This window comes from Humulus lupulus, chromosome 4 (genome assembly GCF_963169125.1).
Source record: "Humulus lupulus chromosome 4, drHumLupu1.1, whole genome shotgun sequence".
Classification (NCBI taxonomy): Eukaryota; Viridiplantae; Streptophyta; class Magnoliopsida; order Rosales; family Cannabaceae; genus Humulus; species Humulus lupulus.
In genome coordinates this window covers 143,443,094-143,515,182 of record NC_084796.1, presented here as the reverse complement: position 1 = coordinate 143,515,182, position 72,089 = coordinate 143,443,094, and the positions used below count along the sequence as shown (strand labels likewise).

At 40.3% G+C, this 72,089-nt stretch overlaps 1 protein-coding gene and 1 long non-coding RNA gene across 5 annotated transcripts; both read left to right on the top strand.

Annotated features, from left to right (window-relative positions):
* The first annotated feature begins 50,536 nt into the window (after window positions 1-50,536).
* On the top strand, window positions 50,537-55,150 carry LOC133829205 (uncharacterized). Of its 3 annotated transcripts, none has more exons than XR_009891617.1 (6): window positions 50,537-51,284; window positions 52,496-52,558; window positions 52,862-52,925; window positions 53,631-53,739; window positions 54,062-54,137; window positions 54,942-55,150. It is a non-coding gene; the product is annotated as an uncharacterized LOC133829205 (long non-coding RNA). The 3 variants fall into 3 exon arrangements; XR_009891616.1 differs by having other exon boundaries at window positions 50,538-51,284; window positions 52,862-52,938; XR_009891615.1 differs by having other exon boundaries at window positions 50,539-51,284; window positions 53,635-53,739.
* A 5,687-nt stretch (window positions 55,151-60,837) lies between these two features.
* Window positions 60,838-62,945, top strand: LOC133829204 (protection of telomeres protein 1b-like). 2 transcript variants are annotated; one of them, XR_009891614.1, is made up of 3 exons: window positions 60,838-60,945; window positions 61,734-61,850; window positions 62,536-62,945. XR_009891614.1 is itself a non-coding variant. In XM_062259066.1 (2 exons), exons 1-2 carry the CDS (start codon window positions 60,911-60,913, stop codon window positions 62,795-62,797), a joined length of 297 nt encoding a protein of 98 aa, XP_062115050.1. In that variant the 5' UTR covers window positions 60,838-60,910; the 3' UTR covers window positions 62,798-62,945. The 2 variants fall into 2 exon arrangements, 1 of the variants encoding a protein (XP_062115050.1); XM_062259066.1 differs by lacking the exon at window positions 61,734-61,850.
* The last annotated feature ends 9,144 nt before the right edge of the window (window positions 62,946-72,089 follow it).

The window sequence follows — 72,089 nt, the reverse complement described above, 5'->3', positions numbered from 1 at the left end:
TCGCTACAAGGGTAGAAGAGTTCACCAGTCTGAAGCATGGCAACTTAACGGTAGCAGAGTATGCTCGACAGTTCGACCGATTAGCCAAGTTCACGACAGAGTTGGTCCCAACCGACTTTTGAGGGTCACCAATTTCGTTAGGGGACTCAGACCCAAAATTGAGCTAGGAGTCAAGCTAGCATATCATGGAACCGCTTCTTATGCCAAAGCTCTAGAAACGGCTATAGAGGTGGAAAGGCTTCAGGCGAATGTTAGTAAGGAGGAGGCCAGCAAGCCTGAACCTAAACAGTAGAATCAACCTCAGAATGGTCGGAACCACAACAAAAACCATCATCATAGCAACAATAATGGTCAGAAGAGAAGGCATCTTGACAATAAGCAATCTGACAATGACAAAAGAGCACGAACTTACAATGGAAACAATAGGTCAGGTTATGTAGAATACCCGCAGTGCTCCAAATGCCAAAAGAAGCATCTTGGTGAGTGTCATACAAACACCAAGGGATGTTATAATTGTGGCCAAGAAGGTCATTGGAAGAGGGAATGACCACAGCACAAGCAAGAAGAGAAAATGGACAACAAGATGGTTCCAGCCAGAGTCTTTGCCTTGACCCAGGGAGAAGCTGAAGCTAGTAACAAAGTGGTCACAGGTCAGATTCCTATCCTCGATAATATATGTTCAGTATTATTTGATTCAGGAGCAACACACTTGTATATCTCGTTAGGAATGATAGAGAAATTAGACAAACCTTGTGAAAGATTTATAACTAGGTTTGTGACAGAATTGCCTTAGGGCGAAGTAGTCCTATCATCACGGATAGTACGAGGCGTATCGATCCAAATTGAGGACGTGGAACTAGAAGGAGACCCGGTAGAGCTAGAGATCAAAGACTTCGACGTAATACTGGGCATAGATTGGCTAGCAAGGCATAGTGCAACCATCGATTGTAGATGGATGAAAGTGATGTTCGAAACTGCTGACGGTCAGAGACTATGCTTTATGGGAAAGGTTTCAGGACAATGAACACCTCTTATTTCACATCTCAAAGCAAGCATCACAGATGTGGTAAAGGAAACACCACTAAAGGTTGGAGGCATCCACATTATACAGGAATTCCCATAAGTATTTCTAGACGACTTACCAGGGTTGCCGCCGACTTGGGAAATTGACTTCACAATCGAACTAGTACCGGGAAACGAGCCTATCTCAAAGGAACCATACCAGATGGCACCTACCAAACTCAAGGAGTTGAAGACGTAGCTACAAGAACTCCTGGACTTGGGTTTCATTAGACCAAGCCATTTGCCATGGGGAGCCCTGGTTCTATTGGTGAAGAAGAAGGACGGAAGCATGCGAATGTGTATAGATTACCGCGAGCTGAATAAGGTGACAACTAAGATTAAGTACCCGCTACCCTGGATTGATGACTTGTTTGATCAACTCCAAGGAGCGACCATGTTTTCAAAGATTGATTTACGGTCTGGGTATCACCAGCTCAAGGTACGGGAAGAGGATATTCCTAAGACAACCTTTAGAACCCGATATGGACATTATGAGTTTCTAGTTATGTCTTTTGTTCTTACCAACGTTCCAGCTACATTTATGGATTTAATGAATTGGGTCTTCAAGGATTACTTGGACAAATTCATCGTAGTATTCATCAACGATATTTTGGTGTACTCCAAGGACGAAGTCGAGCACGAGGAACATTTAAGAATGACCATGCTGTGACTAAAGGAGCATCAAATTTATGCCAAGTTCAAGAAGTACGAATTTTGGCTTTCGCAAGCGGTGTTCCTCGACCATAAAGTATCCAGAGATAGAGTTGTTATAGACCCAACTAAGGTAGAGGCTGTGAAGGATTGGCCAAGACCTAAGAATACGTCAGAGGTTAGAAGTTTTCTCGGGCTAGTAGGCTATTATCGGAGGTTTGTAGAGGGCTTTTCTAAGATAGCCACTCTGCTTACCAACCTGACCCGAAAACAACAAAGGTTCAATGGGACAGATAGATGTGAAGAGAGCTTCCAGTTGCTCAAAGACAAGCTATGCTGACAAGTTTGTAGTATACTATGACGCGTTAAAGCAAGGTTTGGGTTATGTGTTGATGCAGAATGACAAAGTGATAGCCTACGCTTCAAGGCAGCTAAAGGAATACGAGAAACGCTATCCAACACATGATATGGAGTTGGCAGTGGTGATCTTCGCATTGAAAATCTGGCCCCGCTATCTTTATGGAGAACGGTGTGAGATTTATACGGGCCACAAGAGCTTAAAGTATTTCTTCACACAGAAGGAGCTCAACATGAGACAACGCAGGTGGTTATAACTAGTAAAGGATTATGACTGTGAAATCCTATACCACCCAGGAAAAGCAAACGTAGTTGCTGATGCGCTAAGCAGAAAGAGTTACGGGAATCTAGCAGCGTTATCCGGAATAGAAAAGCCACTATAGCAAGAACTGGTCAATGCCGGAATAGAAATAGTCATTGGTAAACTGGCTAACTTTTCCATCCACTCAAAATCTGTTATAAGATATACGGATCGGGGAAGGTCATGATGACACATTAGTATCTCACATAGCTGCAGTCAAAGAAGGCAAGGCCACATATTTCTCTATATCAGGATAGGGGTTCTTGAGATATAAGTATCGGGTATGCGTGCCGAATGACGATGGGGTTAAGATGAAGATTTTAGAAGAGGCACAGAATACTCCATACTCAGTTCACCCAGGGTCGACCAAGGTGACTCATGACCTTAAGGCATTGTGTTGACGGCGGAAACTCATCAATAATATGTGGATGGAAAACTCAAAGAATTAATCAAAACCCAATGAATGAAAAAGAACTTGTCGAAATATGATGGAGGATTGAAAGTTAACAATATAAGAAAAAACTTGTGTATTGCTCTTAGAATAGTCTGATATTACAAGAATTTTCCAACCCCTTAGATGGAGAGGAGAAGATCCATTTATAGTGGGGCTCTAATGGCCCCTAATACATTGTGGTCCCAGGGGACAAGATTGTACGCATGTACATTGTCAGGGTCGTGGCACAGGTCATTGTGGAGCAGAAGGTTGTGGTGTCACTCTGGTACATGGTCAGGGTCTATCGGAACGCCTCCTTTTTAACACCTAAACATGCCTCCACTGACCACTACTTGTCTAGCATTGACACCATATCCGTGCTTTGTCTTCTTTTGGTTGATATGCATGTTCTGTACCCTTACGTGTTCCACGTGCCCCGTAGATGTTTTAACCTTTCCAAGATGTGCCTATGCCTCAAGCCACTTTATATTTCGCTAAGAATCAGACCACTTGCAGCCTTCATGGATATACATTTGCGAAGCGCGAGGCGTGGTGGCCTCACGGAGACATGGGCGTGGTGGCCTTGCGGAGACACGGGCGTGGTGGCCTTGTAGAGACAAGGGTGCGGTGGCCTTGCAGAGACACGGGCGCGATGGCCTTGCAGAGTCACGGGCACGGTGGCCTCGCGGCGGTGTGGGGCAAGATGATCTCGCGAAGGCGCGGGGTGCGGAGGCCTCGCAGAGACATGGACACGATGGCCTTGGGAGACAGAGGCGCGGTGGCCTTGCAGAGATAGGGATGCGGTGGCCTCGTGGAGTCATGGGCGTGGTGGCCTCATGGTAGTGTGGTGTGAGACGATCTCGCAAAGGTGCGAGACGCGGGGGCCTCGCGGAGACAAGGGTGCGATGGCCTTGCGAAGGTGTGGGGCGAGATGGTCTCGCGAAGGCGTGAGGCACGGGGGCCTCGAGGAGACATGGACGCGATGGCCTCATAGAGACAGGGGCGCGATGGCCTCGCGAAGGTGTGGGGTGAGAAGGTCTCGCAAAAGCGCGAGGCATGGGGGCCTTCTGGAGACATAGATGCGATGGCCCCGCGGAGACAGGGGCGCGGGGTGACGCATCTCGGTACTCATGCACGAGACGGGGGCCTCGTGTGGCACACCCGCTGGGTGCACGAGGCGCGAGATAGAGGTCTCGTATGGTGCACTTTCTGGGCATGCGAGACGCCGGGTTGAGATGCTGCATGGTTAACGGGGCTTCGCTTGGCAAGGCTTCCCAATACGTGTCTTGGGATGTAGGCATATGTATGTACTTAGGCATTTACGGGACCTTAGCACAAGATTTTAGTCTTTAACAAGTATGGAATTTTGAGCATCCACACTTGCCCCCAGTCTATGGAGGGTCTTTAGGCTCTCCGGTAGACTTTTCGGTATGGTGTCTTCAAAGCGTAGGTGGTGTAGTGTGTTTCTTTACTTTGGTGGCATAAAAAACACATTTTGGAGGTGGAGACTATTATGAGATGTTGAGAGTGAATGTGAGCCTATCGTTGTGCTTCACGAATCCCGAGGCGAGTTCCAAGCCTCCTCTTTGACCATTGATGAGGCACTGGATTTGATGGCTATGATGAGCCTATGGTTCTTATAAATAGGCCTTCATATCTAGCCTCTTATTTGCACTTTATCTCCTTAGCTTAGTGGTTTTGGAGTCTTTACTTCTTTCAAGAGGTAAAGGGTTTGATCCCCCATAACCTCACTTTGGATGTCCTTCCATTTTATTATTTGAGTTCATTTATTTTATGCCAATATCGACACAGGTCCTTGGGGACTAAAACTCCTCTCTCCTCCATTTTTGCAGGCATGAATCTATGACCCTTCACATTTGTTCGATCATGGCGGTGCTTTGGACCCTTGTCCTCCTTTTGACCGTGCTGGTACTTTCGACCTTCGGCCTCCCTTCAACCGTGACATCACCCGATTTTCTTACATAAGGTATACTTTCCTTCTTTCTTATTTTATTGGGTCCAAATTAGCACTACTCGGGATGGGTTGCCTTGTCCGGAGCTCGTTGTGAGTTGATCCACTTACATGCCCTTGTTTGTACCCCGTAGTTGGTCATTTAGAGCGCTCGTGTCTAGAGGTTTTGAGCCCATTCCTTTGTGTTTTGTAGCAGTCCCCTCATTTACACGTGCACCCTTATTACCGACGAGACGAGATTCCATGGAATGTGAGGGATCCTCTGGTGCTCCTCTGGGGGTCAAGTTTGTAGACTTATCTTGAGACTCGGAGTCCCTCGAAAACAACCCTCACCAAGACTATGACACTTTGAGGCAGGCTTGTATATGTCACCTTGAGCATATGGCTGAACTTAGGCGTAAAATCTGGGTAGTGGAGAGTGAAATAGACTCAGTTTTGAGGGGCGATGGAGTTTCTTTCCCCTTTGACCTTAGCGACCACATTGTAAACCTTAGGGTGACCTTTTTGGATCTACAAATGGAGTTGGAGTTCATGGAGGGAAATCTCCCGCCTGAACCTCCTGCCCCGTTCTCCCCTATGGTTGCCATGGGGTCATCCCGAGTTCCCCTCAACCCTTGTTTTTGATTCACCCTTGCTTAGCTCTTCCACACTCAGTGCCTCTGTGGAAGACCCTTTCTAGGAAGAAAATATGGAGGGTAAAGTGCCTTGTTTCTACCTCACCTTTTTCCTTTGGTTTTGCAGATATGGAAAAAAGAGTGTAGCGGCAGGTGGCTTTTGAGGCGCAAGATTCTGGTCCTTTATTGGCGTCCTCTATTGTGTCTAATGTGTCAGAGAATCGACTGTTGGAGCTATTCGCTAAATATCGCATTGGCAAGGAATACAAGTTGTATTTTCCTTCCAATAACCGTCGGGCCGATAATCCCCCCAGGGGTGCGTGGCCATGAGCGAGCATATCTTCAAAGCGGGTGGGACCATTCTTTTGCACCTGTTTTTCATCACGATGCTTAATCACTTCGACCTTGCTCCGCTCCAGCTGGCGCCTAACAGCTGGCTGTCCTTAAGTTGCCTATACATGGCATTTACTAAGCTCAACCAACGCGCTCCTATAGCTCGAGAGATGCATTTTATGATAACCTCATGCCAACCCCTAAATCCAATGGCTTCTATTTCTTATAGAAGGCCAATTCCCAGGTTTCCCTTCAAGCTTATCTTCCTTTTACTTTGAATTGGTTATTTTGGAGCTTATGCTTATATTGGTAATTATGTTGATTGTGCAGAGGAGTTTAGTGACCTTGACATTCCCCGGTCGGAGGCAGCGCCAGTGGACAACTTCCTCAATGCCGACCCCGCCAAGAAAATTGTCGCTCACCTCTTTACCGTGGCAAACCTGAACCGACACAACTTATTCGCAGTTTCAGATCCTGATGCATTGTGGCACATTTTCGAGCAAAGGAAGAAGGTGCCTTTAGTTGAACATCACTCTGACGGGGGTGACGCGGAGTAGGTGCCCGAGGAGGTTTCCCCAGAACCTAGACGACCACGCCGATCATCTTCGTCTCCCACGGGGTGCCCTCCTTTGGCCCCTATGGACCGTGACATGGACTCTCACTCCCACGGTCTGCAGGCCATGCCGGGGTGCTTTGTCTGTCCCTTTTATGAGGAATACGATCCTTTTCCTCATGCTCCCCTCAATCTTGGTCCGTCGCGGGCTCATTTTCCCGGTGTTCCTGCGCCCCCTCCTCCTTTGGTGAGCAGGTCATCTGTCCCTGAGACTGAGTGGAAACGGTATGGTGACCTCTTATGGGAAACGGTATACCAGGGTTGCCGAGGGTTTTCCTGAGACTGAGTGGAGGATTTTTCCATGTCGGAGCTTGGGGAGACTCTTGTGCGCTCCACAATTTGGGTGAGTTCACATGTCTTACATTGACCTTACTCTTTTTGTTTTTGGATTCTTTATTCGCTCATCATCATTTTTTTATATACATGAGTTCTTTTTTTTTTGTGCAGGCTTCTCTGGTGGCCCAACGCTTCGCCGACTCGGCGCAGGACCTCTCCCTGTCGAATGCCAAAAGGGACCGTCTAATGGTCAAGGTTCAGGAGATTGAGAGGGAACTCACTGATACCAAGCTTAAGCTTGAGAAGGCCCTGGCGAAGGCCTCTTCATCGTCAAAAAAGAAGAAGAGGGTGAATGCCTGTAACGCCCCAACTCCAGGGACCATTACGGTGTGCCTTGTAAACAGTGCTAAACTCGCTAATCGAGTCATTTGGCCAAAATCGTATACTAAGTATGATTAGTGGTTTAGGGATTAAAAACTTTGGATAAGATGTAACATTTCATTAGAACGTTTAACATATATGTTGGGATCCCAAAATTATAATTTCAGAGTCTATTACAAGAATATATTTACAACAAGCCGTTCTAAGTAGCAAAACAGGGTTTAACCCTAGTTCCTTCTCAACCTCGGTTGTGGCAGACGAGCAGCTGCATATGTACATGTCATCACCTAAGCTCTCCAACTCAAGGATGGTCCAGCTTTCTTTTCCCTTTACCTGCACCACATAGCACCCGTGAGCCGAAGCCCAGCAAGAAAACACAATAAAGCATGATATAATATCAACAATGATCATAATAATCATCCAGGACTATCAGTCCAAAACAGATAGGTGACAGTAGCAAAAGTCACAAAAGTGGGTACAACACCCTTTAGCCATGTGACGATAGGGTCACCAGGGCTTAACTAGTAGGTTTTCCTTTCATAAGTTCAATCAGGATAGGTGCATGGTGAATGGTCACCAACATAACCTTCCTCATGACCATAGAGTCATAACCTGGGAACAACACCCTTTAGCCATGTGATGATAGGATCACAAGGCTAAGTAAATAAGTGAGCATCTCACTAGCTTTAGCAGGATAGGTGCATGGTGATTGGTCACCAACATAACCTTCCTCCCGACTCTAGAGTCGTAACTATGGATAGCGTCCCCTAGCCATGTGACAAACAGTCACCGGGGCCATATGCCCTGGCTATGAACATCTGGTCTTAGACCAGGCATGTGCTTATAAGTTCTTCGACCTTAGGGTCGGTCCAGCATTAATGCCATAGAGCCATTCAATGCTGATATCGATTAGATCTAATCTTCATTTGGCCTGACATTCATGATGCTATGCCATTTCTGACTCTTAGGTCAGAATCCCTGACTAGTCAGTGCCATACACAAGTAAGCCATGCCACCAAACATATATCACACGTTCAATATCCATAAACAAGGTATTCAGCATGCTTACTAAACAAGTACTAGTACAATTAGGATCATGCATAAACACAGAGACTCAAGATTTGAACAATATCATACTCAGTATACAAAGCATGTCCTAATCACATGGTTCTCATGCATCACATGCATCAAATCCAGCAATCCAACATGCATCAATACCAGCCATGCATGTCACATTTAATAATTAACCAACATGTACCAAGAATAGCCATGCATGTCTCATTTAATAACCAACCAACATGCATCAAGAATAGCCATGCATGTCACATATACACAGGGTGCAATTTTCTTACCTCATATTCGAGCTGGAATGATTAAAAGAACGACCCTTGAGAACGATCAACTTTTAGTCCTTTAGCGGTCACCTAGTCATAACCAAACATATAGGATTCATCAATGAAAATGCTAATAAAGGGTTCCCAAACCAAAACCTAGCCTCCGAGACATCAAACACTACTCAACCGGGTAATAGGTTCGACCCCGAGGCCTAAGGCTTGAATCCCCAAGCTAAAAACACATTTCTGGCCAAAAAACCACTAAGGGCCGCGACCCTCCCTATCTGTGCCGCAGCGCGCCCCACAAATAGAGGCGGCCTCTCCCTGTCAAACACCATGGGCCGCGGCGCACCACAGCCATGCCGCGACTCATTACCCAAATCAGCCAAAAATCCCACACGCACTAGCTCGACCTCCCCTGCGTTTTTCGTTGAAACTAGCCCTTCAAACCAATCCAAAACACCAACTTAACACCCAATTCAACCACTAAACATCATCCACAACTCACCCTCACCAAAACCCAAAGTAAACATCAATCAAAACTTCCATTAATCCAAACTTTCCATCAATAAATCACCAACTAAAACTTAACTAAAAAACAGAGTATGGCTCAAACTCAGGTTCAATTCCTTACCTTAAGCTGATTTGAATCCTTCCCAATGGCTGAACTCAATCTATAATCCCCAAGCTTTGACTCCTTAGCTTGCTTCTTCAATTTGGGACCAAAAACCTCCAAGGATAAGAAGAGGAGATGATGCACGAGTGAGAAGGAGATAAGGGCTCTATTTTTTTTACACTTCTACAGCCTTCTAAACACTCCCAAAGGCTGATATATAACTTAGGGGTGAAAAGAATATTTTGCCCCTAGGTCAATTAAAGGCTCCTAAACACTCCCAAGGGTAAAACCATCCTTTCCCGCTTATCTCGTTAATTATAATTAACGCTCTCCAATTCCCGCTATTCCCAATATTCTCAATTGCAAATAAATCATATCCCATTACCCTTTAATTCCCGGTAATGTTCTAATCATCAAAATGACCCCGAGACTCACCCTGAGCCCCGAACTTAAACCCGTTATGACTAGACCAAACACTTACATCTCATGATTGTCTCATGCCGAATAGCTCGAACCAATCCACCTTATAATATGGCTATATTATTTAATCATAACCATGCACCCAAAATACACAATTTATCCCACAGTGGCCACATTACCAAAATGCCCTTGCAATTAAAATATGAACCCATATGCATGCATTCACCATCATATAATAATATAATTCACATAGACATGCATATAATCATTAAATACCATAACAAATAAATTATGGCCCTCCCGGCCTCCTAATCAAGGTCCTAAACCTTATTAGGAAATTTGGGGCATTACAATGCCAAGGCTGTGATGCTACAGGAGAAGGTTGCTCGCCGAGAGGCCGATCTTGGGGGAGCAGAAGCTAAGGTCGCAATGTTGCAGGAGAGGGTCACTCTCCTAGAGGTGAATTTGGCTGAAATCGAGTACAAATCCTAACTTCAATTTCTCCTCCTTTGGTGAGCACACTGTCGCCAGGGTGGCTGAGTGGAATGCTCGCAGCGAGAGGCCCAGAGATTCTGCTTCTGCGATATTATCATTTAATTCGATTTGGCTGTATGCTCACTTGAGCCTATCATTCATTCTTTTAATTTTTTTGGAACTTTTATAAGTCTTGCTACATTATCACGACTCCTTTTGTCTGTATATATATATGCGATTATTTGATTTTGCTCCTCTATGTTTGAGGTCCTTTTGAGCCCGCAAAAAGGGGTTCGATAGGTCTTTTTTTATTTTATTTTATATATATACTTTTTTATTTATCATGCTTGAGGTCCTTTGGAGCCCATATGAAGGGGTTCGATAGGTCTCTCTTTGGTGCACCTTGATTGTATTTATAAGGATATGTTGACCCTTTGGGTTCTAGTCATCCTTTTATATACTTTTGCGCGCGTGGGCCCTTTTTGGCTAGGTGGCTTGGTGGCCGTTCTAGACTTATTGGTGGATGCTCTTCCTGAGGTCTTTCCTCCCATGGAGGTATCAACCTTTATTAGGAGGCTTTTCTTGTAGGACCTTTTGACCTCCTTGATGTTCATAAGGGTAGCTAATCCTTGTGAACTCAAGTGATGCCTTACAAGGTCTTCTTCTTTATTTACAAGGGGTTTTTATATATATATATAAGGGTCTCGTTTAGGACCCTTTTTTGGATGTATACTATAACGACCCAAAATCACTAATAAGGCTTAAAGGCCTTGATTAGTGTGCCAGGAGGGCACGGTTGGTTTTTGTGTGAATTAAATAGTTTAATGCATGATTCTGTGATAAGCATGCTTGTATGAATATATGAATATATATGAAATGCATGTCTACGAGTTTTAGTATGCATGTAGGCCCCATTTAGCTTAAAGTGGTATATTTGTAATTTTAGCCTGTTGAGGGTGTAAATGTGATTATATGTCATAATTGTGAGGGCCACATTATTATGTGGGTAAATCTGCAGCATGCGACTTCAGGCGATCCTAGGGAACTAGTTAGCGGGAAAGTCACAACAGGACCTAATACTTGACTTGGGGCAAGTCAAGGGGTATTTCGGGTATTAGATGGTTATTTGGGTTATCGGGTTCTGGAAATAAATAATTGGAGATATATTTGAGGTTAGAAAGCTTAGGTGGGAATACTGGGGAATTTTACCATTTTCCCCTCGGGGATGTTTTTGGTACCCCGAGCCTCGGGATTGACTTAATTGATTAAGGATAGACTAGAAAAAATCAAGGAAAAAAGTGGAAGATGTCATAACCAACCCTTTTCTCTCTTCTTTCTATAACTTAAGGGAAACCATAAGAAACTAAGAAGAGATTGGCTGGAAACTCAGAGAAATTAAGCTGGGACTTTGGAGATTACCTCAGGGTTAGCTAAAGAATTTTATCAAGAGTTAAGGTAAGTTCTGAGTTTCATCTTTGTTGGTTAAATTCTGTATAGATGGTTGGATTCTAAGGGTTCTTGGGTTTGAATTTAAGTTTGAACTGAAGCTAAAGACTTGGGAGTTAGCTCAACAAATTCTTGGAGGGTTGGTTCTTCAGTGAAGGTAAGCTTCAATTTATGATATAGTGTTTGAATTCTGGGTTTTCCTGACTGGTTTTGGTGTTCTTGAACTTGTGGGTTTCAAATATTGAAATGTTGTTTTGATGAGTTTCTAGACTAGGAAACTGCTGGGTTATGTTGCTGAATTCATGTTAGAATGTTTGTGATAATTGAATTGTGTTATTAGGATGGTTTTGGGTGGATTTGAGTGAGCTTTGAGTGTTAAAAATGGTGAATTTTTTGGGTTCGAAGGGTTGGGATGTGACCTTGTTCTTGGTGTGCTGCGACCCTATGGAGCAAAGAGGAGCCAAGTGGGCTCGGAGGCAGAGGCGGGTCGCGGCGCCTCAGGGGAGCGCCGTGGCGCATGTTTGGTTTTCTAGGGAGGCCGAGCCTCTGATTTTGAGGCGGGCCATGGCATGAGTCCATAAGGTCGCGACCCTTAAGGGTATTTTTGCCCTTTTGGAGTTTTTAAGCGTGGGAACCTAACCTAGGGTGCTCGGGATCGATCCCACTACCGTGTTTAGTGGAATTCGATGTCTTGGAGGTTAGAACCTTATCCAGAAACCTTTATACAATTATTAATGGAATCCCTTATCTTGGTTGTGACTAGGTATAAGCTAGGGCTTGGGAAACAGATCATGCTCAAGAGGCATCTCGTGTAATCAGAATACTTGGAAATTTAAAGGTAAGAGAACTGCACCCAGTTGTGAGTTTATAATGGGACTAAGAGTTCCCCTATTCTTGTATGCATTATGAAAGTTGGTATTACGCCATGAGAATATTAAAACAACAGTCTAAGAGTGCTGGAGTTTACATTAGTGCACATGGCGCAACTCAGCCACTGGTAGCTAAGGACAACTTAATATGCATTGAGCTCGGTTTAAGTGGACCAGAGTCAGTGGGGTAAACAGAGGGTGCGACCAAAGGGCGTCGACCCTGATTATTGTGTGATCTGATTATCATTGTTAACTGTTGAATATGACGTGTTGAATAGTTGAGTATTTGCTTGTGGATTCATGGTGGTGTCTTTGAGTTATGTGATTAATATGGACTGCTACGTGTATGAACATGCTTTAAGAGTTATATGGTTATTATCAATGTCTGTGCTATGATGTTATGCTTTCTTGTTGGGCCTTTGCTCACGGGTGCTACGTGGTGCAGGTAAGGGCAAGGGTAAGCTTGATCAACCCTGATTCAGAGAGCTTTGAAGGCAGAATGTACATGATTGGTTGCTTGGCCGCCACGGTTGAGGAGGAGACAGGAACAGGAGGACCGTAAATGTTTGTTTTGCCCTTAGAGTGGCTAGCGGTTGTTTATACCTTGAAATTTTGTAAACTGACTTTCAAACGTTGTTCTTTTGGGGATCCCTTGTTCAAAATGTTTGTTTATATAAAATGTATCTTTTATGACCAAAATCTTTAACCCTAGCTCATTAATGGTTTAGTGACACATTTTCAACTAAATGACTTGATTAGCAAGTCCTGCACTGTTATAAATACACAGTGTAATGGTCTTGGCTATCCAGGGCGTTATATACTCTGCCCCCAAGTGGTTGGCGAGATTTATCTCGTCGGGCACTTTGATCATTTCACTCACCCATTTTGATAATTAATGTAAATGAGACTTAGATAGTGCGATCATTTTTCTCAAACAAGAGTTCTTACTACATATTCATTTAATTCCACGATATATTCATTGGAAATGAGTGAAGTACATGGTAACCTATGGTGACTTTGTTCTTACTACTTATCAAAGAGTCCAAGTTAGCCTTCTACCTCATAGCTATTACATTAAACTTGCACATTTAGATAGAACAATAACACTCTTGCCTCAGACATGGAGGTCTTACTGATAATATTTTTTTAGATGCTCTGCGTTCCATGCTCTAGGTACCATGGTATCATCCAAACATGCCAGCTTATAGGTGTTAGGGAGCACCACCTAGGAAACTTGGTAGGGTCCTTCCCAGTTTTCCCCTAATACACCTGCGCTCGGGTCTCGAGTGTTGGGTAGGACTTTCCTTAACACGAGGTATCTGACCCTGAACGTCCTCTCTCGCACCCTTGAATTATAGTATCTTGCAGCTCGTTGATGGTACATTGCCAACTTCAGTTGTGCCCTTTCTCTCATTGCTTCCAACATGTCCAAATTTTCGGCTAATGCTGCGACGTTAGCCTGGTCATCATATGATTGTATGCGGATGGATTTAATCTTCATTTATATTGGAAGGACAGCCTTGTAGCCATAGGCTAAGGTGAAAGGCGTCTCTCTAGTGGTGGAATGAGGTGTGGTCCTATAGGCCCAAAGCACATTGGGCAGTTCTTCGACCCATGCCCCTTTCAATTTTTCCAACTTTGTTTTCAGGTTTCCTTTTTAGGATCTTGTTGATGGCCTCCACTTGTCCATTGGCTTGTGGGTGTACTACAGTAGAGAAAATCCTCTTGATTCCCTTTTCCCTGCAATATTCTTCAAATACTCCTCCTTCAAATTGCGTCCCATTGTCGAAGATTATCTTGTAGGGTACTCCAAACCTGCAGACGATAAATTTGTTAACGAAGGTGGTGATTTGCTTAGCTGTTATGTTGACTAGAGGCTCTGCTTCCACCCATTTAGTAAAGTAATAGACTATTACAACCGCATATTTTTCTCATCCTCTTCCTGCTAGCAATGCTCCAATCAAGTCAATCCCCCACACAGCGAAGGGCCACGGACTGATCATGCTCACCAGCTCATTTGGTGACTGTCTGGGGTAATTTGCATGTCTTTGGCACTTGTCACACATTTTCGCAAAATCGCTCGCATCCTTCTCCATGGTAGGCCAATAGTACCCCTGACGTATGACCTTTTTTGTCATGGATTGCCCCCAGCATGATTTCCACATTCCCTTTCGTGTATCTCTTGCAGAACTTTTAAAGCCTCCCCCTTGTTTATACACTGTAGGTATAGGGTGGAGAAGCCTCTCTTATATAAAACTCCATCTATTAGGGTGTATTGGGCAGCTTTGTAAGTCAGCTTATGGGCATCTTTTTTGTCCAAAGGCAATGTTCTGTCACTTAAGTACCTTAAGATGGGTGCAAACCATGACTCCCCAGGGTTATCGACCATGTGGATTTCCTCTTCTGCTATGCTCGACTTGGAGAGGTATTTGACAGGGATGGCCTTAAGCGTGTCTTCATCTCGGGTAGAGACGGGTTTTGCGAGAGCATCGACATTTGGTTTTCTTTGCGGACGTATCTGCCCAAGTGTCCCGTGCTTATAAACTCTTCGATTTCTATTTTCAAATGACTGCATTCTGCGGCGGTGTGGCCGATATCTTTATGACACAGACAATATTTACTGGGGACTCTTTTTGATCGGTCTTTTTTCATTGGTGGGGGCCTCATGAAAGGGACCTGGTTTTCATTCGTGACAAAGATATGTTCCCTAGCGTGTGTGAGGTCAGTATAAAAGGTTTAGGGGGCCTGCTTGTGCTCATCAATGCATTGGGGCTTCCAGGGCCGATCATCTTTTGACCCTTCATAGACCCTTTTCTTCTTTGCGCTGTTTTGGCCTTCCCGAATTGAGGGTTTCGGTGGGGACCGGTCTTTTCTGGCCATAAGGCTCTCGTGACCATCCTTGACACGAATATATTTCTGTGCCCGTTCGTAGAAATTGTCCAAGTCTGTGACCTCTTTCTTAAGCATGTTATCCCACAACTTACTTCCCGGGCGTACTCCGGCCGTGATGGCCATCTTTAGACTCTCATTTTCTCCTTGTTTCATGTTAACGAGGCTGGTGCCCGACATTGTGTAATCACGTACGACGTGATGTTGCTGGATAAATTCATCAGAAAATTGTTGCCAAGACTTGATGGACCCTGGTCGGAGTCTTTTGAACCATTTGTACGCAGGTCCTTTCAACGTGACAGCATAACAATAACATCTGGCCTTGCTACTAATTCCCCTTAATTTCATCAGGTCGTTAAATGTGTCCAGATGGTACTTGGGATCCATATTTCCTTCATATGGGGTCATATGAGGCTCCTTGAAGTTGGCTAGAAGTCGGACGACTTGGATTTCCTTAGTGAAGGGCGATTCATAGTCGAACTCGTCATCGACGGACTGCCCTCCATATGCGCTGATTATCTTGCTCCGGAGGCTCCTCATTTTTGTGTCTAGGTCTTGTCTCCCCTTGTTCAATGAGTCTCTCAACATGGACGGGTTAGCCTTTCCCTTTCCTTTGTCTTCCTGGGGCACCATAGGAGGTGTAGTCCTTTTATCCGCCTTTTCTTGTTGAGCTCTTCCCGTAAGTCAGAGGGTGTTTTCCTTGAAGTGACTTTGACTTCGTTATGAGAGTTAGCGTTGTTCTTCTGCTCTAGCCTCTGGGGGTGTTTCGGTGGTCCAGGATGTTCGCGCTGCTTTGTCCAGCGGGTATTGCTGGTGGAGAGTAGAGTCCTCCCATCGTCCACTGGGACTGTGGTTTCTGCCCCCTCTTGACCTCTCTCTTTTCACCTAGGAAGAGATATGTTTGATTTCCCCTGTAGCAGGCCATTCAATACCTCTTGCATGTTCTCTAAGGTGGTTTCTAGCCTTTGGTTCTTCCGGTGAAGTTCGGTATCTCCTCTTCGTAAAATCGAGACTTAGAACTCGAGCTCACGGAATAGACTTGGGGATTCTTGTCAGGCCTGCGCGTCGATGGGTTCAGGTCTTCCCGGCCGGAGTTCGGCACCTATGGTGGCTTTGGGGGCAGGAACTCGCCGACATCTCTCACGGGGGCAACTGCTAACCTCGGTTGATTCTCATCATGTGGGACGGCCGGGGACGGGGTCTCCCTTTCATCTTCTGAACCCCGGGCTCCTTTGATGCATTCACATTGTAACGACCCAAAATCACTAATATGGCTTAAGGGCCTTGATTAGTGTGCCGGGAGGGCATAATTTGTTTACGTGTGAATTTATTGATTTAATGCATGATTATATGATAAGCATGCTAATATGGTTATATGAATATACATGTGATTATATGCTTTAATTGTGAGAACCACATTATTATGTGGGTAAATCTGCAGCATGCGACTTGAGGCGATTCTAGGGAGCTAGTTAGTGGGAAAGTCACAACGAGGCTTAATACTTGACTTTGGGCAAGCCAAGGGGAATTTTAAGTACTGGAAGGTTATTTAGACTAGCGGGTTATGGAAATAAATAGTTGGAGATATATTTGAGGTTAGGAAGTCTAGGTGGGAATACTGGGGAATTTTACCATTTTGCCCTCGGGGACGTTTCCGGTACCCCGAGCCTTGGATTAACCTAATTTTCTAAGGATAGACTAAGTAAAAAGACTCAGAACACAGTAGAACATAAAGAACCGACCCTCCCTCTTTCTCCCTTTCTCTCTCAAAGGAAAACTACTAGAACTTGAGGGTTTTAGCTAGGAATTCAGTGGATTGGGCTGGAGTTGGGAAGGATTAGTCCAGTGTTTAGCTAAGGATTCAGTCAAGAACTAAGGTAAGATTTAAGCTTGAAGCATGGTGATTAAAATTCTATGTTATAGCTGGGTTTTGAGGTGTTTTTGAACATTGGTGTTGAAGGGCATAATTTAGGCTTGAAAGCTTGGGTTTTATCTCATAAAATTGTTAAGGAAGTTGGTTCATCAAATAAGGTAAGCTTCAATTCGTAATTTAGAGTTTAAATTCTGAGTTTGCATGACTGGTTTTGATATTTTGAGTATGTGAGTTTCAGAGATTGAAGTGAGTTTTTAATGAGCTTCTAGACTAGGTTTCAGCTGGGTTGTGTTGCTGGAATTGTGTTGGAAGCTTTGTGATAATTGAGTTGTGGAATTGGGATAGTTTTGGATGGGTTTGAGAGTAAAAAATGGAGGTTTTTCTGGGTTCGAAGGGGTCGGACCGCGACATAGTTCTTGGTGAGCCGCGACCCTCTAAAGCTGATGGATACTAGAGATGGAGGGTGGGCCACGACATGGTCTGAGTAGGGCCGTGGCCCGTGTCTGGTTCTGAGCCTAGATGGGCTCTGTTTGGGGACTATGCCGCGACATGGGTGGCTTGAGCCACGACCCTTAAGGGATTTTGGGATTTTAAGCATGGGAATTTTACCTAGGGTGCTCAGGATTGAATCTACTATCGTGTTTGGTGGAATTCAATGTTCCGGAGACTAGAACTTTATCTAGAAAACCTTTTACGATTATTGATGGTATCCCTTATCGTGGTTGTGACTAGGTACTAAGCTAGGGCTCGGAGATCAGATCTTGCTCAAGAGGCATCGCTCGTTACTAGTTTATTTGGAAACTAAAGGTAAGAAAACTACACCCGGTTGTGGATTTATGATGGGACTAAGGGTTCCCTATTTTGTATGCTTTGTAAAGGATGGTGTTATGCCATGTGAACAGTAAACCAACGGCCTAAGAGTGCCGAAGTTTACACTAGCGCACAGGGCGCAACTCGGCCACTGGTAGCTGATGACAACTTATTATGCACTGAGCTCGATTTGAGCGGGCCAGAGTCAATGGGGTAAATAGAGGGTGCGACCTAAGGGGTCGACCCTGATTATTATGTGATTTGTTTGTTATTATTGATTGGTGGATTGTTATGCTGTATAGCTGGGTGATAATTAGCTGATTCTTTGGTTGAATCTTCATGCTTGGTGATTACTGTGGTATGTTAAGTGTATGAACATGCTTAAAGGGTTATCCAAATGTTATTATTGCTTGTTATATAATATGATATGTTTTCTTGCTAGGCCTTGGCTCATGGGTGCTTCGTGGTGTAGGTAAAGGCAAGGGCAAGCTTGATCAGCCCTGATTCGGAGAGCTCTGAGAGCAGAATGTACATGATCAGCTGCTTAGCCACCACGGTTGAGAGGGAGACAGGAATAGGAGAACCAGAAACGTCTGTTTTTGCCTTAGAGTGGCTAATGGTTGTTTAAACTTTGGAAATTTTGTAAACTGACTTTTGAACGTTGTTCCTTTTTGGGATCCCATGTGTAAAAATGTTTAGTTATATGAAGTGTACCCTTTTGAGACCAAAACCTTTTAACCCTAGTTCATTAGTGGTTTCTGTTTCACGTCTTTCACTAAATGACTTGATTAGCAAGTCCTGCATTACAACTTGGTATCAGAGCGTCCTAGGTTTAAGGGTTCCTGAAGACTGGCTGGACATGTACATTCGCTGCCAGAGACAAGCTCAATTTAGGGTTTGGTAATGTGTATATATGCTTATTTGCTTGTATGCTTGGAATGAGTTATGAATGTTGTTATTTATTAGATTAATAGGAAGCATGAGATACTGATAGGGCCTGGCCCTTGACTGCTGTATGAAAATATTAAGGCATGCATATTAGCATCGATGTGCATGTAAATGGATATTTGAATGATTAACTGCATATTGTGTATGGATGAATGCTTATATCTTAGCTGTTGTGTGGAAATGTTGGGGCATGCTTATTAGCAGCCGGTGCATGTGGATAAATGCCTATATCTTGATTGTTTGTGATTGGTTATGTTCCTTTGGTGGATTTTGAAAAAGATTTTACCTTGTCATCATGGTTTGATTGCCGAGTCGTTGATTGCAGATTGACTTGGATAGCTATGCGTCCATGAAAATCTACACGACTAGTCGGCACTAGGTCTGGGACCGGGGTTGATGACCATGGCCAGATTCCTCCGCCAGTCCCTTAGAACTGGCAGCAACTCATGGCAGATATGCAAGCTCGGCTGTAGAGCCAGGATGAGCAGATCCGTATTTTGTGACAGCAGGCTCCATCAGGGAGTGCTGCCCCTATTGTTCCACCTGTAGTGGCACCGATTATTCAGTCAGCGGAAGTTGGGAACAGGTGGGAGCCGTTATATGAGCGGTTCACGAAGTAGCAGCCCCCAATCTTCAAGGGTGGACCAGACCCATTGAAGGCCGAGCAATGGCTAACTATGATTATGACTATTTTGGATTTTATGAAGATAGAGGGGAATGACAGAGTGGCCTGTGCCACATATATGTTGAGAGAGGATGCCCGCATTTGGTGGGAAGTGGCATCACAGACCAAGGATGTCACTGCTTTGAGTTAGGAAGGATTTAAGGACTTGTTCAGCCAGAAATACTATAATGTTGCCATCAGGGCATCAAAAGTTAATGAGTTTGTGGGTTTGGTGCAGGGCAATATGACTGTTACTGAGTATGCCATAAAATTTGATAGACTTGCGAAATTCATACCAGACCTTGTGCCTACAGATGCAGCTAGGCAGGATAGATTTATTAGAGAGCTTAATGCTATGATAGCCCGAGATGTGAGGATTACGACAGTTCCTGTGGGGAAAAATTATGCCCAGGCTGTGGAGAAGGCTCTTACCACTGAGGAAGAGGAGAATAAGATCTGGAGGGAAAGTGTAGTAAGGCAGGAGGGCTGCAGAGTGGTGCCTCCTTATTCTGGGTCAGGTAGGGGCGGAGGCCCCAGTGATTTCAAGAGAAAGACTCCTGACACTTCGACCGCTGCTGGTCCTGATAGGAGGGGTCGGGGTGGTCAGGGTGGCCATCAGGGCGGCAGTGAACCATGGAGGAGTTACCTGCAGTGCCCGAGGTGTAGAAGACGCCATCAGGGCAAATGTCGGGCCAAGGCTTGCTATGTGTGTGGAATGGTGGGGCATCTCAAGAAGGATTGCCCAACAGTGAAGACAGGGGAAGTAGGAAAGGTGGATAGCTTGACTCCAGCTCGAGTATTCACTTTGACACAAGAAGAGGCCGAGGCTAGTCCCTCGGTAGTGACAGGTCAGCTTTCTAGCGCTGGCTCTCCTTTTACTGTATTGATTGATTTTGATGCTACACATTCCTTTGTTTCTAGTAAAGTGATTGATAGACTGTGTAGACCTAGTGAGTATCGATTTGCAGGGTTTGAGACTTTATTGTCTACAGGTGAACTGGTAGTGTCTAGGAGGTGGATTAGGGCACTGCCAGTGATGGTTGATAGTAGGGAGCTTTCTATAGATTTGATTGAGTTAGACATGGAGGACTTTGATATGATCTTAGGAATGGATTGGTTGGTCAGGTATGGGGCTACTATTGACTGCAGGAAGAAGATGATGACTTTTGAGCCTGAGGGCGAGGTTCCTTTTGTCTTCGTAGGTGCGGTATGCAGACCCCACATACCTATGATATCTGCATTGAGAGCCAGAGACTTGTTACATGGTGGATGTATAGGTTTTCTAGCTAGTGTAGTGGACACTACCCGGGTGTTGCCAGCGGGGCCGGGAGAGACCAGGGTGGTTTTTGAGTTTTTGGATGTATTTCCTAAGGAGCTACCGGGGTTTCCGCCACGCAGGCAGATTCAGTTTGTTATCGAGTTAGCACCGGGGACAGAACCAGTATCAAGGGCACCATATAGGACAGAGTCGAAGGAATTGAAGATATAGTTGCAGGAACTTCTAGATTTGGGATTCATCAGGCCTAGTTACTCTCCATGGGGTGCTCTAGTTTTGTTTTCTAAGAAGAAGGACAGGACTTTGAGAATGTGCATAGACTACAGGGAATTGAACAAGTTGACTATTAAGAATAAGTACCCTCTACCAAGGATTGATGACTTGTTCGATTAGCTGCAGGGAAAGACGGTGTTCTCAAAGATTGATCTTCGATCTGTTATCACCAATTGAGGATCAAAGATGAGGACATACCGAAGACGGCCTTCCGAACACGATATGGGCACTATGAGTTCTTGGTCATGTCTTTTGGTTTGACCAACGCCCCGGAAGCTTTTATGGATTTGATGAACAGGGTGCTCAAGGATTTCTTGGACCAGTTCATCATTGTCTTCATCGACGACATCTGAGTGTACTCCAATTCAGAAGCAGAGCACGAGCGACATCTCTGACAGGTCTTATAGAGGTTAAGGGAGCATCAGTTATACGCCAAGTTTAAGAAGTGTGAGTTTTGGTTGCCAGAGGTGACTTTTCTTGGGCATAAAACAAACAATAACTAAATAAAATAAACAACATTTAAATAAAACAATTCATCACACTTAACATTTAAATAAAATAAAACAGAAAATTTAAATAATCTAAAATTTTTTTTGGTGCACTACACAGGGTGAGACCCTAAAGGATACCTGGGATATCCTCACGGTGTGGACCGCAAACCCAGGGCCTGGTAAAGCGCCTGGGACGGCATGGCCATATGTGTTTAGCCTATTGATGTCCTGTCTATATGCTAAGTGTTTGTTATGCATACGTTTTTTCTTGTGAGGGTTTTCTTGTTGGGCTTCAGCTCACAGGTGGTCTGTGGTGCAGGTAAGGGCAAGGGGAAAATCGACCAACCATGAGTACGGAGAGCGTGAAGCAGCGCGTACATGTTTGGCCTGCCTGGCTGCCACAGCTAGTGGATTTTGGGAGATGGTTGTACTAAAACCTAGATTTTGTCGTCTAGTCGACTTTGTTTGTACTTAAATGTTGTAAATACTTCTAAACGATATTTTGGGATCCCAAATGTCAAATACTTTATGATTTTCAGTAAATGGAATTATTTCAAAGTTTATAACATTGTTTATGATTTAATTATACTTTTGACTTTAAACCTCGATTAGCGAGTTAAATGCACGTTTTTGAACTCACTTAGTAGCGGCTCTAAGGAAGTAGGGAGTTACAATTATTATGTGTTTTTTTAAAAAAAAAAACTTTATAAGAGTGAAAAATGTTATAAAAAATTTATTTATGCTTTAATCACATCAAATTAATGTTAATGAGACAAAGTGACATAAAGTAAAAACACTTAAGTGTTTTAGACATTTTTGTGTTGTTTACGTTCTTCCACCCTCCCCAACCGACCCACTTCTCTTCTTTCACACTCATCTTCTTCAATAAAAATTCTCTCAAGTTTTCTCATCATTTTCAACTACCAAAAAAACACTAAGAAACCATGGAAGCTTAAGCCTTGATCTTGGAAGAGTTTCCCTAATGTAAAAGTTTCAAAAACTTAACTTTTATATAGTTTTTAACCATAGTTATTTAAATAACTAACTATATATGTTGTTGGGGGAGTTGGTCTAATCTTTTGAAAGAGTTTTGAAGGATATAAAGCTAGTATAAACATAAAAACCTAAAGCAAGAACAACAAGAGGTAAACAGTTTACTTTTTATGGTTGTTTCCGTATGGTTTTTATTTTTAAGCATTATTTTGTGTATTTAATGCCAAAGTTTATTATTGGTGATGTATTAAGGCTATGGTATTTTCTAGATAATCTTTATGATGCTTTTATGTTGATTGTGAAAATAGGGACCCAAAATTCCTAAGGATTTTGTTGGAAACCCTAACCCCCCCCCCCCCCCCCCCCCACAAAAAAAAGAAAAACGTTTTTGAGCGTTGACTTCCAAGGGGTCAAGCATCCACTATAAAAATTCTTTTGTAAAATTAATTTTACTATAATGTTGTTGAGATGGAGTACATGAATTTGAGCTTTTGAAATACTAAAAAACATTTAGAAATGAGTGAGTTATACTATTTCAAAGATCAAGTAAAAACTGTTTTTTCGTATTCTTAATTTCGAGACCAAGTTTGGACAGCCACTGTATAGGATAAATGAACCCAACTTTTTCTAAAATTTGGTGGATATGTTCTTGGCATACCCATGTAAAATTTGGTAACAAAATATGGAATGGTTTGAGAGTTATTAAGTTCCAAATTTTGGAAAAAACTAAGGACTTGAAAATAAGGTCATTTTTACCTCAATGTTTAAAAAATGTATTCACCATTCAAAAATGCTCCTTTTAACCTAAGATTTTACAGAGGCCTAATTGGCATAGCAAATATTGAATTGGGAAATTTTGGTAACAATTGGTTAAGTAAAATTCATGTTATGACCTAACAAAGTATAAATGAGGTTTTCACACTTGATGTAAAATATATATATAAATATATATATATATACATTTTTGTGCATATTGCAAGATAAAGACTTGGTAAGTCTTAAAAATATTTTGACCTAAAATACAACTTTGATATTAGTGAGAAATTTTTTTATTCTTTCTAATAATAAAAGAATTAATTTATTAATAAATTTAGTAAATTAAAGATGATTTAAAATCCTATATTTTGATAAAATAATTAAGTAAATTATTTTTAGTAAGTAAACTTGATTAATTGACTTTGGAGAATTAACTAGTCAAGATAAGCAATTACTAACAATTTTTCCTAATTAAGTTAAATTAGGCTTGTTATCCCAAAAACAGGTACGAATAACGTGGCAAATGACTTCTGGACACGTGGCTGACACTTGGCGGAATTCTGCTAGGGTATTGACCAGAAGAGATATTACAAGCAAAAGGCAGTCGAAGTTTACCTGCGACCAGTATGGTCGCAGGTTCCGCGTATCTCATGATATTTTTATAAAGATCTTAGTCAATCCCAAAATTGACTCTCATGATTTCCTGAGTATCCTATTATTTAGGAAAGAATATCTGTAACAAATGAATGTAATCCCCCTTGAGCCTATAAATAGAGAAAGATAGCTCAAGGAAGGGACTTTTGGCCTTCGAATTATTTGAGACTAGAGTGATTCTATTTGACATATTGTATTGTTCTTTAGAGGTTGGTGAAACTCGTTGAACCCTAGTTCTTTGATCACTCATTTGAATTCTATATCAATAACAATTCAAGTGGACGTAGGTTATTACCAGATTCTAGGGCCGAACCACTATAAACTCTTGTGTTCTTTATTATTTCGTCATCATATTCTTTCCAACGTGTTTGTCCACATCAAGCAAATTTGACTCCGTGTCAGTTGGCCAAAATCAAGGCCAACATTCTGGTGCTTTCATTGAGAGCTTGATTCATTATCGTTGAAAGATCAATGGCGAAAACTACCAGGAAAACTGGACAGGCGGCCGGCGCTGCACCATCTAACCCGCCTCCTCCTCCTCCCAACGTGGCTGAGAATGAGCCACATTTGGAATTTGATGAGGAAGAAATGGACGACGCGACGCTGAAGAATACCCTAGGGGTATTGCAGGAGGAGCTGGCCAATCTGAGGGCTGGCCAGGAAAGTTCTGCCGAAATCATGGCACGGCAGCAACAAGAAATTGAACGGCAGCGCTTGGAGCTGAGTGAAAGGCAGGCGGAGATGGACCGTTTCCAGAGGGAGGCCATGGCAGCCCTCGAGGCAGCCTTGCAACTGGCTAGCAATCAAGCTGCACCTGCCTCGCAGCCTGATCAACCCGCGAATGGGCCACCCCACAGGGGTCCCAATCTTAGCCCGCCTATCTAGCCCTCGAGCCCACAAAGGCCCGAGCAGCCACCGGCGCCTCAGGACGATGTCCCGCTAGGAGACCCTGAAGCACAGCCTCCATCCTAAACTGGTCACGGCAATCCCCCACAGCAGAGGCAAAATAGGGCTGGGCAGCAGCCTCGCAGTCCTAGACGCCATAGGGGAGACGAGCCTAATCTTCCGAGCAGAGGACAGCATCCTCCTGGTAACAGGAGGAACTCAGAGTGAGGCTCTGTGGTCCAAGGCCCCCCACAGCATAATAATGCACGGGGACCTAACGACCAACGCAGACCACCCTCTAATGCTCGGGAGGTTCCAGCCCGGGAAGGCAATCGAGGGAACAGTCGATCCCACCATAGCATTCGAGGTTCAGAGATGGCCATGGTTATAACGAGGCTAACTCAGGCAGAGGAAATGCCGGTCGGAGGAATAAAGAAAGAGGTGGAAGCAGAAGCCAGCCACCTCAGGATGACCAACCCAAAAAACGGGACGCTGGGGGGCAGCCCAGACAAAATAACGTCTTCAACTGGCTCGGAGCTAGCGAGCAGCGGAGGAGAGACGAGGACTTAAGAGACGTACTCAACGGTCGCCAGGAGAGACAAGACAAGAACGTCCCCCCAACTCCAGAGGCCACGGCGATTCCTAGCGCCGTGCAGGCCCAGATAGATGCCCTCAACCAGGCAGTGCAGCAACTGGTCGGGGGAAGAACATCTTATATCGACCACGATAGGAGAAAAGGTACCCCTTTCGTCCAGAGGATAGCTATGGCAGAAACTCCTAGCAAGTTTAAAATGCCTATGCTTCTGAATTTTTATGGGTATGGTGACCCAGTATCTCACGTCAACAAGTTTGAGATACAAATGGACATTCAGAAAGTGTCCGAAGACGCTCGGTGCAAGATTTTCCCTGCAACACTTTCTGATGCCACACATGAGTGGTTTTTCAAATTCCCTCCTGCAAGTATAGTTTCCTGGGAAACGTTCGTGAAGGAGTTTTACGGACAGTTCTACGCTGGTCGTGTGCACCCGACTGAGGCAAACCAGCTGGTTGAAATACGCCAACAAGACGGAGAACCACTGAAGGACTACGTCCAGCGCTTTATGCGATCAGCTGCTGGAGCAAAAATAGTGGGAGACGAAGGCAAGATGATGGCCATAACCACAGGGGTTAAGAGTCGCACGCCTCTCTGGGAAAGCCTCCGAAAACATGGGGTTAGAACTACCCAGGAATTCTTAGATCGAGCTGATCGCTACATCAAGCTCGAAAACGCCATTGCCAATGAAGGAAAGCCCCCATGCAAGGATAAGGGGACTGCCGAGCCCACCAAATCCGCCAATGGGTCCAAGCCCAACGGCAACGGGAACGGCAATGGCAATGGCAAGAACGGGAGGAAACGGCCACACAACGAGCCTTCCACCTTTGACAATAAACGATCCAAGGGTAACCGTTATGAACCTCGGTTCACTAACTATACTGCCCTAGTTGAGTCTCAGGGAGAGGTTTATCAGGCCACGAGTTCTAGTGTGCCTTATAAGAAACCTGCTCCCATTCGAAAGGATATTTCGAGAAGAGACACTACCAAGTTCTGTCGTTATCATAATGACTACGGACATGATACCAACGAATGCAACCAGCTGAAGGATGAGATTGAGTTCCTTATTAGACAAGGACACTTGAGAAGATATATATGGGCCTCGAGAAATTCCCAACGAGAAGCTCCAGGTGGCAACGAGCAAGCGCCCACACGCCAACGCTCGCCACCTTTGCAGCCTTACCCCGTAACTGGCACATTGTTAACCATCTGTGGAGGCCCACACCTCGCAGGAAATAGCGGAAAGGCCAAAGAACGATATGCTTGGACTCTGCGCCACGACCAGGACATCAAGATGATGACTGTGGATGATCGCGCGCTGAAAAAGGCTCGGTCAGAAGAAGGCGAAATAACCTTCTCTGATAGCTATGCCCAACATGTCTGGTTCCCGCATTCCAATCCGCTGGTTGTGGATATCCAAATGGGCAACATGATGGTGAAGAGAGTGCTGGTTGATACAGGAAGTTTGGTGAATATCCTGTATAAGTCTTCGCTGGAACGCATGAAGTTGTCTGTTAAGGACCTGGAGCCCTGCAACCAAACAATATACGGCTTCTCTGGTGAGGGACTCGCCCCCACAGGGTCAATTAGACTGCCAGTGATAGCAGGTACAACACCTGCTACCAGGACATTACTCGTTACTTTTAAAGTAGTCGATTGTCCTTCGGCGTACAATGCCGTCATTGGGAGGCCTATACTGGTTGATCTACGGGCTGTCACCTCTATGTGGCACTTAGCCATGAAATTCCCGATAGACGCAGGGGTAGGACACGTGTTGGGAAACCAGAGGGAGGCTAGGGAGTGCTACAACGCCTCAGTCACGAAGGCAAAGAAGGGAACTTCAAAAAGCACTCCCCCAGATAGGTTGCAGATGGCAATTGATACACAAGCCCAATCCGGTGATGAAGTCACCAAATAGGGTGTTGCCCAAAGTGAGGATAGAGATTTAGATCCTCGCTTTAGGGATTTTGAAGAAAACGTTGGACCCGTTGAGGACCTGGAAGAGGTCCAACTTGACGAAAAAGACCCGACCAAAGTCGTGAAGGTCAGGAAAAACTTAGAACCAACCACGAAGCATGCACTGGTGGAGTTTTTGCGAAAAAACTAGGAAGTCTTTGCCTGGTCACACAAAGACATGGCTGGGATAGATCCTGCAGTTATCAGCCATGTCCTGAACATAGACAAGAACTTTCCACCCGTGCAACAGAAAAGAAGGTTGCTCGATAAGGATCGCTCAAGAGCCTTAAAAGAAGAAGTTGAAAGATTAAAGGAGAATGGGTTCATCAGGGTGGCATTTTATCTATCATGGGTCTCTAATCCAGTACTGGTTCCCAAGCCTAACGGAAAATGGCGGACCTGTGTGGATTTTACAGACCTCAATAAAGCCTACCCGAAGGATTGCTTCCCACTCCCGAGGATCAACCAGTTAGTTGATGCTACTGCAGGGAATGAGATCCTCTCTTTCATGGATGCATACTCAAGCTACAATCAGATCAGCATGCATCTCCCTGACGAGGATCACACTAGCTTTCGGACCGATACGGGATTATACTGTTATAAAGTAATGCCCTTCGGACTGAAAAACGCAGGTGCGACTTACCAGCGACTGGTTAACCACATGTTTAAATAATTGATCGGAGTAAACATGGAGGTGTACGTGGACGACATGCTGGTAAAGTCAAAAAAGGCAGAAGGACATGTGAAGGATTTACAAGAGTGTTTCGCTGTATTGAACAAGTACCGGATGAAATTAAATCCCCTAAAATGTTCCTTCGGAGTCGGATCAGGGAAGTTCTTGGGGTTTATTGTCAATTCAAGAGGAATCGAGGCCAACCCCGACAAGATAAAAGCCCTGATCGGCATGAAATCGCCAGAGGAGATCAAGGATGTACAAAGTTTAACTGGGAGAATTGCCGCCCTAAGTAGATTCATTTCCAAATCAACGGACAAATGCGTCCCATTCTTTAATCTACTCAGGGGCAACAAGAAGTTCGAATGGACAGGAGACTGCGAGCAAGCTTTTCAGGCCTTAAAATCCCATATGGCACAGCCTCCTATTCTATCAAAGCCTCTCGAAGGAGAAACTTTTTTCATATACCTGGCGATCACTGAAGTTGCTGCTAGTGCGGTACTGGTATGAGAGGAAGAAGGCGTACAAAAAGCGATTTACTATGTAAGCAAGAGGCTAATCGGAGCAGAACTGAGGTATCCTCCCATCGAGAGGTAAGCGTATTGTTTAATCTTGGCCTCAAGGAAGCTACATCCTTACTTCCAAGCCCATCCTATTACAGTTTTAACTGACCAGCCCCTTCGGCAAGTACTCCAAAAACTAGAGGCGGCTGGGCGTTTATTGAAATGGGCTGTTGAACTTGGGCAGTTCGATATTACATATTCACCGCGAGCAGCAGTAAAGGGACAAGTCTTGGCCGATCTTATTGCAGAGTTCACCGAACTCCCAGACAGCGAGCAGTGCGAAAAGCCTAGTGTGCCTGAGCCTCACGATGAAGCTCCTTCGTGGAAGTTATTCACAGATGGGTCGTCAAACGAATCTCACGCAGGAGCAGGAGTGATCTTGATAACGCCGGAAGGGCATTGATTTCATTACGCCATTAGGTTCGACTTCACCGCGTCAAATAATGAAGCCGAATACGAAGCACTCCTCGCTGGATTAAGAATGGCAAAGGACATGAGTATAAAGGTGCTGGATATTTACAGTGATTCACAGCTGGTAGTGAATCAAGTTCTAGGGGAATATCAAGCACGAGGCCTAAAAATGGTGGCCTACTTGAACAAAACTAAAGATCTGTTGGCCCAGTTCAAGAAGTATACCCTCCAGCAAATACCTCGGGATCAGAATTCGAACGCAGATGCCTTAGCCAAACTCGCAAGCGCAAAAGATGCTGACACTTTGAATATTGTGCCAGTGGAAAGATTGAGCGAGCCAAGCATACGAGCAAATGAAACCAGTATGGAAATCCAAATGGAGGATACATGGATGGCAACTTACTTGGAGTATCTGACAAGTGGTGTACTACCAGTAGATAGAAACAAAGCCAGAACTCTTCAAAGGCAGGCTGCTAGGTATATACTGGTCAATGGTGTTCTATACCGAAGGGGATATTCCACGCCATTGCTCAGATGTATTACACCAGAGAAAGCTAAGGAGCTAATGAAGGAAGTACATGAAGGCTTCTGCGGGGATCACGCTGGGGGGCAAAGTTTGGCGAAAAAGATTCTAAGGCAGGGATATTTCTGGCCGACCATGCACGAAGATTCAATGGAGTTTGTACGAAAGTGCGATAAGTGTCAAAGATTTTCAAAAATCCCACGCGCAGCTCCAAACAAATTAAAACAGATGCAGAGTCCTTGGCCTTTTGCAGTATGGGGTATAGACTTGATTGGGTCCCTGCCAACGGGAAAAGGTGGAGTGAAGTACGCAGTTGTAGCAGTCGACTACTTCACCAAATGGGCCGAAGCTGAACCACTCGATACCATAACGACCAAGAAGGTTCTTGACTTTGTCATCAAGAACATTATTTGCCGATATGGTTTGCCTCGAAAGATTGTCTCAGACAATGGCATCCAATTTGACAGTGACTTATTCACCGACTTCTGCGAAAGGCACGGGATTATCAAAAGCTTTTCTTCAGTCGCGCATCCACAAGAAAACGGGCAGGTCGAAGTAGTTAATAAAATGCTTAAGGACACCCTGAAGAAAAGGCTTGAAGACGCTAAAGGAGCATGGCCAGAACAGCTGCCTGAAGTCCTCTGGTCGTATAGAACTTCTCATCGAACAGCAACAGGTCATACTCCGTTTTCCTTAGCATACAGGTATGAAGCTATGTTGCCCGTCGAATTAGATCCCCCCTCACATCGACGCATTACATATGACCAGAGCCAGAATAGCCAACTAATGATGGAGTCCCTAGACTCAATTGAAGAAATACGAGAACGAGCCCAACTCCGAGTTGCTGCGTACCAGCAAAAGGTCGCCCGGTATTTTAACTCAAAAGTAAAAGAAAGGAAATTCAACGTCGGTGACCTAGTGCTATGACGAGTTTTCTTGAATACCCGCGACCCCACTGCTGGAGTGCTTGGACCAAACTGGGAAGGACCTTACCAGGTTGAGGAAGTCCTTCATCCGGGCACCTACAAACTTGCACGCTTGAATGGAGATCTTGTTCCACGCTACTGGAACGGTGAACACCTGCGCAAGTACTACCAATAAACAGTCATTTTTAAAGAACTGGCTTGTATTAATTTTTACTTTTTACAAGTTTCGGAAAAAGGGTTAGCCACGTTGTATGGTTAATCGCTTATAAGTGTAAGATCTTTTTAAGATCACTCGTAAAGACATGTTTAGTCCATTTTAATACGAGATTATAAGGGACTGTGCGCAACCAGTCATTCTTGCAAACCTTTGTAAATTTATTTTACAAGTATTTGTTCATTATGTGTGTTGTTTTGCTGTATTACAAGTGTTATAATTACTATCGAGCAGTAATGTTCGCACAGGTCATAGTCAAGGCAAGTGACCAAGGACCTAAAGCTCCTCGATCACTTGGGGGGCATATAAGGTACATCGATAGCAAAGCATACCAAAAGGTATGTAAACACATGAACAAAATGAGTGAAAGCATGCTACGGTACTTAGAGTATTTTTCAAAATTTATATTTTGTTAAATCAAGCCAAAGTACTATGCTAAGTTCGGTCATGCGAACAGATGTTATAATAAAGAAAATATTATAATATCATAAGGCATTCTTTTACACCGCAAGCATCACTGCTTGGATGTAATTGTTTCAAATAAAAGGAAAAGTTTGCTGCCCGTGCAGAAAATTTAAAAGTAAAAATTGTCTTTACAACACAACCCGCGGGTCGTGTAATTGAAGAAAAATAAAAAAGAAATAAGTTTAAGGAGCAGGAGGGTCTTGCTCAACAGTCTGATTGGCCACATCCTCAACAACTCCTCCCTCCTCTGCATCAGCGGTCAGATGGATGCTTGGGGAAGCAAGAACCCTTGCTCTTTCTTCTTCTTCAGCCAATCGAGCAGTGCAGTGGGCCAACTCAGCGTTCCTGGCATCTTCTGGAAGGTAGTTAAAATTGGCACCTCAGTTGTGTTTCCAAAAGTCGTAGAAACACCGAAGTGTCGCATTCTTGTACCTCTCCAGATTATTAGCATTGGTAAGCTTCAGCTGCTCCACCTGGCTCTCAAGAACAGCTATGGCCTTGTCCTTATCTAGGAGCTCCTCCTTGAGCCTCTTGACTTCACGATATTGGGTTCGGCTGGAATTCTGGTATGCATCCCTCTGCTTCTTCATAGCTGCCTTAGAAGACTCAGCCTCTGCCAGCTTTGCCACCGCAGCATCCTTCTGCTGAGTAACCACTTCCAACTCCCCAGCGTGCCTGGCTTCTGCAGCCTGAAGCTCCTTGGTGGCTCTCACCTGGAACTCCTCAACGGCCTTTGCCCGAGCCTGGTCGATGGTAGCTAGGGCACGAGTGCGAGCAGCAGTTATTGTCAGCATGGCCTGCAGTCAGAGAAATAAAAGTTAGACTATACTACAAAAAGGAGAAGTAAAATCTTAGAGGAAAAATACTTACACTGGCCACTTCGTTAAGAGCCCTATTGAGGATCTGGTCAACCCCCATGCTCTCAGCTTCAGCCATTGCCTCCCTGCAACGGTCGTGCTTCAAGATATGGGCAAGGTGATCTTTGACTGATCACAGGGAGCGGTTCGAGAGCTTGGTCCCAGGAAGCTCTGCTTTCGGGGTGTACTCCCTTCGGGCCGGAGGCGAAGGGTTGGCAGCAGGGGCAGCCTCCTTCTCAGCAGGAGCAGAAGGCTGAGCAGAGGCTTGTCTGGTTGACGCATCCTTGGAAGGATCTTCTGTTCGACCCTTCTTGGCCGGAGGTCCTTGGCTCGATTCGCCATTATGCCTCCTGGATGTCTTTCATCGAACCAGGGGGACTTCTGCCTCCTCTTGAGTTTGGTACAGATCGAAAACGTTGGGAGTAGCCATCTCTCCGTACAAACAAAAATATGCAGATGATAAGATAGAGGCGGATGAAAATTCTTGGTAAAACAGAAAAGAGGTCACAAAGTTTAATACCCGAGCTACAAGTATTGGTCGCTATACTACTGACTCTATTATTCATACACTCATTATCTGGCACGAAGAAGTCTGGCCCTAGATTTGGAGTATACGTAAAATTGCCGTCCCCATCAAACAAGTGACAGGGAATTGGCAAGCTATTTAAAAGAAAAATAACAATACCGTGTTCATCTGAGGATTCATCCTGGTTTATGACAGACTCTGTTGCCTTTTGTTGCCCCTTGCCTTGGGGCGCAGAAGGCCTCTCTACTGAAGGGACGCCAGTGGGTTCCCTGATCGTAACCCCCGTTGGCCTCCTTCGGGGAGGAGACGCTGGGGGTTGCTGCTCAGGATCCCCCTCGGTCGTGGCATATGCTACCACAGGTCCTCTTGTTTCATGGCGAGGAGCTAGGAGGCCAGATAGCCTTAGATTTTCATCAGTGACCAGGGACTTGACGCTTTTTTCTGCGTCTGCCATCCTAGCCAGTGCGTTGGACCTCAACACCATGTCTGGTGTTGGGTTCGGACGTAACCATGGACCTGAAAGGCATGGTATAATTTAGAAAGTTTCAAGAGAATTCATAAAGGAAAAGTAGCGACCAGTGAAAAAGGCATTTACCTCTGCGAGCGAAGGCCAGGTTGTTCGTAGTCATATCCGGCGTGAGGAAGTACTCCCTACTGTACTGCCCCATGCTTGAAATATGGGTAGTGTCACTCAGGAAAGTTCGGCTAGTTTCCTGGTGATAGAGATGGAAGAAGCCCGTCCCGTATTGTTGATGGTTGGACTTAAGGTCGAAGAGGAAATTGACCTCATGAGGGGTAGGTTCCGGCCATTTTTTAAGTTTATATAGGATATAGAGTGCGGCTAGCATTCTGTATCCATTTGGAGTAATTTGAAAGGGGGCGACACCAAAATAGTTGGCCACCCCCTGGTAAAAAGGATGTAGAGGGAGGATAGCCCCCGCCTCTATGTGATATCTGGACCAAGCGCTATAGGCACCCCCAGGAAGGTTAGCTCTTTGGTCAGCAGCCGGGATGGTAAGATTAACTCCTATAAGAGGATACTTCCTGCGATAATTAGCAAGCATCCGAGGAGTCACTTGGCTGGTGGGGGAGAGATACCACTCAACATCAGGAAGGTTTTGATGCCGAGGGCGGGCCCTAACTTGGATACGAGGGTCTGGGGTGACATTTTCTCGACCACTGGTCGAGGGAACCCTAGCCTGTGGATCAGGCTGGGTAGGAGAGTTTGGACTATTTTTGGAGTCAGGTCTTTTCTTGCCTAAGGACTTAGAGTGGGCCATTTGAGGTGGTGATGGACGAGGTCTAGAGGAAGATTGTGAAAATGGAATCTCGTGAACTCAGTCGGTCGGTCGGTCGTTCTTCGCCTTCGAGCAGCTGGGCAAGAAGATCTTCGTCAATGGGCCGTTCACCTCCCCACAAATCTGGCATTAAAGTTTGCAAACAGAAGAATGGGGAGGTGAGGATGAATAATTTTGAAAGTTTTTTAGAATAACGCTGGTCGAGTATAAAAGTTAAGCTTTTATACAGCAACATTCTAACAAAAAACTAAATTTTTTCACGCGAACAGTTTGAGAAACAGATCAAAAGAGAAACAATACAACGAGTTTCAACTCCTTTTAGGGCGGGAAAAACCTAGTTTTTCAGCTAGCATAATAGTCGAATTTTCACTTCGATTTTACGTCCTAAGACCATGATCTTAACTATCAAACTAACTCATAACTCCTTAGTAACAGAGAAATGCACGGCAAAAATATAAAGCGTAAGAGTCCAGAAACTTACCAAGGTGAAGATCGTGGAGATTTGAGAGATTTTCCAGGCGTAAAAGGGGCTCACGGGCTGAATCTTGAAATGCCGAAGGACGGTCTTCAGAGGGAAATAGGAGCTCTGGTGTTAGGGATTCTTGAAAGAGTGATGGCTTGCGTAAAAAGAAAAAGGAGACTTCAAAGAGGCTATATATATTTTTGTCCGTAAGCATTAAAAGGAAGTAATCATCAACTTCCCCTTTTTTCGAAGTATGGGGAAGGGTGATAGCCGTCGAAACGTTACTTGGGAAGCGAAAAGCTGTGATTAGACAAGGGTAGGTTGCTTTTTCCAAGATTGCACGAAGTGTTCTGACAGGTATGGTGGGGTAACCGAAGGGTCGTTTCATCAAAAGTTTATTTATTGCTCGTAATAAATAAACTTGGGGGGCAAATGTTATCCAAAAAACAGGTACGAATGACGTGGCAAGTGACTTCTGGACACGTGGCTGACACTTGGCGGAATTCTGCTAGGGTATCGACCAGAAGAGATATTACAAGCAAAAGGCAGTCGAAGTTTACCTGTGACCAGTATGGTCGCAGGTTCCGCGTATCTCATGATATTTTTATAAAAATCTTAGTCAATCCCAAAATTGACTCCCATGATTTCCTGAGTATCCTATTATTTAGGAAAGAATATCTGTAACAAATGAATGTAATCCCCCTTGAGCCTATAAATAGAGAAAGATAGCTCAAGGAAGGGACTTTTGGCCTTTGAATTATTTAAGACTAGAGTGATTCTATTTGACATATTGTATTGTTCTTCAGAGGTTGGTGAAACTCGTTGAACCCTAGTTCTTTGATCACTCCTTTGAATTCTATATCAATAACAATTCAAGTGGACGTAGGTTATTACCAGATTCTGGGGCCGAACCACTATAAACTCTTGTGTTCTTTATTATTTCGTCATCATATTCTTTCCAACATGTTTGTCCCCATCAAGCAAATTTGACTCCGTGTCAGTTGGCCAAAATCAGGGTCAACAAGGCTATTTTCTTAAAACTGTTTTAGAGATTAAAACTTTAAGAAAAATAAAAGAAAAATTGAGAGATTATTTTCTTGAAAAATAATTGAGGAATTTAATTAGTATTTTCTGGATATAATACCGACTAAAATGTTTTATATATTTAATCGACTTGTTGAAAGTACGGGTTGATAGCGGAGCTTTTAAAGAATAAGATTTTTAGTTGATTATGAGAAATACTATTGCGATACTCGAGCCTAAGTATCGAGACCATAGGATAGGTCTCCCAGACATAGGGTTTAGTCTTAAATTTTTGTGTAGGAATTTCTTGAATGGGTTTAAAACCAAATAATGATCATTAATCCTTACAAATGAGTTTGAAAATGTCCAAACTGCTCAAAATAATAATATTGAATTATGAGTGCCATAATTAATCCAAGTATACTGTATGGATAATTACAGTATTGGCTAAGCATAACTGGACTGTACGTTGGAGGGTGAAATCCTGCTAAGAGCTAAGGACTCCAAGTAAGTCAACTTCTATTTGTGTGGCTACAACATGAAATGACTAGTGTAATGTATGTTAGTATAGAGACACATGCACAGGTATACACTACCATATAAATTTTACATAGAGACATTAGTTTAGTAGGTGTTGATTCAAAAAATATGATCGGTAGATATCTGTCATATCCTAGACGGTTGATCCCTGTAACACTGCTTGTTTGATTTTATTATGTCTGGTTCACTACCGCGATGAGTGGCCAAGAGGTGAGGATTGCTGGTTTAAACCTAGGGGTGCCAAAATGAATGGGACCTAGGAGCCCTCATGCTTACTCTGATGAGTTATTCCCGGATAGCCTCCGTGAATATTGGCCATTCAGTGAGAGTGCCTAGAGATACTAGGGGTTCCCAAGTTTGAGTGAGGTTGAACACCCTAGGGGCAACTTCTCTCAAGCACCATTGATCAACATAGAAGTCTTTGTAAACTCATGTAACATCGATTACACTCTTGAATAGTAGCAATGCCCCAAGTAACTTGATGGTTACCCTTGTGAGGGATTTACTTTTGGATAAGTAGTGATGCCCTAGGTAACTTGATAGTTAACCTTGATGGGGATATTTATTGGCTAGATCTTAGTTCTCCCCTATTGATTAGCAAATATGCCGGAGGGTGTGATACGCCCGAATTTTAAAAAATTATTGAACATTGGTCTCAAATTATATTGTGATATATTATGTCAGTTTGCTCTGGGATATTTTGAGTGCAGGGACTTATCTGTTTATCTGAAATAGTTTGCCATTGGTTATCAGGCATAACCATAAGTTTTCCAAGACGCTTTTGCGTTCTTGAAATTTATTGCTTAGGGTCCAGATGGATCCAGAACCCTAATTTTGTTGAGTTATTGTTATTAGTGGTCGGTGACTTGGTCAGTGACCACCTGTCTTCTTTACATGATTTTGTTTTAAAGTTGAACTTACTAAGCGTTTTCGCTTACCTTGTTGTTCCCTGTTGTAGGTAAGAACAAGGGCAAAGTAGAGAAGTGAGCGCTGGAGTCTACTTTGAGGATGTACATGTGGACTGACCTTTAGGGAAGTTATTTTTTTTTTTTTGGAAATGTTGTCTTTTTTTCATAAACAAGGCTCAATTTACTTTTCATAAACTATGTTTGTATTAAATATTGAGTATTGCCATACGACTTTAAAAGCTTTTTTTTATATGGGTTTTTGAGACATTTTGTTAAATGAAAACGTTTATATTTCTACATTATCAAGTCTTAAAAATCTGGGACTGTTGACCTGTGAAATTGGCCAACGGTCGTATGTACAATATACGACACCTTTTGAACAGAATGAATCCAATATACAATACAGTACAAATATCTTAAATAAACACACATAAGTTTTATAGTGGTTCAGCCCTGTTCTTCTGAACAGTAATAACCTACTCCACTTAGTATTTATTATTGAATCGCACAATAGACAATTACAAAGATCAACTCAGAGTTTACTCCTCACAAGTTCGTCGAAAAAGTCCAGAAAAAGAGACCTTTGAAACGAAGCCATGGGTCATTTATCTATAGTACCCAGGGGCTGTTACATGATCAGTAAGAGTGGGATCGTGGTTTGGTACATGATCATTGGGAGTGGAGATACGTGTCCACCTTCCCATGATTATGAGATCGTGGGTCTTCCCGTTGTCTTCTCTGGATTGCGGTCGATAATGCACGATTAAGACCTTTGAGAAAATGCTATGTCTTGATTGGTCTATGAGACTTAGGTGCTAGGCTCGATGACCCTTTAGCGCTTGGGTGCTAGGCTTGTTGATCTTAGTTTGAACGAGTGTGAGTTTTACCCAGTGAAGTGTCTTTGGGAGTGTAGGCCGACCACCATATGATGGATAGGGTGGGTTGACCACCCCAAGGGGTTATTGGGCATGCTTAGGCCGACCACCCCTAAGGGGCCAATGCTAGGCCGACCACCCTTAGGGGGTTTAGGCCTGGTTGACTTTCTATAGGTCTTGGACCTATCCTTTTTACTCATCGATCTTTTTTCAATACTTCATCATTTTTCCCTGATTTGTGATGCCACGTGTCACTTTCTTATTCACCACATCATCTTTGGATTTTTGTGGGATATTAGGGACGTTACAGGATGCATCGGAACCCTGTAAGTTTCACACAGATCCGTGATAAATGATCAATGCGCCAATCCACCAGTTGTCGTGAGCCGATAAATAAACCCAATACTATTTTTAAGCTGTTTTCCCACATCAATTTTCATCCTCTTCATTATTGTGTAAACCATAAGCAATCAGATCATAGGAATATCAGAAAAATGTGATGAATAGATCAATTGAACACTCACAAAATATAAGAACGCACGTTCTATTTGGTTGAGCTGACACCTATACATGTGTTTGGGCTCATCGTGAGTATAAGTAACCCTAGCCCCAGGACAATCAATGAACTCTTCCACCTTCTCATAATTAATTTCAGTGTGTAAGAATGCATTATACTCATCTTGCTTATTTGGGAAAGACTGAAGCTCATAAAAATTGTTAAACGTCCCAACATTAACCGATACCCGCTTCCCCATCACAAAACATGTATTATTTTCTTGCTCAGGCAAGTTTGCATAAAACTCATACACCAGAGAGACATTTGGTTTAGGAATGCTCTCAACTACCAATGATTGCCAACCTCTATCTTGAAGTATAACCTGAATAGGCACATAGGTCGGGTCATCAAAAGGAAAATTCTAATAGTCTATTCCTCGCTCTGGAACTAAACTCTGCTTTCTTAATCGCTCATGTCTATCTTGAGCTTCTTTAATTACAAACCCCGACCTATCAAAAGAAACTGCCCCCTTGAAGACGAAGCTCCATGACTCGATCTCTTAGGTCCCATTACACTTCTTAACACTTCTTAGCACCTCCCCTTGTTTTTTCCACTTTCCCAAATCAACAAAACACCACTAATAACGCAAATAATCTTCTCAAACAAACACTCAATACCCAACTAGACAATAGAGCTCGCAACCACCTAATTCGAAATAATATACTACAAAACACCAAAATATCAAGAGATTAAGAGAGAAATATTTACCCCCAATGAAAAACGATGAAAGATATTCTGAATTCCTCAAGCTTTCTACAGATTGCACAATCTTCCCCAAAATTTGAATTTAAGGTTTATGAATGACAAGAATGAATTTTAAAGGTGATTTAGGTTAAAGTAATGGTGGATAAGTGATTGAATAAAGGTTATAGGAAGATTATTAGAGGTTTTATGAAGATATTTGAAGGTTTTGCATGAAACAATGGTGTATTGTAGGTAGGAAGTTCGAAATGTGTAGAGAGAAAATGATGAAGTGAAGGGAAAACACACAAAAAAATAGGGGTTATAGAAATTTTGCGAAGAAGTGTCGCAATGCATAAGGTGTAGCACCGTGGCCTGTGTCAAATTTTGGGTTCAATTTTGTGGATGCACGCCACGACTCAATGTTAGGGCACCGCAACGCCTGGGTACTCACAAAATTCCTAAGCTCTCTGTCTGTGCATGCGTCGCGGCACAATTACAGGAGCGCTGCGACTCAAATGGGTTCCTGTAGAAAAACTTCATTTTGTATTAGTTTTATAGTTTTCACAAATTCCACGACTCATATTTACAATCTAAAGTCTAAAGGTCCAAAACTTTGAAGAAAAACTAAATCAAAATAAAAATTTAACACCAAACCAAAAACAACAAAAATACTTGTCCAATTAAAATACTAAAAAGAACTTGGGATGCCTCCCAAATAGCACTATCGTTAACATCATTTAGCCGGACGCTTGCTTCTTCTTCCCAAAGGTTGTAGCTGGATGATGGTCTTGACTTTATCAATAAGGCCACCAAAATATGGCTTTACTCTCTGACCATTCACCTTAAACGTCTCATGATCCTTTCCTCGTAACAACACTGCCCCATAAGGAAATACTTTAACCATAGTAAATGGCCCTCACCATCCGAACTTCAATTTTCCTGGGAACAACTTAAATCTAGAATTGAACAATAACACCTACTGCCCAAATTGAAACTCCTTGTGAACAAGATTTTTATCATGCCAAGCTTTAGTACGCTCTTTATAGATCTTAGCGTTCTCATAGGCCTCATTACAAAACTCGTCCATCTCATTCATCTCCAAAGACCTATGATATCTTGTTGTTGTGGCATCCATATTCAACTCCCTCATTGCCCAGTAAGCTTTATGTTCCATCTCCACCGACAAATGACATTCTTTACAAAATACTAACCAGTAAGGTGACATGTCAATAGGAGTCTTGTATGCAGTCCTGTATGCGCATAATGCATCATCTAACTTCTTAGACCAATCTATTCTTGATCTATTGAATGTTTTCTCAAGGATACTTTTGACTTCTCTATTTGACAATTCCACTTGACCATTAGTTTGAAGATTGTATGGCAGCGCAATTCAATGATGAACACCATAATGAGCAAGCAAGGCATCCATCATCTTGTTGCAAAAATGGATAACTTCGTTACTTATTAAAGCCCTAGGCATGCCAAAACGAGTGAATATGCTTATGCAAGAATTTGAGTACCACCTTGCTATCATTTCTAGGTGTTTTTGTTGCTTCAATCCATTTAGATACATAATCCACTACTAGAAGGATGTACATATTATTGTAAGATGGTGGAAAGGGACCCATAAAATCTATACCCCATACATCAAATAATTCCACCTCAAGAATCCCAAGTTCGGGCATCTCATCTCTCCTTGAAATATTGCCAACTGGTTGACATCGATCACAAGCTTTTATAAATGTATTCACATCTTTCCACAACGTAGCCCAATAAAAACCACAATGTAATACCTTTGTAGTTGTCCTTGTTGCTCTGAAATGACCACCACAATGAAGAGTATGACAATGAGTCAAAATCGACACCATCTCATCTTCAGGCACATAGAGACGAATAATTTGATCTGCGCAATGCTTGTATGGGATGGGTTCCTCCCAATAATAATACTTTACCTCCGAATAAAACTTTCTTAGTTGTTGTCTATACATCTCTGGAGGCACTATATTGGCAGCCAAGAAATTAACATAGTCAGTAAACAACAATACCTCCTTATTCTCTTGTACTTTAAATAACTGCTCATCTGGAAAAGCATCATTAAACTACACCTCTTTCTTACTTTAACTCTCTTCTAATTCTAATCTAGACAAATGATCAGCCACCAAATTTTCAGTTCCTTTCTTATCCCTAATCTCCATGTCAATTTCGTGTACCAATAGAACCCAACGAATGAGATGAGGCCTTGCATCTTTCTTAGTCATAAGGTATTTAATGGTGGAATGATCAATGTATACTATTACCTTATTCCCAATGAGATATGGCCTAAACTTATCAAAAGTGAACACAATGGCCAATAGCTCCTTTTCTGTAGTAGCATAATTAACCTGAGCATCATTCAAAGTACGACTTGCATAATAAATTGCTCTAAACACCTTGTCAACTCGTTGCCCCAACACTGCTCCTACTGCATAGTCACTTGCATCACACATTAACTCAAATGGAAATTCCTAATTAGGTGCAATGACTATCAATGCAGAAGTCAATTTCTCTTTAAGTACCTTGAAAGCATGGGGACACTTCTCAACAAATTCAAAAGGTATAGGGGTTTCGAAATCTTAGAAAAATATTTAATGAATCTTCTATAAAACCTTGCATGGATAAGAAAACTTCTTCCTCCTTTAACTAAGACTGGAGGTGGTAAATTCTCTATTGTTGATATCTTGGCACGATCTACTTCAATTCCCTTACTTGAGATCTTATGCCCTAAAACAATTCCTTCATTTACCATAAAGTGGAACTTCTCCAAATTCAAGACTAAGTGTGATTCCTCACATCTCTTCCTCACTAGCTCCAAATTAGCCAAACAGTTATCAAAAGAAGAACCATAAACAGAAAAATCATCCATAAAGATCTCAATACCCTTTTCTACCATGTCTGAAAATATAGCCATCATACATCTTTGGAACGTTGTAGGTGCATTACAAAGTCCAAATGGCATTCTTCTAAATGAAAAAGTACTATACGGGCATGTAAACGTGGTTTTCTCTTCATCCTCCAGTGCAATGAAAATTTTATGTTATCCTGAATACCCATCAACTATGGACTGCCAACCTATCCAACATTTGATCAATGAAAGGCAATGGAAAGTGATCTTTTCTAGTGGCCTTATTCAATTTACGATAATCTATACATATCCTCCAACATGTCACAGTACGAGTCAGAATCAATTCATTATGCTCATTCTTAACCACCGTCATTCCTCCCTTCTTTGGAACTAGACAAATGATTAGCCACCAAATTTAATGGCGGAATGATCAGTGTATACTATTACCTTATTCCCAATGAGATATGGCCTAAACTTATCAAAAGCGAACACAATGGCCAAGAGCTCCTTTCTTGAAACCTCTTTTGTAACGACCCAAAAATGCTAATAGGGTTTAGTGCCTTGATTAGCATGCTGAGAGGTCATAAAATGATATATGGTGTTTAATTGATTAAATGTGTAACTATGTGGCATGCATTATATATATGATGATATGAATATATTTAAATGCATATTTATAAGTATTAAATATGCATCTGGGCCCGTTATTGTTTATAAGGGCATATTTGTAATTTTTGCCTGTTAAGGGCATAAATGTAATTATAAGTGTTAAATGGTTGAGACCACATTATTATGTGAATATATTTACATTATATGGCTTGAGACGATCCTAGTGAGCGGATTAGCAGAATAGTCACAGCAGGAAATAATACCCGACTCGGGGTGAGCTTAGGGATATTGGGAAGTTCAGTATATATGTAGGATTTATTGAATAACTGGTAGGTATTTGGTGATTAATTGGGCATGCCGGGATTAATTGGGAAATTGGTAGGATGACTTGAGGAATTAGCGAGAATCGGGAAAATGACTGTTTTACCCTTAGAAGTAATTAGGGGGCTGGGTTAGTATTAAGGGCAGTTTGGTCTTTTGGTTAGGGGATAAGGCTAATGGAACTTAGGGGAAATAACCAGAACACTCTCAAAATCTCAGCATACTCTCTCTCCCTCTCACTCACATACTCTCTCTCTCCCTCTTCTTGTGCCTTGAAGCTAAGGGAAATTTGAAGGATAGAGCCAGGGAATTTAGCTTGAGGATTGGCAAAAACTATGGCTAAGACTCTGAAGGGCAGCTCAGGAACAACAACAACATCATTAAGGTAAGGATTCTATCTGGTCTCTGTTGAGAATTCAGTTTTTAGGATGATTGTTATCTAGGTTTTGAGTGATGATTTATAGCTGATTTGGGATGCTAATTTTAGTAGGTTTTGGGGTATTTAGTTTGAATATGTTGTTGTGATATGAAGTTTGGTTTTAATTATGAGAATATGGGTTGAATTGGTTGAGAAAAACACAGAAGAAAAGCATGGATTTATGGGTTTGGAGGCCCGAGCCACGACCTTGTTCTTGAGGTGCCGCAGCCCACCTGTCTGAAGAGGTTGGAGATGCCTCTTGTTTGCCCAGGAGCCGCGGCGTGAGGGAGCATGTCACGGCCCGTGTCCTCCATCAGGGAGGGTCATGCCCTCTGTCTAAGTGGTGGGCCATAACCCTAAAGGGCATGCCATGGCCCTAAATGGAAAAGAAAGGGAAGCTAAGGTTTTTAGGCTTAGGGAGGCTTAGGGATTCAAACCTAAGTGCTAGGGAAGAATTCTACTACCCAGTTTGGTAGAGTTAGAGGTCTCGGAGGCTAGAGTATTATTCCAAAGTCATTTAATGGGATTAGAATTTGATAGTTATCCATTATTTCTTGTGACTAGGTTTACCGTTAAGACTCAGGACTGAGGATCGTGCTCGGGACCGCTCTTTATCCATCACTTGAGACTCGAGGTAAGAAAAATGTACCCATGTGGTTTGATTGGGAGTGAGATTCCCTATAATTGAACGTGTGTGTTCTGTAGTTTTTTTAATTGTTATATGTAATATGAAAGTATGGCAAAAGGGTGTCGGGGCTGTTGATGAGCGTACTGAACGCAGCTCGGCCTAAGCGAGCTAGGATCAACTAAATAACCAAAGGGCTCGGCCTAAGGGCGCCGACACCTAAATATTTGTATTACAGATTGAGTTATATGCTTGAAAGTGTATGTTTATCATTGCCTAGTTTAATACTTGTATTATGCTGCTATTGAGCTGATTAATCTGAGGTTTGCTATGTATGCTATGTTATTACTTATGTTTATTGAATTTAGTTTTTTTGTTGGGCCTTGGCTCACGGGTGCTGTGGATGCTCAAAATTCAACACCGGTAAAGAACCCACATCTCATGCCAAAGGTCCCTCGAAGGTCCAAAGAAACCATGTTTGAAGTCCATTTGAACCCTCAAATTAGTACTCAAAATGACCCTGCTCAAATTGACCACTCCACCTTGGACACTAGTAGAGAGCCCAAGCGTCCCGCGCGCCGCGCGCATAGCGCCCCGCGCGCCTCGCGCGCACAGCGCCCTGCGCGCCTCGCGCGCACAGCGCCCTGCGCGCCTCGCCCGCAAAGCGCCTCACGCGCCTCGCACGCACAGCACCCAGCGCACCTCGCGTGCATAGCGCCCCGCGCTCCTCGAGCGCCCAGCACCCCGCGACACTACTAGGAGACAAGCATCTCGCGACCCCCAAGATGCCACACGCAACAGTCACACCGTGGTCCCCGTGGTGGCCTCCTCCCACACACCAGCCTCGTCCTTAGGGGTGCCCACGTGGTGACCATGGAGCACGAAGGGTTAGAATACAGATGGCATGGTGTCCACGCTAGGCTGGTAGTGGCAGTACAAGAATGGTACATGGCCAGGACTCCCTCAGCACGCTTATGAGGTCAGTACCCGACAAGTAGTGGGGGCATAATATGGTACCAAGACAAGAGCACTTTTGCAGGCCCCTGACATGTACTAGAGAAGACCACCACTCTTCCAACACCACTACCATCCATACTGCTATCCTGACAGTGTACTCATGTACTATTTTGTCCTGAGGGACCACTATGTACAAAGGAGCCATTAGAGCTCCAATATAAATAGATGATCACCCCTCTAGAAAAGGGGTTGGAAAATTCATTGTATGCAGAGGCTATTAAGCAAGATACATTTTTCACTCCATTGTTCATCTATGTTTATCCTTCCATAAGTTCATTCTAAGTTTTTATCTAAACATCGCCACATTCACCTTTGAGTTTTCGGACCTAATTTCGTTGACGAGATTTCACTGTCAATAGTTTGGCGCCGTCTGTGGGAAGAACAAGCATCAGGCCAACGTTCTTTCATCACTACCAACAAAGAAAAATGCTAAGACGTTCAAAATGCCTACGGCAAATGCAAGATGATGAAGTTTGCGAGGATGGAGTAGAGTGGAGGGCAACCAAGAAAGACCCCCCTCCACCTAAGCATGGAGGTAGACTGGAGGAACCTCTTCCCCCGGGGGAGGAGAGGGAAGCATCGTCCCCAGCCTATCCAGCCTGGCGGAGGTCATTCAGAGCCATTAGTGTATCCACTTAACCGTCCCCCGTTGACACCACGCTCAGGGCACCATGACCCCGGTCCCTCGACGCACTGGCCAGGCAAGGGTCCCAGGGTACGCTCGGTAAGTTCCAGCTTAAGGACTCACTTCTACAAGGATGAGATTCACGAGTTGCATAAAAAGACTAGATCAATCTTCAAACCTATCTCTTTGTGGAACAAGATCAATCTCTGAGTGATTTTCTCTAGTGTTCCTACGGTGTTCCTTGGCTCCCTTATTCTTTTTAAAGCCTTAATGGCTCGAATATCCTGATAGGTTAAAGCTCCGTTCATACTTAACTGTAAACATAAATACTAAAAATCATTAGCTATACATATAAGCAAAATAACCATAACTTAAATACTTACTTGGCGGTCAGATTCAGAGCTTTTGAGTGTGTGTATCGAGGAGAACTTCATGCGAAGGAACCGTTTGCTCTGATACCAACTATAATGACCCAACAACTCTAGACTTTTGGACCATTAACGAAAACTAAACATACTAATCATTAATAAAACTTACATTGTGAAAATACCATAACTTTATTAGGAAACTTGTAAAAATAAGAGTTACTTACATAAATTGTCAAGTAGGATATGGGATCCCATTGTCTTTAAAAAAAAACATAATTTAAAATAAAAAGGAGTTACATAACAAGTGCGGAAACTACATGTAAAACCATAAAAACAAGACTACATCCTCGAAAATCGAACTCTCGACTCCTTGAATCCATTCATCACCGATACACAATCCCCAAGCATCCATGAACCTTACCGCCACTATAGTTATTTTCCTGCACATATAAACAAAAAGGAATGAGCCTAATGCCCAACAAGGAAAATCTACCACATAGTTCATATACATAAATTTCATAAGAAACATAAAAACATAACATAACACTTATTTCATACACATACTAGAATGGCCATTATTACTTGGGGTCCCATAGACTAAACAAGTCATATGCCCATGAGATTAGTGGGGTCCTACTAGCTAAGCAGGTCATATGCCCATAATCTATTTGGGGTCTTGTTAGTCATATGGGTCATATGCCCAAGCTTACAAACATGCATATCATAACACTTATCATAACATAAGAAACATAAGATAACATATAAAACATATAACATGTGAATTTCTATCCTATTTTCCTTACCAAAGTTACCGGGATAAGAGGACAGCATTGGGACTTTGGAACACTCCTAATAACCATTAAAAAGAGTGAGAATAGAGAAGAAGAGAAATGAAAGGAATGGAAGGACTAAACCATTGAGAAAAATACTTACCAAAACCTTTTTGCTCAAGAACTTAGATTTCCTAACCAAAATAAAGATTAAGGTTAGAGGCTGAGTAGAAGACTATGAGAACTTAAAATAAGATAATACCAATGAACTAAGGTGTAGAAATACCTTGAAGACTTGTAGACCAATCTAAACCTTGAACCGAAATACTATGAAACCTTACTTCCCCAAGTGTTTGATAAGCTTATGATGATCAAGCTTATGATTTTCCCCACCAAAGTGTTTACACTCTCACACTCACCTAGCAACTTGCAGCCTCTGAACTTAGAGCAAAAGATGAATAATGGATGGGTACTAGCTCCTATTTATAGAGTTTAGGAATGAAAGGATCTTAATTTAACTTGAATAAAAATAATGGCTTTTTAGGTGAAAATAATTTGAATAATCGTTCAGCAGAGGCTGAAGACTCGTTCAAAAAGTTGCTGGACTTATCAAGAGGTTGAATGGCTGAATGGAAAACAAATTCAAAAACTTTCAAAATAAGCTGAAGGAGGCGATATATCGCCCCCTATAGGCGATATATCGCCTGGACCATTATGCCCGAGGCAAACGTGCATCGTTTCGTGTTTTCCGTATCTACGTGCTGCGATATATCGGCATTCGCTGATTATTTAAACACGAAATTACACATTTTTAGCTTAATTCAAATTGAGTAAACATCCTTGACTAAGCCCTCAAACGTATTCAAAGCTGCTGACTGACCTTATAGCATTCAAACTTTACCCCTTATTAAATTTAATCCTCAAAATACTTAATCCTTAATCACCCATACATAACATGTGCTTAAAATCCTATTGGTTCTTATCTAAACCTTATAGTATAATAAATATTATCATAAATATCAGTCATATTAATCAAACCTTAGGTTAACATTAATATTCTTAAACTATAGGTTAAACTTAGAAAATCTACAAGTACTACTATGAGTGTCCAAATAATTCCTGGTCTGAACCACAAATCCACAGTCACAAAGATAATGCTATAAATATTATAATACTACTATCTAACTAGCTAAGTAAAGTTCTTGGACTCTACAACTTTAGAATCACATTTATGGTCAAACGACATGACTAGCAGGTCTTGTACTATTTTAAACACACAGTGTAACAGTCTTGGTTATCCGGGATGTTACATCTTTTCTCTCAACGGTCCATACGATTGTATCCAATTCAAATAACTCATTGCCTTCTCACAATCCTCTTCATCTACGTCAACAATTGTAAGACTTAGCTCAAGTGGATCTTCTACTAGCTTCTGACTTTCTACCGCTCCATCTATCACATCCACCGAATAGCAACTATCACTCCCCCTAGGATAGGTCATTACCTTCAATACATTGAATACAACTTCATCACCTTGCATTCTCAACTGTAATTATCCTTTTTTCACATCTATTAGTGCTTGCCTAGTTGATAAAAACGGACTCCCCAAAATAATTGGGACATTCTCATCCTCTTCCATATCAAGAATAATAAAATTCGTTGGAAAAGTAAACTTATCTACTTTTACCAGTACATCTTCTATAATACCTCTTGGGTGTTTAACAAATCTATTTGACAGCTGTAATGTGACGGTCGTGGACCTCGCTTCTCCCAATCCAAGTCTACGAAATATTGACAATGACATCAAATTTAAACTTGCACCGAGATTTTACAATGCATGCTTGCATTCAAACTCCCCTATGGTGCATGGTATAGTAAAACTACTAGGATCTCTTAACTTTTGTGTGAGCTTTCTTTGCAAACTATAACTATACTCTTCAATCAATGCTACAGTTTCATAATATCCCATTTTCCTCTTGTTAGATAGGATCTCCTTCATAAAATTTACAAATTTAGGCATCTCTTCCAGTGCTTCAGCAAAAGGTATGTTAATGTGTAGTTTCTTGAACACCTCTAGAAACTTCACAAACTGTTTTATATAAATTTTTCTTACGGAGTCTTTGTGGATATAGAATCTTTATATGATGCTCAATGCTCATTGGTGTTAGCACTTCTTTCTCTGCTAAGCCTTTAGTAACATTCTCTTCACTAGAATTATTCTCTGCTATGCCTTGCTCCTTTTTCTCCTGACTTATCTCCTCTGACTGAGTTCTCTTGGGCTCCTCATACTAGGTTCCACTTCTCAAGGTGATGGATTGGAACTGTTCTTTAGGATTTACCTCAGTAGTGCTAGGAAAATTTCCTTGAGCTCTTCGTCATCAGATTGGCCAACTACCCTATTTGCGTCTCCAAACTCCTTATAGATGCCCTTGTCTCATTCATGAGTTGGTTTAATGGATCAGGTTGTGGTTCATGTTGTTCCATGGGCATTGGCTGTTGTGGAGGTCTATTTTTTTGTTGATAAAAGCCCAGTGGAGGTTGTTGATAAGATTGTTGAGTGGGTTGATTATTTGACTAAGAAAAATTTGGGTGTTCTTCCAACCTTGGTTGTATGACATGGAAAAAGGGTGATAGTTTTCTTTTATAATTTTCTATAGCTTGCACTTCTTCCATGGGCATGTTATTCATATCTAGGACAGGGCACTGATTCAGTGGTTGACCGCTACCATCTGCCTCGCATAAATTTTGTACTTTCATTGCTTGGGATGAAAGACTGGTCTATTGTAATTGTTATTTTAAGGCTGCCACTTGCGTTGTAAGCATGGAAATATCATCCAGTTTAATCATACCAACCACCTTCTTTGGCTGTCCCCTTTCAGTTGGATACTGGTAATTATTCATTGTCATCTCCTCTAGCAATTCATACGCTTCATTAGAACTTTTGCTCATGAACGCACCTCTTACTACAGCATCTATTATGGTACGAGTAGTACCATTCAACCCATTATAAATATTATGGACTAGCCACTACAAGAAAAAACAGTATTCATAACACTTAAAAAAAAGGTGGGCTCAAGCTAAGATTTTGCTCGTGAGCGTACTGCTAACCGGAAGTATTCATAACACTTCTCAAAACGCTAGCATAGCCCCTGTTATTAAAAGTCCCGTCTTTTCTATAAATTTTTTTTAATGTTATGTTCGATGTTAACTTAAAGTATTCAATAACACATTTTTAGTTGCTATCATATTAAAATAATAACGTTTAGTTAGAGTAATTGGTTATAAATTTGTAGTATAATCTTAAACTTTTTGCATAACACTTTTCAACCGTTATAATTGATTATTTTGATAGCGTTTTTTGTTTGTTATATTATATAAATCATAACGTTTTGTTACACTTATAATATGTATCCAAGACAACCATAAATACCATATTAAAGGGCCAGTAATAAAATTTTGTTATTTTAGTCTAGATAATAGATTTTTAATTTTTTTGTGTAAGGATAATTATAAGTTTTCTTTTAAATTAAAAGGTTTTTATTATCGTATTTGGATAAAAAAAATATCAAAATTAATCACAAAATGTAATATTAAATAGATTTATAAACCATAAGTATTACATTAAACAAGAACTACTACATGAGATCTTAGGTCTAACTTAAGTTTGAAAGCATACATAATAAAGTTCTATATTCTTGAACATCTTTTACTTCAAAAATGAAAAACAAAGCCATAGAAAGATACACAAAAAGTAAACCATGAAACTTGCTCCATCCTCATCATCCATTGTGTACTTGTCTTTGTTGTGGGTCGATTTGCTTAGCTACATAAAAATTTAAATAATTAATGCTTAAACGTAAAGTTAATAGTAAACTAAAAGAGTACATAAAAAAAAGTAACATAAGGGTAGGTATGTTAAGACATTGAAAAACATGCATGATATTTCACAACCAACTATACAAAAGTTCCTATAATCAGAGATAAAGAAAACTAACAAAATTGAAGTATTATCTTCCTTTAGAATTTACAAGCTATGAAAAAAAAATAAGCAGTCTCAAAAATCAACTTTTCCACAGTTTCTTATTTAGATAACTATTGATAAACATGACTTGTCACTACACCAAATAACCCTTTCCACGACATTTAAGTATCACTCTTTTAAAAAAGTGTTATACTAAACCCATAAAATTTGGAAGGACATAAAAAAAATGGCGCACAATTTTGGAGCAAATACATTAATTGGCGGCAAATGAAATAATTGTGCTAAATATTGTATTATTTCACTTGTTATTCTCATTTTCTAAATCTACATATCTCATTCTCTCTCTTAACTCTCTGTCTCCCTCACATCTATCTAAACCTAGCAGAAATCTCCCTACCCAAACCCCAAATTTTCCCAAACCTTTGAGACCTCTCTAAAAAAATTTCCAAACTTTCCGAGAGGAAATTCTCCAAATTTCCCAGAAATTTCACCACAACCTCAAACTCCCAGATCTCCCTACCTCTCATCGAAATCCCAAAATTCTAGTCTCTTTATTTATCTCGCCAAATCCCCAAACCCTCTCCTCCTCTCCCTCAATGTTACCTATTTCTCACCGCTTCTCTCTTTCTCTCACCGCCTCTTTCTCTTTCACACGGAATCCCCAGGTATGTGTAATCTTTTTCTTATTTTTTTTTCTTGGTTACCTTTCTCTTTCTCTCACTCAGGGTATCTCCGGTTTTTGTCCCTCTCTTAGTTACTATAAGATTTTTTTTAATATCCATTTTTGTATTTATGGGGTATTTTTATGCTCCAGTCTCTCTGCTGTGCTCTTAATTTATTGTGTTTTTTTTTAGGTCTCACTTCATTACAATTATGGTTGGAAAAAGTTGATTTAGGGCTTGATTTAAAATTTCCAAAAAGGAGAAAGATCTCTAGAAACTGAATAAGAAGGTATATTCTTTAAGATATTATGTTTGTTATTTAAAATATTATGCTTGATCTATATACATGTATGTGTTATATATATGTGTGTAAATTTCCTTATTAATTTTATGTGCATTGTATACGCTTATGTTTAATTGTTTTTAATGTGATTTATTATAATGTGTGTACACATGTGAAATAAAGAATAAAAACAGGAGCATCTCTCTTGTTCAATTTGGGTCTTCCTTGCACGATTGGGTGTTGGTCAATTAGGGATATTTGAGGTGTTGAATGCAGCCGTGAGTTGTGAGTTTTTAGACTGGAGTGACTATATTTGTACTTTAGGTCCTGGTTATATAGATTATCACTATTTTTATAGATTCGCACATATAACCATTTCTTTGCTCTTTTCTTCTTTCAATTGCGGTACACGTCTTCTCTTCTCCACTCTGTTTAAGTGTGTAGTGGTATATTTGTAGAAGCTCTATTTCCATTTGTGAGTTAAACGACATCTTGGAATGTTTACTTTGCTTGATTTTTTAACTATGTCAATATATACATAAAGGGTCTCCAATTCAGCAACTACTTTAGCACACTTTTGAATGATTATGTTGGCCTATACTTATTTAGCACACTTATCATCATATATGTGAACTTATCACAATTATTTATATAGATATATATTTAGTTTGTTATTCATGCACGCCAAAATTGCTTGTCGTGGATTAGAGTATAGACCATGCCATTATATGCTTCTTTATATAACAAAAGCAACATTTGTTTTCTCTAGATAATAAATAATTAAGTATTTCTCTACTTACTTTTTGTCGATGTTTAGATATCCTGTCCTGTTTAGATATCAATTTGGATTGGAAAAGATAATGATTTTTTTTTTATCTCAAGTTGCTGATTTTGCATTGTATTGTTATTATGTTTCTATGTATTTTAATCATGCATATACGAATATTGTTTAGCAAGGCACACTTCCAACTATTCATTTTCATATCTTTGACTTCATTGTCTTTGAAATCCTTATAACTAATATAAAATTAAGAGGAATATAGATGATACTTGGCAGTATACAATCTAAAAACAACTTAACTGACACTTCTTTGTAATACATTTGTTTAAGCTTGGTTGTCATCACTTTTATAATTCTGCATCCATTTGCATTGTTTATGAGTTGCACTATATTTTATTGAGTTCCGTATTAATTTGCTTTTTTTTATTGGTTGCAGGTTCGACCCAAGGAATTCTGTGTTGGAGTGGTCCATTCTACTTATTGACAACTCGAACCGAAGGTCTGAAATTGTTACTGCTATTTTCCTTTTGAAACTTAATAATTTATTTGATTTCAATTTAAGTGATAGTTATCTTGTATGATGAATTGTTTGCAGTGGGTCAATGGAGTTTGTTGTTTCCCCAACAGACTCATCTGTATTTTTCCCGATTTCTGTGAAATTCTCTGCTACTAATACATTCAGTGACTTGAAAGTTTGTCCTTGTTTGACTTCAGTTGATTAGTGAATAATATTGTAAAGTTTGGAAAAAATGCATATTGATACCACTAGTAATTTTGCTGACTTTGAACTTCTCTTTTGCAGGTTGTGAATGTCTTGCCCCAGAAAGGTGGAGCTCCACCGAAGTTCGATCAAAGAACGTAGTGATGTAGGCAAAACTCGTATATATAGAGTGTATTTGTGTTAATTGATGTTTGAGTCAATTTATCTGTAAGTTTTGTTTTGTTTGACTGCTTAAACTGGTTTTATTATATAAAACTAAGCTTTGCTTAACCTATGCATAATAACTGTTTGATGGAATGCTTCAGTGAGACATATGAGTAAATTAGTTATTATTATAGCTTTTTTTATGGGATGTGTATAGATTATTAAGATGATGTATGATCCCTTCTGCCCACTCTAATCATGTACCTCTGCCTCTATGCATTACCGTTAGTAGCCATTTATGTAGCAATAGAGGCGTAAGATATATAAATTATATACGTGTATGCCCTGCCCTGCCCTACCTGTATAATACATAATCAAGATGAAGAATATGCATTCTTGTTATTTCTTTCATCTTCACAAGTTAGGAAAAATGCAGATCCTAATGATTATTAAATAATTATGTATTTATTCTTTATTGCTCTTTGTTACTTGTATACCTAATTATATCTTCTTACTAATTAATTAAAATTAAACTATCTTTTCTAATTAGTTTCTTAAAAAATTATTGATGCCTTCTTTTGTTGTATATAAGATCTCCCGTTTTAGTTTCTTAAAAAGTGGTGCTTATTTTCCTTTGGTGTATTGTACTTTTCATCTCCCTATTCCTTAATGTTGTGAGTAATTGCTATTAATTCAAGTCTTCTAGACAGGTTGCAGGTTGCTGCTTCACTAACAAGGAAGTCGATGCTCATATACCCAATTACCCCAACTTGCCATCACAGTTAATTTGTCAGCTTCACAATGTGACTATGCATGTGAGTGTAATTGCTTTACCTTAGTTCTGTAAGTTGTTTATGCACTTCTTGTTCCTTGCATAATGTTTTGGTTCTATGGTGAATAGGCAAATGTGGTGTAGTGGTTGCCTTATCATCATTGAGTGGTTATTACCTTTATCTTTATTTTTTCCTTAGTATAATTCATGTCTTACATGTGTATATATATAGATAAGTATTAAAACAGATTGTCATGAAATGATCAGTAAGTCTTGTAAAGCTGTAAAATTCTATTTGTGTTTTTAAATATAAAAAGTTCTCAGTTTATTTATCATTGTTTTATGATCAATTGATGTGGTTTCAGGACTGGATTAAATTACTAAAAGAAATGGTGTTGCAATTTTAAAGTGTGGCCAACCTTAAAGGTTCTACCATTATAGGTGAGATTCTATTTCACATTCTTATAAGGATATTGATTAGTATTATTATTTACTTTTAAGTTTTTTATTCTTTAGTTTCAGATACTCTTTAATTATCAACATTTGTTTATTATCAATGCTCTCCAACTAGATGAGATTAGATCACTATAGGATGCTCAAAGCATTCATAAAAATTAATCTGGTATTATTGTCATTTTAATTGTTGATGAATAATACTGATTAATGCCATGTATAGTATGTTTCAATATAATTGAAGGTTTGGGTTGATCATTATGAGCAGTTATGTCTTGGTTCGTGTTTTCAATATAAGTGGCCTAGATTAACGTTTTATGAAGTAAATTATGAGCCAAAAGCTTATTGGTTAAAACATAATATAAATTATATCTTATGTTTAAGCCTGTATCTTCAATATATTTGTCAACCTTCCGCATTTTCATCCTTTAGCATTTTTCATTCTCAGTAATAGTCGATCATTTCAGATCAAGTAATAAAACTATCATATAAATATATATTAACATAAATGTGTGTGCATATATATATATATGTATATACATAAACCACCAAAAATGAAAAAGCCCAATAGCCAACCATTATTAAAAAGAATTACATAATTTATTTCTCTAACTTTGTACACTTGTTACATATTTAGTGATAATAGAATTCTAAATGAGTGGAATGTATTTAGTATTATAATTTTTAAGATAAAAAGACTAATTATTGTAATTCTATTCATGAAACTGATAAAAAATATTTATATTATCTTGTTTTTCTTCAAGTTTAATTTGGTTTCTGTATGTTTGTAAGGAAAAAGTGTTTCTTCATAGCCTTGTGGACTAAGTTGAGGAGAAGAAGGAACCACCAAGAACCAGCCACAGTAAGAGGTACAAATTCATAGATTTCCTTAGAAGTTTAGGGTTCCGATTTTTCGTTTTCATTTCTTAGGATGGCTATTAATTTGTGGGGCGTTTTATATAGTTTTAATCTGTGTTTAGGGACTATAAACTTTCATTAAGGGGTTGTGAATGGTTTAATATGATAAGGCTTGAATCTGTCTTTTGCGTTCATTAGCCTTTGTATCTCCACTTTCTTATTGTATCTTTTGTCCTCTGTTCTCTGTGTAGCTAGTTGCATATATAACTGTGTTGTTGAATTAATTATATTTAATAAATCAGATATATTTTTATTTGTAGCTATGATATATGAATGAACTTTATTAGGTTACCATAATAATTATGATCATGCAATAGTTTTTGTTTTAGTGTGTTTTTGTCCTCTGTTTTTGCTAGTCTACTTAGTTTTGTTACCTTGCACTCTTTTATGTGTGCATTACAAGTTGAGCACTATGTGTATATGTTTTTGTGTTTGCATGTGTGCATTAATATTTTAATGTGGTACCAACTAAGTGAAAATTTTGCATGTATCACAATAACTCAACATGTTTCACATTGCATGTCTCTCTAGTATATTATCTTTTCTTATTTTTTTTATTATAATTATTTTCTGTATATCAAGCTTGTCTTTTATATTAGTTCCATGGCGCTTCATGTATTTGAAGGAATAGACATTATTGCAGTGACTCCCACCTATGTCCATGCACGTTGTTAGTCTACTCCTTGAAGCTGTTATTCTCAAAGAAAAATCATTGTAAGGCCTTGGACGATATGAAGGTATTTCCTTTACCTAACTGTAATTTCATTCTTAGTTCATAGCTTTGGAATTCTGTTTCACATTATTGCTGCTGCTGTCTAGTACTAGTCAAAGTAGTTTTTCTTTTCCTTATATTTTTATTGTATTTAGTAAAATGATATAAAAGATGATTGGATTATTACTTGTTCATGCTCAAAATATGAGAATGGAAAGAAAAGTCAACAAGCACAAATACTATTAACAAATAGAAAAAAATGATTCTTAAATACCAAAATGTTACTGAGATAATGTTCTCATAGCTTGAAATATTATGTACTACATAATGATCTAAACTATAAGTTATTAAGTCAAGTCTTTGTTTCTGCATTTTTTTTATTGTTTGTAACAATGTCCCAATTAAAGATATACATTCATACATAAAATATGGTTTCTATATCTGACTTACTTTTTGTGAATGCCAAAAATTGACCATAGCCATAGTCAACTCTCAAAAGAAAAATTGAGGGTTACCCTCATTAGCCTCGGGCAAACCAAGCAACCTGAAGTCTTGCCCCACACGAGACCCATGTCTCATAGGAGGCCTTAGCGAAGGTTCCCAGAAAGACCCAAGTGCCTCGCTATGCGAGGCTGCCCACAATGCGCGCACGTCTGCCAAGGACCCAAGTGCCTCGCTATGCAAGGCTGCCCACCATGTGCGCGCGTCTGACAAGGACCGAAGTGCCTCGCTATGCGAGGCTGCCAACCATGCGCGCGTGTCTTCCAAGGACCCAAGTGCCTCGCTATGCGAGGCTGCACATCATGTGCGCGCGCCTGCCAAGACCCCTAGGGCCTCGCTATGCGAGGCTGCCCATCATGTGCGTGCGCCTGCCGAGACTCCTAGGGCCTCGCTATGCGAGGCTGCCCACCGTGCGTATGCAGCCATCTCGTGTCAACACCTGCCTAGGCACCAAGGCTCTCGCCTGGTGAGACCCATCCCCGACCCTCGTGAGTGACGAAGTCACACATGGGTACTCGCCTAGGCTCCAAGGGTCTCGCCTTGGGAGACCCATCCCCGAGCCTCGTGAGTGCCCAATTCATGTATGGGTACTCGCCTGGGCACCAAGGGTCTCGTTTTGGGAGACCCATCCCCTAGCCTCGTACATGCCTATTTCAAGGTCTCATACATGGAAATAGGGTCAGGATAAAAGAAGTATGGTTCGACACTTACTAAAATATGAAGAAACCTAGAGAAGATATTTAGGTAAGCGGGACCACTAGGCATGAGATGAATGTACAAGCACGAGATGTACAACCCTGAAAAAGGGCAAAGGCAGGACTTTGACATCTGTGTCCTACAAGTAGTGGAGGTACTGGTTTGTACAGAGAGTGGAAGCACTACATGCATACCTCTGACTATGTACCAGGCCGACACCATAACCTTCTGCTCCACCATGACCTGTGCCACTACCCTGACAATGTAACTATGCATAATCTTGTCCCCTGGGACCACAATGTATGGGGAGTCATTAGAGCTCCAGTATAAATAGATCATCACCCCTCCAGAAAAGGGGTTGGAAAATTGATTGTATATTAAGGCTGTTAAGTAATATACAATTTTGACTCCATAGTAGTTCTGCATATTTACTCTTTCAAGTTGTCTCCATCTTCTTCTAAGATACCTTTGGCAATACAGTCTTAGTTTTCTAACCTTATATCATTGACGAGATTTCACCGTCAAAAGTTTGGCACCGTCTATGGGAAGAACAAGCATCAAGCCAACGTTCTTTCATCACTTCCAGAAAAGAGAGATGCCATGGCATTCACAACGCTTGCGACAGCTACAAGACGTTGAGGTTCACCTGAACGGAGAACGAATGAGGGCTTCCAGGAAAGACCCTCCTCCACCTGGGCATGGAGATAGGTCAGGGGAATGTCCTCCCCTAGGGGAGGAGAAAGAAGCATTGTCCCCGGCTATCCAGCCCGACGGAGGTTACTCAAAGCTGCCAGAGTGCCCACATCCCAGTCCCCGGTGGCATCAGGCTACCAAGACCCGGGTCCCTCGACGCACAGGCCAGGCAAGAGTCCCTGAGTATACTCGGTAAGTTCTGGCTCAAGGGCTCGCTTCTACAAGGATGAGATTCACGAGTTGCATAAAAAGGCTCGAAGGCTAGAAACCACGATAGAGAACATGCAGGAAGTCTTAAACGACCTCCTGCAAGGAAAGTCAAGCATACCCCTTCCTAAGCGTAAAGAGAAGGAGCGTGAAAAAGGGGAAAATACTGTCCCCGCAGACGATGGGAGAACCCGACTCTCCAGCAGTAAAACTCCCAAAACAAAGTACCATGAGAGACCTAGGCCGACGAAATGCCCCCAGGAGCAAAGGCGGAGGGAAGACGATGGTCGTAAGAATGAAGCAGAGGTCACCTCAAAAGAGGTGCTCCCTGGCCTAAGAGAAGAGCTCCATGGGAAGAGGTCAAAGTAAGAAACGCACCCCCCGCAGCTCCCCCAAGGAACACAACCAAGGCAAGGGATCAGCCTGAGAACCCGCAAGACTCCTTATGCAAAAAGAGGAGGGAACTAGACATCAAGATTATCACCCCACCTGGGGCACAGAGATGATGAAGAGTTTGACCATGATTCGCCCTTCACAAGGGAGATCCAGGCTGAGCAAATCCCCGCCAACCTCAGAGAGCCTCGCATGACTCCATACGAGGGTACTACGGACCCAAAGTATCACTTAGATTACTTCAATAACTTGATGAGGTTAAGATGGGTCAACAATAGAGAAAAATTTCATTTCTTTGTTGTTACACTTAAAGGTGTTGCATGCAAGTGGTTCAAAAGGTTAAGGCCAGGAACAATCAAATCATGGAAGCAATTCTCTGGTGAATTTCTTCAGCAGCACCATGCGGTCTGTGATTACGTTATGCCAATTACCAGCCTCGCTAACATAAAGAAAGGAGAAAATGAAAGTCTGAAGAACTATCCATAGGTTCAATATGGAAGCAACAAAGGTGGGGAGTTTAACCAAAGTGGAGCTCAAGATGGCTATTACAGCCGGAGTTCATCCAGGAAGCAAGTTATGAGGTAGCATGCTCAAAAGAGAAGTTTCAAATTTAGATGATTTCTTCGAAAGAGCACAGAAGTACATACGGGTGGAAGAGGGCCATAAGGACTCGCATGTTGAAGAAAGCGAACCTTCCTCCAGTTTCCCTACTACCGATACGTCTGAAGAGTCCATATAGAAGGGGATGTCATGCGAGAGGGGTCGCTGACCAAGTTTAAAATTGGACGAGGACCATCTAGCCATAAAAGTCCCGACACGAGGGGAGATCACCTCAAAAATCGTACAAGGGTCTCAAAGTAGGCGCTTGCAAAAAGGGTCTCAATGTAGATGCTCACAAAAAGGGTCTCAAAGTAGATGCTTGCATAAAGGGTCTCAAAGAAGGCGCTTTCCAAAAAAGGGTCTCAACGAAGACGCTTGCAAAAATAGTACTATGCCTACTGACGAGAATGACACTTCTCGCAACAAAATAATAAGCGCACGCAAAAATATATAAAAGGATAGCAAGAACCTAAAGGGTCAACGTATCCTTACAAGTGTTCAAGGTGCACCAACAGACACGACTCAGAAGAGGGGTTCCAAAGGGAACCTCTCACTGCCAAAAACTCGGTTTACAAGAAATTGCATAGGAATACCACCAGCGCATAGTAAGTGTAGCCCTATGATGAGTCTACAAGGACGCCTAAAGACCTCCTTATAGACTGGGGGCAAGTGTGAATGCCAAAAATTGACTAGAGCCATAGTCAACTCTCAAGAGAAAAATTGAGGGTTACCCTCATTACCCTCGGGAAAACCAGGCAACCTGAAGTCTTGCCCCACACGAGACCCATGTCTCATAGGAGGCCTTAGCGAAGGTTCCCAGAAAGACCCAAGTGCCTCGCTATGCGAGGCTGCCCACAATGCGCGCGCGTCTACCAAGGACCTAAGTGCCTCGCTATGCAAGGTTTCCCACCATGCGTGTGCGTCTACCAAGGACCCAAGTGCCTCGCTATGCGAGGTTGCCAACCATGTGCGCGCGTCTGCCAAGGACCCAAGTGCCTCGCTATGCGAGGCTACCCATCATGTGCACGCGCCTGCCGAGACCCCTAGGGCCTCGCTATGCGAGGCTGCCCATCGTGTGCGCGCGCCTGCCGAGACTCCTAGGGCCTCGCTATGCGAGGCTGCCCACTGTGCGTATGTAGCTGTCCCGTGTCAGCACCCACCTAGGCACTAAGGGTCTCGCCTGGTGAGACCCATCCCCGACCCTCGTGAGCGCCCAAGTCACACATGGGTACTCACCTAGGCTCCAAGGGTCTCACCTTGGGAGACCCATCCCCGAGCCTCGTGAGTGCCCAAGTCATGCATGGGTACTCGCCTGGGCACCAAGGGTCTCGCCTTGGGAAACCCATACCTTAGCCTCGCACATGCCTATTTCAAGGTCTCATACATGGAAATAGGGTTAGGATAAAAGAAGTATGGTTCAACACTTACTAAAATATGAAGAAACCTAGAGAAGATATTTAGGTAAGTGGGGCCACTAGGCAGGAGATGAATGTACAAGCACGGGATGTACAACCTTGAAAAAGGGCAAAGGCATGACTCTAACATCTGTGTCCTACAAGTAGTGGAGGTACGGGTTTGTACAGAGAGTGGAAGCACTGCATGCATACCTCTGACTATGTACCAGGCCGACACCATAACCTTCTGCTCCACCACGACCTGTGCCACTACCATGACAATGTAACTATGTACAATCTTGTCCCCTGGGACCACAATGTATGGGGAGTCATTAGAGCTCCAGTATAAATAGATCATCACCCCTCCAGAAAAGGGGTTGGAAAATTGATTGTATTCTAAGGCTGTTAAGTAATATACAATTTCGACTCCATAGTATTTCTGCATATTTACTCTTTCAAGTTGTCTCCATCTTCTTCTAAGATACCTTTGGCAATACAGTCTTAGTTTTCTAACCTTATATCGTTGACGAGATTTCACCGTCAACACTTTTAATTTCTTATATTGGAAAATGATTGCAGATTGAATCAAAAGATTCTACTGAGTATTTTTTGTCTTGGAAAGGAGCTATATATAGATACTGCAAGTCATGTTTTTGTTTTCTTTGCTTCAACTGCTAATCAGGTATGTGCTTTGGCACTCTTTGTAACATACCACTTTGTTTTATTTATTCTTTTACTTGATTTTTTATTTTTGTTCTATTATTTCATTTAGTTACTTATTAGTTTTATCCAAAAAAAATTAGTTGGCTTTAAAATTATACTGTTAGTATTGATATGTTATTTTGATTGCTAGTTCTTGGATGAATGACTTTAGATTCTATTTTTAATTGATTAAATATTATTTCATTAGTTTTACCTTGCTGTGGTCTCGTTGCTCTGCTCTTTTTAATATATAGATTTTCATGAGTAGTTTAGTTCATTGTTAAACTGGTTAGCCCATAAATGTTATGTCTTTTGCCTTATTCTTGAGAGGTAATGTACAATATAATATTTTGAGTTAGGTGGCTCTTCTATTTTGACAAAAGCATGAGATTGGTTAAGAAAACGTAGAACTCATGATGTTAATGCCTCTAAAAAAATAGCTAGGAATGTCCTGAGATCATGAAACTTAAAATTTTGTTGGCTCTTGTCTGGGTCCTAGATTTCTTGTCTCTATTGCATATAGTCTAGTAAAGCATGCCACCCTGTATGCACCAGTTTTTTCTGGCTGCATACTTGATATTTCTTTCTGTATGTAATGAATTAGATGCTAATTTTTTTAGCAACAATTATCTGGTGGGTTATAGTAGCAATATCAATTTTTAACTTCAAAATGTTTGATGAAAAAAGGTATTTTAAACACTGTTGGAACTGCAAAAAGAAATTCTGAAATTGATCTGAAATAATTCATTAAGATATTTCTGTTGACAGCCTACACAAGCCTGGTAATGTCCTCATAACTCATGGGAGAGCTTACATTAGTACATTTTCTTGATATGGTACCTGTCATGTAGATACAGAAAGTGAATGCACTTTATAAGATCCCTGGTCAGTAACTCAAATTCCTTTTTCTGAAAGCTTTCCAACTTTACTCCTTTGGCCTATTGTAGTCTTGGGTTATACAGATTTACAGACTTTGTGTTGTAAATTTTCTGTTTTATAATTTATAATTCTACTCTTAATCTGGGTCCTGGATTTTTCAATGATACTTCTTTTAGCCTTTATTTTTAATCTTAATACTTTTCTATAACAATGATGTTAACTGAACCATTGATGTTGTCCCCTGTTATACTTTCTTCTGCTCTTTTCTTTTGGCTATAGAGAAATTGTTTTGTTAAAAACACACGTGGAACATGTTTTAACTGCATTATTCTCTCCTCCAACAAACTGACTAAAAAAATTTGGAACTTCTAGTTCATTGAAAAATGATTTTTCCATTAGAAAAACTTATTCTTCTCTTTGTCACACTGCATTCTATGTTATTTTATTTATTTATTTATTTTCTGGAATTTGCCAGGGACACATGTTTCATACCAAAATCTTGCACCACATAATGTTGCATATATATATATTTATATATATTTCCTTTTCGAAATAGAACCTTTCATTTGAAGTCATATGGCTGGCTGTGCAATTTTATTATTATTATGTAAAATGTCACCTGCATTACTCTTATTTTACACCCTTACCATTGTTATCTTCAATTGATTGTATTATTTTCAACTTGTGGCAGAACAAGTTTTTTTGGTGATCAACCTGCCATTGATGTACTGACGAAGAAGAAAAATGCATTGCTTGGAGTGGCTACAAATGATGATGGAAAGCAAGTGGAGGAAGATGCTAGATATCCACCATGGGTGCAATGTTGCCTGAAATCTCATTATCTGGATAAATCTGATATTTGGGGAAGTCGACAGTATCGAATATTTGGCACTAGATTGGTGGTTATTAGGATAGATACTCATTGTCTTGTATGTTGGTTGGAAATTGTATAGCATGTTAGTTTTACCATGTGATTTAAGATTTATTGGTTTAAGTTTTCGGGTCTTTGTCTCCTGGGAGCTATAATATAATTTGATGACAGTGTTGAATGTTTTAAACTAATTTGTGGATTGTTAATACAATGTTGAATGCTTTTTACTTTTTGTTATTTGAAAATCAAGTTCATTTGATGATGCTAGTATATATTAGAAAACTAATTTTAATTATATAAATAAAAAATAAAAATAGAATAGAATAAATTAGTGTTATATAAATGAATATATAATGAGAATTTAAACTTATTTAAATATTAAAATAATATGAAAAATGTGTTATAATATCTATTACAATAACACTTTTTATAAGTAAAGAATTTTATTATGCAAACTTCATTATATAACACAAAAGCTGTGTTATACTAAAGTGTAGTATAACACAAATTTATAAGTATTGAAATGTGTTATATAGTCGACTATAAATAATATAATTAAACACTTATATATTTATGAAAATAACATAGAAAGTGAGTTATCGTTTACAGTATAATAACACATCTGTATAACAATGATAAAGTGTTATGTAAAGTACCCTGACCTACAATAACATAGTCGGTCTTAACACATCAAAAAATGTTATGGTATGTTTTGATAACACGTTTTTGGTGTTATTAAAAGCATTTTTTCATGTAGTGTGTATATATTATTTATGTCTTAATAATACAATTGCTTCAGTTTTATCATGTTTTTATTCTTTCTTGTTAACTAAAGTTTAGATGAGCTACATGTACCACGAGAATAATAAGACTACAAAAATAAGACCACAAAAACAAATCAATAATAACAAGAACAAATAATCAGAAGTAAGAAAGATACATGGCTAATGGATTTAGAATATTATCCCTATAGATCTATTTTGTATGAAAATCAATAGCAACTTTTAAGGAAACTTACTCAAGCAACAAATACAACCAACAAGAAATTAAAAGTCAGTACACCTCTAATTCAAAACAATCAATTTCTCACCACCATCACTACGTATCAACTAAAAAATTTAAGGAGATAATTAAGTATGTTCTCACATCAACATTAAGTTAATTCCACTCAACATAATCAATCATTGAAGCAAACCCAATCTAAAAACCTCAAGAGTTTATAGATTATATCAAACATCATATAGGAACAAATCACTGACCATTAAATAAACAATATGAAGCCAAAACCTGTTTCGTACATTTAACCCCAGAAATTTCATACAAAATTCTACATCCCTAATCTTATATCAACAAGTATTAAGCACAAAAGAAGTACTCTAATTCCCTAATCTTGGATCGACAAGTATTAAGCACAAGAGAAGAGATTAAAAACTCTAACACTCCATATTAATTTTGAAACTATTAAAAAATGAATGATGAAAAGTTATTATAAACAAGAGAGTATCATCAACTAATATGTGGCAGTAAAATTTCTATTTATGTACATTTCAATTCTAAAAGAATTCTAAATCCTAATTGAGTTCTTTCCTCTTAGAAAATAGTAATGCAAAAAAGATAAACATTTACTAGTTAAATTTCAATGCCATAACAATCTCAGACCTATCAGCCTATTAAAAAAGAAAAAGCTAAGCAACAGTGATTTTTCCACAAAACAAACACTTAAGTTCATAAATGAAAGAGCGAATATCAGAGAAGAAGAGAATACAACACTTACTTATAATGAGCTAAAAATAAGAGTAAGACTAACAAATTCATAGTAAACCATAACAGATCAATCAACTACCACTTAACTAACTGCCAACTTGCTTAATCAGCCAACTAACTAAGTTAAAGAATTTTCAATTTGGGCAAGTTTATATCATATGGTAGGAAAAGAATTTGTTATTACGATAGCTTACAATCTACTGACAAGACTTGGGCAAGTTTATATCATTGCACCCTATGTATACTTAAACTAATTTAAAGAGGAGAGAAAGTCTGGGAAGGGAGTTAGGTAGACAAAAGAGTGGAGAGAGAGAAAATTCAACACAGAGACAGATTATGCATAGAGAACAATTTAAACAATAAATATTTACAAAGGGAGCAAAGATCAAGACTTCAAAGTCAATTTATACACTTTTTTGCATAACTTAATATGAAACAACCACTCATTCATCGAAAATTAGAAATATTAAATGACACAAAGCACAAATTAAATGAACAATTATAATATCATTCTCTCCTGTTTAACTTAGTCCCTGTCATTGTATTATAATTTTACTTAATCAAGTTCTTCATTCCTTTATACAAAACAATAAGAGAAAGATATGTTTCTTTCCATCACTTTTATTTTCTATCAATCTTTATGTTTTGGCATCATCTTCGTTTTAACATCATATTATTTTTATTGACTTACTTTCTGATTAAAATTACCTCAATGAAAGGGCAAACTTAAATATATGTAGGCAGCGAAAGAAAATAATATGAAGTCACTCAATTTCTTAATTGAATAGAGATGAAATAAAAGCTCAACACCTTGAATTTTATCCAGACTAAGTGGAATTTCTTGAGCCAAAACTCGAGTCTCAAAGAAAATAAAGATGAGATCAAAAGCAAGAACAAACTCAGTAGGTCATTTCTTCAAATGCTGAGAGTAGATAAACCATATACATAAAAGAATTTCATGATTATAAATGAAGCATACATGTATGAAAATATTTCACCTTGAGTTTTCCAATTGCCTTCAAACTTAAGATCACTAGATCAGAGTCTAAGCGCATGCCTGCACAAAGAATTAAGAACAATGTCATCCTAAAAAACATTAAGAAAACTTTCAGCATCACAGATGTACTTACTTCAACAACCATGCAAAAGATAGAAATCAAAGCTAACTAAGTGTTTCTAAGTCATAATATAGTGGCCAAAGTTATAAATAAAAAGTGCAAAAAGTAAGAATTAAGAATTCATCCACCAAGAATGAGACAAATTAAAAGCATAACTAACATGAGAGGGACAGGTATATGTCTAAACATTCACAAAGTTTTTTTTACCAAAACAAGCATGTTCATATGAAATGAAATAGACAAATGCTCAAAAGCAGAAATGCAACTAGGTTGAAGGGCCACTAATAAATGCAATGTTAAAGCGTCAAAAACATAAAAGAGAAACAATAGCTCCACCACTTGAACCTCATACATGAAAAACTCCTTGTACCGTAGTTGCAATTAATGCTAAATGAAAAATAGAATTGAGTGCCAATAGAATTGGCCTAATATATTCAAATGGAGTAAGCAAGCAATCACTAGAGTACCCCTGTGACAATGGTTTTATAGTTATTATGTGAAGAAAAAGTTCTTTCTCAACCATCAGTGTAGTTCAAGGGAAAGACACTGTAACTAGTACTAGTAGTTACTTAAAGGCAATAACAAAAAATGAGAACGCCTAAACATATAGTTCATCATAAATTGTGTCAATGGTTTTCCTCACTAACTGTAATTAAGAAACATGCAACAACAAGGAAGAGTACCCTATTATTGTGCATTTAGTAATCTATCGAATGTGTTTGATGGTGTTTCAGGGACGAAACCTGAACTCCAATTGTCTCCCTCCTCTGTCTCGCTCTCGGCCAACAAGCCCAGTCCCACGCTCGACCCCGCACACTACCGGACTTGTAATGATGAAATCAGAGACCAAATAATATAGATTAGAGAAATGGTATCAAACCAGAGAATAGGTAAAGTTAAACATATATACATAAATACATAAACATAAAATACACACATAAAATAAAAGCCAGATTCCCTGTCTTTTATTTCTGTTTTGGTCTGTTTTGATGGAGTTTTCCTTCTTTACTTGTATTTTTCTTAAGTAATAATACAAGTAGTTTTGTTTCAAAAAAAAAAATTATGCTGCACCAATTTGTAAACAATATATTACGGAGATCATTTGAAACTCAATAAAAAAAAGGTATATGACGTAGTATTTTTTTAGCGACTAACCATTTCAATGTCAGAAAAACCTGGGTTGCCCAGTGTTAGGCTCCTGAAATTCTCCTCACACCAATGCTCCACATACATCACAAAAGTGAAGTAGGAGCCACAAATCTATACACACATGTTAATGAAATTAACACATGCCTACAACCAAACAAGGTCAAAAGGCCACCAGAAGTACAGGAAGAAAAATTTAAGAAGAGTATGAAAGCATCGAAACTCACAACTGCGGACTTTGCAACTGCAAGATAATCAATAAAAAGCCAAAACACCTGGGAACATAAACTTGTCAGAAAATGAGAAAGAAAGCAACAAAGTATCACATATATGTTGGTTTTTATAGATCAAATTAGAGATTATACACAGCGGAACAACAATCAAAATTGTTAATTTAATCCCACAAGATTTCTAGATCTACTTCTTCACATGCAGATATATTGAATCAAAGACATGAATAGAAAATTACCTCAGGTCCTTCTTTGCTGCTATCTTTTTGTATGGCAAAAATCTTTAAGATCTCACACCAAAATATTCCAAAATGTTCTCAGCACACAAAGAACGAGTGTGGGCTCACTATACAAAATAATAGGCAAAATCTATTTATCAGATGTTCTCAACACATGAGATCTGATAAAGTTTGGACCTAAGTTTGTGAAGAACAGTGACCTATGCTTGTATCACTGTTCTCTTTTTCTTAGAGAGATTTCACGATATTTTTCTATCCCTGAAAGTTAGGTTCTGAAAAAACTGATATCCTATATTTAATATATCCAATATATTAAAAATAAAATATTAGTTATTTTAAACAATTTGAAAATAACTAATCAGTTATCAGATTATGTTTAAATAATAATATTTTAATCATATTACAATATCTCATTATTTATTTAATATTTAAATAACTAAAATTGTGGAACCAAGAAACTACTCAGAGTCTCTTATGCGTGTAGCACAGTGACTGTGCACTATGCTACACGTGTACCACATGCCAGGGATGGCATGTGATTTTTCCCAATTTTTTTTCTTATTATTTAAATACCGAAAATCCCAAAAATAAATTAATTCAAAATTAATTATATATTTTTTAAATCAAATAATTAATTAATTCTCAATTAATTAATTACACATAATTATACAATAATTATGTTTGATGCATAGAAAAATATTTTACTTATCAAATAAGTCATTTTGCCCATTTTTGTATTTACCTTTGTCAGTGTTTGTTTGAGCCATTTCGGGGACCATGGACCTATAACATTAAGTTCCAATAAATTGAAACTAAATAATTAAACTCTTTAATTATAATAGTTAATTTATTAATTCTGATATTTTTCCACTATAAATTCATAATTGCACTCTTTATGTTATAGATATACTTTTTACAGAAATCTTATCTTAAGTCGTCCATTGATATAACCATCTTACAATAGTTCAACCCTCTAATTAATTAGTTCATAAATTAGAATAGAAGAATTACCATTTTACCTTTCTAATTTACTTCTTATTCCTTAAGTACCATTAATTCACTAGTGAATAATTAATCTATTATAGATTTGAGCTCAAAATCATTCAGTTCCAGAATTAACCCTTAAGGGAACTAATATACGATCCGTTAGGAAAGATTCAATTCTGTGTTGTTGGTACATGTTCCCAGCCATCCATGATATTAAATCTCCAAAACAAAAGTCATTAGCCTCATTATATTAAGAGACCTTAACGAATGAATCAAAAGATTTAATAAACATGAACAGGAGTTCATGAACACTCAAGATTTAGGTTGATCTATAAATGAGCATCAGTTATGATATGAATTACAAGTCTTTATTGTTAAATGGTTTTTGGATAAAGACTTTTATTCATATTGGTCCATGTCATATATAATCATATTATATAAAGCACCTTTACCGAGATGTCTTGCCACATCAATAATCCGAATCTAGATTATTTGCATCAACATGATACTCAGCAAACTGTACTTACAACCCCAATTAAAGAATTCCATAACTTTAATTTGTTGTTGTTGACTATTTTTATTCATTTATGTGATCTTAATTCTCTCGTACTAATACAAGATCACATCCTCAATAATGAATATGAAAATTTTCTGATATTTACAAAATTATTCAAACAATAATTTAATATTCTAAACATAATAATAAACCATTGTATTTATTTATTTACAGAAATAACAAATGCCTTTTACATGATTTTAGGACACACTCCTAACAATCTCCCACTTGTACTTTAAAGCAAGTGAGGCATTTCTCTCAATCCCATATTACGTACATGACCCTCGATTTCATGAACGGGTTTGCCAGGTTGTGTTCTAATGCGATTTTCAGAATGGACACATCTCCTCTATGTACAATTTCTCTGACCAAGTGGTATTTGCGCACTATATGCTTTCCCCTCTTGTGGCTTCTTGGTTCTTTAGAATTAGCCACTACTCCACTGTTGTCACAGTAAAGTACATGTGGTTTCTCCACTTCTAGAACCACTTCCAGATCTGTGTAGAACTTTTTCAGCCAAACTGCTTCTTTAGCTGCTTCACAAGCTGCTATGTATTCAGCTTCCATGGTTGAATCAGCTATATTGGATTGCTTAATGCTTCTCCAGACAACTGCTCCACCACCAAGAGTGAATACTAACCCAGAAGTAGACTTTCTACTATCCTTGTCAGATTGAAAATCTAAGTCAGTGTATCCAGTAGGTTCGAGGTCACCACCCGAATATACTAGCATATAATCTCTCGTTCTCCTGAGATACTTGAGAATATGTTTCACCGCAATCCAGTGTTCCAAACCTGGATTTGATTGATAACGACTGACAATCCCTACTGCATAACATATGTCAGGTCTAGTACATAACATCGCATACATTAGGCTCCCTATAGCTGATGCATAGGGATACTTTCTCATATCCTCTTGCTCTTGTGGTGTCTTTGGACACTGATCTTTGCAAAGAGTAATTCCATGTCTGGTCGGCAATTGACCCTTTTTGGATATCTCCATTGAGAATCTTTCAAGCACTTTATCAATATAATTTTCTTGTGAAAGTGCTAGGAGCTTGTTCTTTCTATCTCTTAGAATTTTAATGCCTAGAACATAGCTCGCTTCTCCCAATCTTTCATTTGGAATTTGTTAGCCAACCATTTCTTTACATTTGATAATGTCTCTACATCATTTCCAATGAGTAGGATATCATCAACATAACGAACTAAGAAAACCACAACTTTCCCTTTGATGTATTTATAAACACATGCTTCATCAACATTTTGTTCGAAACCATATGTTTTAATAGTTTCATCAAATGTTAAGTTCCAAGATCTTCATGCTTGTTTCAATCCATATATGGATTTCAACAACTTGCATACCTTTTGATCTTGATCCTTCTTAATAAACCCTTCTGGTTGTTCCATATAAATGGTTTCATCAAGGTGGCCATACAGAAAGGTTGTCTTGACGTCCATTTGTCATATCTCGTAATCATAGATGGCAGCTATGGATAAAAGTATGCGAATGGACTTAAGCATGGCCATAGGAGAAAATGTTTCTTCATAGTCCACACCCTCTCTCTGTGTGTAGCCTTTGGCCATAAGCCTTCCTTTATAGGTCTCTACCTTTCCATCTGCACCTCTTTTCTTCTTGTAGATCCATTTGCATCCAATGGCATTAACATTGTTAGGCAGATCTACAAGTTCCCAAACTGAATTGGAATACATTGATTCCATTTCTTGATTCATGGAAGCTTGCCACTTATCAACATCAGGGTCTTCCATTGCTTCTTTAAAGGTCAATGGATCGTCATTTTCAGTATCTGATACAAGAACGTGTGCCTCATGTTCGTAGCGAACCGGTTGTCTCACAATCCTCCCACTACGACGTTGCACTGGTTTTTCCTTTTCAGGAATTGTGGTTTCTTTAATTATTTTATCATTAACTGATGAATAAGATGGAGATGAACTTTTATCTGTCGTTAGTTCCTCTAAAACTACTTTGCTCCGAGGTTTAAAATCATTCATATAGTCGTGTTCTAAAGAGGTTGCATTCATCAAAACAAATACCTTTTGATCACTTGGGCTATAGAAATATCCACCTCTTGTTTCTGGAGCATAGCCCACAAATATACACACCTCAAACCTTGAATCCAGTTTTCCAGATTTAGGTCTTAGCACATGAGCAGGACAACCCCAAATACGGAAATGTCATAAAGTAGGTTTATTTCCATTCCATAATTCTAGTGGTGTCTTTGTCACAGCTTTGGATGGAACTACATTCAAAATGTAATTAGTTGCTTGAAGTGCATATCCCCAAAACGATAAGGGAAGTGAAGAGTAGCTTAACATAGACTTGACCATGTCCAACAGGGTCTGGTTTCTTCTCTCTGAAACTCCGTTTTGTTGTGGTGTTCCAGGTGCTATGAGTTGGGATAGAATTCCATGCTCCAGCAAGAAATCTTTGAATTCAGAATCCAAATATTCACCACCACGATCAGATCGGAGTGTTTTTAAAGATTTACCTAATTGCTTCTCAACTAAGGCTTTGAAGTCTTTAAACCTATCAAAAGTTTCTGACTTCTTAAGCATTAGGTAAACATGACCGTATCTTGAATAGTCATCAGTAAATGTGACAAAATATTCATAACCACCTCGAGCTTGAATATTAATTGGACCACATACATCACTATTTATAACCTCTAGTGGTTCTTTGGCTCTATTTCCCTTCAAAGTGAAAGGTCGTTTAGTCAATTTTTCTTCTAAACAGGATTCACAAACCGGTAGGGTTCCAATTGTTAGTTCCCTTAAAGGTCCATCTTTAGTTAACCAGTTTATCCTATCTAGACTAATATGACATAATCTTAAGTGCCAAAGATACGTGTCATTTTCTTTAGAAACCTTTTGTCTTTTGTTACTTTATGGAATAGCTACTTTAAATAATTCAGAATTATTGAGTGATTTTTCTATTGGATTAAGCATGTACAGTCCGCCCTTTTGTTTTGCATGACAAATATTGTTCCCATTCCTTGAAATAAAAATCATATTATTATTAAAAGAAATGCCAATTTTTTGTTCATGTAACAAAGATAAAGAAATAATGTTTCTAGTAATTTCAGGAATAAATAGAACATTATTCAAAACTAGAAAATTGTTCTTAAAATTTAAACGGACTATTCCACATGCTTTAGCTGAGACAAGCGCTCCACTTCCCACTCTCATAGTCATCTCTCCTTGCTCCAACTTCTTTGCGGACTCAAGCATCTGCAAACAAGAACAAACATGGTTAGTGGAACCAGAATCAACTATCCATGATAATTTATCTTGTTCCACCATACAAGCTTCGAGTA

Bases quoted from the DNA above. Each gene is read 5' to 3' on its own strand.
- LOC133829204 (XM_062259066.1), top strand. From the start codon at position 60,911: ATGTTTTTGTTTTCTTTGCTTCAACTGCTAATCAG. The intron at 60,946-62,535 runs GTATGTGCTTTG...AACTTGTGGCAG, and splicing joins TTGCTTCAACTGCTAATCAG to AACAAGTTTTTTTGGTGATC.